This window comes from Brachyhypopomus gauderio, chromosome 2 (genome assembly GCF_052324685.1).
Source record: "Brachyhypopomus gauderio isolate BG-103 chromosome 2, BGAUD_0.2, whole genome shotgun sequence".
NCBI lineage: Eukaryota > Metazoa > Chordata > Actinopteri > Gymnotiformes > Hypopomidae > Brachyhypopomus > Brachyhypopomus gauderio.
In genome coordinates, this window is record NC_135212.1 from 41,652,226 (window position 1) to 41,705,228 (window position 53,003).

General features: G+C 43.3%; 4 protein-coding genes and 1 long non-coding RNA gene across 10 annotated transcripts; 2 read left to right on the plus strand and 3 right to left on the minus strand.

The window, feature by feature from the left end:
• The first annotated feature begins 14,969 nt into the window (after positions 1–14,969).
• Positions 14,970–20,471, plus strand: LOC143508693 (G2/M phase-specific E3 ubiquitin-protein ligase-like). Its single transcript, XM_076997354.1, has 10 exons — positions 14,970–15,081; positions 15,836–15,969; positions 16,318–16,506; positions 17,924–17,994; positions 18,183–18,284; positions 18,415–18,725; positions 18,845–19,023; positions 19,235–19,404; positions 19,913–20,127; positions 20,236–20,471. The coding sequence occupies exons 1-10, from the start codon at positions 14,970–14,972 to the stop codon at positions 20,469–20,471; spliced, it is 1,719 nt and encodes a 572-aa protein (XP_076853469.1).
• Positions 20,472–20,659: 188 nt separating this feature from the next.
• Positions 20,660–22,423, minus strand: LOC143508905 (uncharacterized). Its single transcript, XR_013129530.1, has 3 exons — positions 22,159–22,423; positions 21,265–21,483; positions 20,660–21,008 (listed from the first exon to the last, which is right to left on the minus strand). It is a non-coding gene; the product is annotated as an uncharacterized LOC143508905 (long non-coding RNA).
• Positions 22,424–24,339: 1,916 nt separating this feature from the next.
• LOC143506691 (uncharacterized) lies at positions 24,340–29,792 on the minus strand. Its single transcript, XM_076996377.1, has one exon. The coding sequence runs from the start codon at positions 29,278–29,280 to the stop codon at positions 26,464–26,466; it is 2,817 nt and encodes a 938-aa protein (XP_076852492.1). The 5' UTR covers positions 29,281–29,792; the 3' UTR covers positions 24,340–26,463.
• Positions 29,793–29,922: 130 nt separating this feature from the next.
• On the minus strand, positions 29,923–36,514 carry engase (endo-beta-N-acetylglucosaminidase). The gene is made up of 14 exons (XM_076996378.1): positions 36,297–36,514; positions 35,255–35,337; positions 34,837–35,038; positions 34,331–34,479; positions 33,914–34,068; positions 33,681–33,829; positions 32,954–33,125; positions 32,664–32,767; positions 32,450–32,561; positions 31,936–32,120; positions 31,708–31,844; positions 31,348–31,447; positions 31,087–31,198; positions 29,923–30,965 (listed from the first exon to the last, which is right to left on the minus strand). The coding sequence occupies exons 1-14, from the start codon at positions 36,410–36,412 to the stop codon at positions 30,570–30,572; spliced, it is 2,172 nt and encodes a 723-aa protein (XP_076852493.1). The 5' UTR covers positions 36,413–36,514; the 3' UTR covers positions 29,923–30,569.
• A 5,766-nt stretch (positions 36,515–42,280) lies between these two features.
• Positions 42,281–46,944, plus strand: slc16a3a (solute carrier family 16 member 3a). Of its 6 annotated transcripts, none has more exons than XM_076996384.1 (5): positions 42,281–42,303; positions 43,707–43,946; positions 44,138–44,281; positions 44,397–45,182; positions 45,459–46,944. In XM_076996384.1, exons 2-5 carry the CDS (start codon positions 43,724–43,726, stop codon positions 45,809–45,811), a joined length of 1,506 nt encoding a protein of 501 aa, XP_076852499.1. In that variant the 5' UTR covers positions 42,281–42,303; positions 43,707–43,723; the 3' UTR covers positions 45,812–46,944. The 6 variants fall into 6 exon arrangements, with proteins under 6 accessions (XP_076852499.1, XP_076852495.1, XP_076852494.1 ...); XM_076996380.1 differs by lacking the exon at positions 42,281–42,303 and adding an exon at positions 42,357–42,422; XM_076996379.1 differs by lacking the exon at positions 42,281–42,303 and adding an exon at positions 42,368–42,436.
• Positions 46,945–53,003: the final 6,059 nt, after the last annotated feature.

Genomic DNA, 53,003 nt, shown 5'->3' on the forward strand with positions numbered 1-53,003 from the left:
CCATCTCCGTTTGAACAGCTGCTCTCTCACCCTGAACTGAACTGCTGCCTAAAGGACATAAAACCATTAAAAAGCATCGATATTCACAAATTTGACCACATATTATTTGTATTGTAGCACACAGTACTCTTGTATAACTGTTAAGACAAAATATTTAGCTCACTACATTAAAATATATAAAAGACCTGACATTATCTTGACTAGGGTCAGCTGCACTTCCTGACTGCGAGGTCAACAAGGTCAACAGGTGCCTTGCGGACCTGATAACATCTGCATTTCCCTACAAGCACAAGGAAAACACGAATATTATTTGTACACTTTCTTGCATCCTACGCATTCCCACCATGCTGCCAATCGTAGAAAGAAAATAAAGGGTTTAACAAGAATGAATAAACATGTATAAAATGGCGGCATGAACAACTTCTGGAACACTCTGCTATGCCTTTGTTTTTTTATGCATTTAAAACATTAACTGCCAATAGCATACCATTTACTATGATACTTAGAAATGTATTGCCCATTTTACAGCCTGTAGCTAGTTACGATAACTAGAAGCAGCAAGATCCTGATAGTCTTTATGCCCCAAAATTAACTATTTTCTATCGTACAACCATTCTGACAAATGAACGTTACTACTTCAGGGAAACACATACTTAAAAGATAATGTTAATGAGAGGTGTCAATTCCAGGTTTATAGATTAAAAGTCCTCACCAGGATTTTGCTCAGGCTTCCTGGATTGTGTTGATTCCACTAATTTTACCTGGATTGCTAATTAGAAAATCTAGCAAGCTTGAGCAAAATCCTGGTGAGGACTTTTAATCTATGAACCTGGAATTGACACCTCTAATGTTAATCAGTACACTTCAAACTCTTGATATGAGAGCAGCTCATACCAACCAAAGCTCTTAGCTAACCACTACCAACAAGCTAGATAACTAGCTATAATTACCCTGCGTTATAACGCAACCACCGTTACGTAACGCAACACATCAAACTTTCCGTGTAGCGCATTGATTATTTCCCATAACTATAAATAATTAGCCGAATACGTGAATCTGAAGAACTTTGGATGCACTTACCTCATTGAGCTCCATTAGTTCTCTATTTCTGCCACAAACAACTGAGCAATACTTCACCGCCACAGACATAAACGAGAGTGAGGCAGCGCTGTTATTGGTTAAATGCGTTCAATTGCTCTAAATAAATGTGAAAACAAGCAAAGTCCACATATTCATAATTTCATTGTTTAATAATATTGTGACGGCGCTGGGAATATGGACCTATGAGCTCCGCCACCGACTAGTGGAGGATGCTGGGAAATGTACAGGGTGGGAGATTTATGTTTGTTAATGTTCCTTAACATGGCAATTCTTTGTGCATCTTTGTGTTAGTTCATTTATGGAAATGTGGGAATGCTTTGGGGACGTTTTGTTGGGGAAAGTAAAATTCACCATCAAGGTTAAATGTGTGCAGTGATATGGCATGACTGCCACCAAAGCACCTGAGGGAAGTAAGTAATAAAGCAGTTATTACTCTTGATGTTCAATAAAGAGTATTTCTTGCAAAGATGAGCTTCTTGAGTGAGTCTCCTTCTTCACCGGCGCCACAATATTAGTCAAATTAATAATTCTTATAATAACAACACACAACACCTATCACCCCCCCCCCCCCACCTCGTTACTGTTCACCTCGTTATTCACCACAGAGTGAGTGACATCTCCCCGTAAATATGTCAAAAAGGCAGAAGTGCTCTGGTGCCCAGGGTAGAAAAAGGAGAAAAGTGGAGGAAGAAAGAAAACAGGTAATATAATGGTAATATGTGGTGAATTAACACTATACCATTGGCGAACCATCAGTGACTTCAACGCCTTCACTGAAGGTTAATTGATTTTAAAATTGATTTTTTTTTTTTTTTTCGTACTTGTGCTGGAAAAAAACAGTGCTGAAATAAAAAATCAACCAATCAGAATATTTCACACCGTTGTTTCTAGGTAAAAGAGAGAAAGGCCCTCCCCCAGGAACTTCTGTTTATCTGTCGCATACCCTTGCCTTTTACATTGAGAGCTTTTATTATAGATTGGCAGTTTTATCAACCAATCATATTATCGAATTAGAATCATGGGGGCGTGCTCCAATGGTCTCTCATTTTTATTTGAAACAAATCCAAAATGTTGCCAATCTGTAGCTGTTGTGTTTTTCTTTGAAACCAGCTCGCTTGACTCACAACTAACACTCAGTCGTCATTGTGGCTTTTCCCCTCTGTATGATCTTAGTGAAAACCGCCACTGTCATCATCCTGCCCAATCCTAGTAGGTACTATGAATAGCTTAGCTCAGCAAGTATATAATATAAATATAAATAAATAAATAAATAAATAAATATACACTGCTCAAATAAAGGGAACACTCAAATAACACATCCTAGATCAGAATGAATGAAATATTCTCATTGAATACTTTGTTCTGTACAAAGTTGAATGTGCTGACAACAAAATCACACAAAAATCATCAATGGAAATTGTATAATGTTGTGTGGGTAAGTATATATTTATAAGAACCAGACAGTAACACCAGCGTGGATCTCCGTGCATGAACTGACTTTATTCTAGCTTTTTCCTAGCTCGGTACATCATGAACAATCTAACTCTAGTGTGCCACCTAGTGGCGTGACATTCCATTACATCCCCCCCTTTTAGCTATTTACCATATCCCTTTTAGTTCTTCACATTAACTCTACTCATAACATTAATTTAGACAATAAGGAGTATGGTTAATGATAACAATCTAAATTGTCTCTAGACTAGAAGGGCAGGGTAGACTGCCTGACCCTTCGGGCGCTGCTGTAGGAGTTTATTCTGTCCTGTTCACAGCAGGCCACTATACTAAGTGTTACCAGTTCAGTCTTTCCGGTGGACGGGAGACTCGCCCTGATCTGGTCACAGTTACATTAGAGCTGGGCTGCTCTGGCTCTGGAACAGGCTGGTTTGGTTCTGGAAGAGCAGTGAGCTGAGCTCGGTTTCTTCTCAGTGTGCCCATCTCTGTCTCCACGTAGTACGACCTTGGAGTCGTAGATGGTGACTGGACTGTCCTGGTGGTCTTTGCTGAACGGATCCACACTCTCTGTCCTGGTTCAAATGTCGGCAGCTCTCTTGCTCGGTGTCTTGCTCCATATGCTTTCTTTTGATTCTCTTTCAGTCTTGCATCTTTCTTTTTAAAGCCTTGGAGATCTGGCCACTTTGGTCTGAGAGTCTGCGGAAGGACTGGAACTGTCGATCGTAATCGTCTCCCCATCAGGAGTTCTGCTGGTGAGGCTCCATGAGCTAATGGGGTTGTTCTGTAAGCCAGGAGAGCTTTTTGATGGTCTTGGTTCTTGATCAATATCTGCTTCACTGTTCTCACCGCTCTCTCTGCTTCACCATTACTTTGCGGATACCTGTGGCTGCTCGTCACATGTTCGAAGTCAAATTCCTGAGCAAATGCTGAAAACTCTGAAGAGGCAAACTGAGGCCCGTTATCTGTCACTAGCACCTCAGGGATGCCGAATCTTGCGAAGATGACTTTGAGTCTCTCTACTGTGGTCGCTGTTGTAAGCGTTGGCAGGTTGGCTACTTCAATCTATCTGGAGAAGTAGTCAACTACTACCAGGTAGTGGCTCTTCCCCCACTGAAAGAGGTCCGCTGCCACTCTTTGCCATGGCCTTGCGGGTAAAGGGGTTGTGAGTAGTGGCTCTGTGTGATAGCTGGAGTACTGGCTACATACCTCACATCTCTCCACGACCTCTTTGATGTCTCTCGTTAGGCCTGGCCACCATATGGACTGTTGTGCTCTTGCGAAGCACTTCGTCATGCCCTGGTGTCCGTGGTGGATTCTCTCTAGCATGTCCCTTTGCATTGGCGCTGGAATAACGATTCTTTCCCCCTTTAGGAGAAGGCCAGTAGCCACATGGATGTCAGTCCAGTACGGCCAATACTGGAGCAGGTTCTCTGGAACTGCTTGTCTGTGCAGAGGCCACCCTTTGTCTGTGTATGCTCTGAGTTGTTTCATGGTTGCATCTGTGTTCTGTACGTTTTTGATTTCCTCCAGTTTTGTTTTTGTTGCAGGTAAGTGTTCCACGATGTAGTCAATGTACACCTGACACTCTCTTTCCAGGCTGTCACTTTCTGTGTTGCTTTCTGGTCCCAGTGGTGCTCGTGACAGCGCGTCTGCAGCTACCAACTGTTTCCCTGGTACATGAATGATCTTGTACTTGAATCTCATCATTCTCAGTCTGAATCTGATTATGCGTGGAGGTAAGTCATCTAGTGGTCGGCTACCTAACAGTGATATGAGTGGTTTGTGATCTGTACGCACCATGAAGTCTAATCCCAGGAGATAGGCGCTCAGGCGTTCGCACGCCCAGGTCACTGCGAGAGCCTCTTTCTCGATTTGAGCGTATCGAGTCTCTGTGGGTGTCAGGCTTCTGGATATGTACACCACTGGTCTGAATTCTCCATCTGGCTGTCGCTGCATCAGGACCCCTCCCAAGCCATATGATGATGCATCAGCTGACACCAGTGTTTCTCTTTTTGAGCTGTATTGGGCCAGGACAGCTGGAGAGCTAAGCTCTTTCTTCACATCCTCGAAAGCTGTCTTTTGCTGCGCGTCCCAGGTCCACACACTGTCATTACGCAGCAGGTCCCTCAGGGGCTTTGTGAGATTGGGAAGGTGAGGAGAAAACTTGCAGACGTAGTTCACCGTCCCCATGAAGCGTCTCACTCCTTCGATGTTCTCTGGTTCGGGCATGTTAAGAATAGCTTTGATTTTGTTTGGGTCAGCCTCGATCCCGTTGTCGCTTACTTTATGCCCTAGGAATTTCACTTCCCTCACGCTGAACTTGCATTTTTCATTTAAGGTCAGACCTGCATCCTCTAGCTTCCTGAGAACTTCACACAGTCTGTTGTCATGCTCAGCTTGATCTTTGTGTGGGGATGTGCCTTGGGGTAGGCGCGACTCCACGGTTCACACTCTGAGAGACCAGGGTTCTCCCCGAAAAGATCAGGCCGGACTCCAAAGTAAACTTCACCCAGATTTTAATCAGTGCAACAGACGTGAACATAGTCCCTCGGATCAGATAAAACAATAGTAAAACCTCATGCAATAAATGGCTCTGGCGACATGTCGGGGCACACTCGCTACCCCTCCAGGAAGGTCGTTCTTTCGATAGAGCTTCTGTTCGGCCTTTTAAACGAGTAGCCCCGCCCCCAACCTTGTTAGACTAAACCAACATCTTGGAGCGGGACCACACGTGCCGCCTGTTGGAACATCTATACAATACACATGAACATGATAATACACCATTGTTTGTTAATCACATCCTGCATGGTTATGATTTCCTGTCTTTCCCTTGTCCTCCTCCTACAGGATCAGTAGGACCCGTCTCCCCCCCTCTACTGCCGACCGTGGGCTCTACCGGCCAGCACCAGGGAAGCCCTGGAAGACGGTCCTCCCCCCCCTGAGAACATAGGACATCCGGTGAGCTATTAATCTGCATACCCATACATATACATACACACAGTCCAGGTGATGGGTCAAGTCTCTGACCCCATCACACACCCCCCCCCCCCTTCAGCTAGTCACTCGGTAGAGGGACGTGAGAGGAAGTCCGCAGGCACATTTTGAGTTCCCTTCCGGTACCGCACCTGAAACTTAAAAGGTTGTAAAGACAAATACCAACGGGTAATCCGTGCATTGGTGTCTTTCATCCTCTGCATCCACTGCAGTGCACGATGATCAGTCTCTAAGATGAAATCAGACCCCATCAGATAGTATTTCAGAGAATCAAGGGCCCACTTCACGGCTAGAGCCTCCTTCTCCACTGTTGAGTAGTTCATCTCCCTCGGAAACAGCTTCCTACTAATGAACAGAATTGGTCTCCGTGCATCAGCATCCCCTTGAAGCAGCACTGCCCCCAGGCCATGACCCGACGCATCTGTCTGGACCACGAACTGCTTCTCGAAGTCTGGGCTACACAGAACTGGCTCTGCACACAGACACTGTTTAAGATCATTAAAGGCAACATCACATTCTTCTGTCCATTTTACCTTTTGAGGCTTGTCCTTTTTGGTCAAATTAGTCAGTGGCGCCGCTCTATTGGAGAAGTCCGGAATGAATCTCCGGTACCAGCCAACCAGACCTAGAAATGATCTCACCCGCCTCTTTGTGGTTGGAACCGGTGTTCTCCTGACCGCCTCCACCTTGTCAACCTGTGGACGTATTACACCACCTCCTAGGATATAACCCAGGTATGAAACAGAGTCTTTTGCTAAACAGCACTTAGATGGATTGACCGTCAGACCTGCCTCAGCAATCTTCTGTAGGACCACTTGCATATGTTGCACATGTTCATCCCAGCTAGTACTATATATTACCACATCATCAATGTAGGCAGCCGCAAACCCTTCAGTGCCCTTCAGCACTTCGTCCATGAGGCGTTGAAATGTAGCGCCCGCCCCATGTAGACCGAATGGCATCACCACGAAGTGGTACAGACCAGACGGCACTCGAAAGGCAGTCAGTTCACGGGCTGTATCGCTGAGTGGCACTTGCCAGTATCCCTTGCACAAGTCCAGTGTTGTAAGAAATTTTGCTCTTCCTAGTCTTTCAACCAGCTCATCTGCCCTTGGCATAGGGTACGGATCGAAAGCAGACACGGCGTTGAGCTTAGAGAGATCTACGCAAAATCGCAGGCCCCCGTCTTTCTTGGGCACCAGCACCACAGGGCTACACCACTCACTCTTTGACGGTTCTATCACCCCCAGCTCTAGCATACTTTGTACTTCCCTCATCAAGTCTGGAATCAGGCGTGCTGGCACTCTGCAGTTCGTCTGTCTGAGTGGATCCGGTTTCAGCAAACGGATGTTATGTTGCATGATGCTTGTTCTGCCCGGCTCGTCTTTAAAGAGGTTTGGTGGAATTATGCTCCTAAGCTCTTCTTGTTGTTGAGTATTGAGGTGTGACAGATCAAGAGGGGTACTGGTCTCTCCTATACTAGGAAAATACTGTTCTTCACGCTCTTCCTCCTCTCCAACTGCTCTCACCCATAACTGTTCTGCTGGATTCAGCTGGCCCTCTCGCCACGCTCTTAGCATGTTAATATGGAAGGTTTGTCTTGATTTCTTCCTGTCAGGGAGAAGTAGTTCATACGTAGTCTTACCTATCTTCTGTAGTACTTCGTATGGTCCCTGCCATTTAGCCAACAGACCTGTGTCAGATGTGGGGAGAAGAACAAGTGCTTTATTGCCTGGTTGCAATTCTCTGTCTTTTGCGACCATATCATACCACTGTTTTTGGTGTTGCTGAGCTCCCTCCATGTTGTCTCTGGCCATCTCTGTCAGCTGAGCCATCTTGTCTCTCATCTTAAGCACATGTGAGAGCACATTGATCTTCCGCTCTCCATCTTGTCCTTCCCAAGCTTCTTTTAGGACATCCATTGGGCCCCTCACTTCTCTAGAATATAAAAGCTGAAATGGTGAAAATCCTGTAGAGGCTTGGGGAACCTCTCTATAGGCAAAGAGGAGATATGGCAACCACTGGTCCCAATCTGCACCCGTCTCTGAAACAAACTTCTTGAGCATGCTTTTAAGTGTTTTATTAAAGCGCTCAACGAGCCCGTCGGTCTGAGGATGGTATGGGGTGGTCGTTATACCCTTAATTCCTAATAGCGTAAAAACCTCTCTGAGCAATTTAGATGTAAAATTTGTTCCCTGGTCTGTCAAGACCTCTCTTGGGATACCCACCCTAGATATTAACTGGATCAATGCGTTAACTATTTGGCGCGTTTTAACTTTCCTGAGTGCAAAACATTCAGGATACCGTGTTGCGTAATCACAAACCACCAAAATGTACCGGTTCCCCCCCCGACTTCTCGGCAGGGGTCCGACCACATCCATGGCTATGCGAGCAAATGGTTCCTCTATGATGGGCATGTTAATCATAGGAACTCTATCCGCACTCTGCTGAGGTGCTGATAACTGACACTCTGGACATGTTCTACACCACTCTGCCACATCCAAATGTACCCTAGGCCAAAAAAACCGGCTTGCAATTCTAGACAGTGTCTTAGCCTGTCCTAAGTGGCCTGCCCATGGCTCAGAATGTGCCATTTTAAGCACTGTTTGTCTCATGCATGTGGGTACCACCAACTGCTCCACCTCACCCTTTACTCTGTACAAAATGTTATCTCTCAATTTAAACTGGAGCTCGTTCTTACCCAGAGTGTTCCCCTGATTACATTTCAGATATAGGGGTTTAAGAGACACATCCTGCATTTGAAGTTCCCTTATATTCCCTGGTAGTTCTCCTGCATTAGTTTCTGGAACTGTTAACGGTTCTGAAACGACTGTGCCCTTCACTTTATCATATCTTCGTTCCCTGCGAGACTTCTTAATTTTAGGAACTATATTAAATGGCATTTCCTGCATTAACTTAATACTATCTGCCTCATTTTGTTTTGCTTGGCTTCTGGTAACCGCAAACGCTTCTGCCGTTTTTTGACTCGATGTTAATAAGTCTATCAGAATTGGTAAGTCTCTCCCCAGAACCACAGTATACGGAATTTGATCTAGGATGCCGACATTCAATCGGTACATTTGCCCATTTATTTCAATGTCAACCGCCGCTGTCGGGTAGGTTTGTTCCTCCCCATGTATACATTTCACTCTGAGCTTAAGCTCTTGTTTTACGTGAAGGTTTGGCACACATTTCGCCGAAACTAATGTCTGACTAGCGCCTGTATCTATCAGGGCTTTAACCGTTTTGTTGTTTATTTTTACATCCACCAGACTCTCCTTCGTATCCGCTACCGGTTTAAAGCTATGCTCTCTTCTAGGGGAATAACACAACCGAGCTGAACTCTGCAATAACGGGCATACGTTTATCTTATGTCCGAGTTGGTTGCAATTGAAACATTTAAAAACTCTGTCCGCACGGTTTACAATCGCGTTTCTATCCCTCTCTGGTTTCCTATTAGTATCACGCCAATGCCTTTGCGCAGCAGCCTTACTATTTTGCCCATTTGGACCACCCCTAGCCATACCTTCAGGCCTACCTGGCTCAACGCGGTAACGTTGTTTGTTGGGATTCCCCAACTTGAACTCTCCGTCGGCCAGTCTCGCCGCCGCGAATGCTTCCGCCATTTCCACCGCCTCTTCGGCCGACGATGGGCTTCTCTCGACAATCCAGCGTCTTAACTCGGTACTCACCATGCTCAGGTATTGTTCCAAGATAATCGTTTCTCCGATCTCTCCTTTAGTTTTTTCATTTGGCATCATCCACTTTTCATATAGCGACTTAAGCCTGGTGAATAGTTCCCTCGGAGTTTCGTCATCCTGGACCGTACAATCTCTAAACCTTTGGCGGTAGGTCTCCTTGTTTATCTCGTACTTCTGTAGGATTGCCTGTTTGATTTTACTATAGTCGCCTGTGTCGTCGGCGTCCATGGCGACGTAGGCTGCTCGGGCCTTGCCGTCTAACAGTGGGACTAGGTGTATGGCCCAGCTTCCTATCGGCCATTTAGCTACCTGAGCCATCCGCTCGAACGTCGTCATAAAATGTTCTATATCGTCAGTATCTTTGAGCATTGGCATTCTAGGAGTTGGCCATATCGCGCTCGTGCAGGGTTGATGCTGGTGCGGGGATTCTGAAACGCCTTTCCGTCTTCCACCGGCGGTATAAGAACTCCGGAGAATTTGGGACTGTGTCGCTTCATACAACTCACCACCTTCCCCGGCTTCATATCCGCTTTCCGTGTGCCTTCTTTGCACTTCTTCTTGTATTAAATTGAACTGATGCTGCATTGTGCGCCACCGTTGTTCATTTTTTGCTGTTTCACTTCGCATGTGCTCATCTTTAGCCCTCTGCTCCGTGATAAAACTTTGTAGCATACTGCATACGTGCTCAATGTCTTTGCCCGAGTCGCTTGGCGTTATCTCCACTTGTCGACTCGACATATCGTCCTCCTCCGTCCTTGGGTCACTTTGGTCTGTGCTGTGCACGACGGGGGGTCTCTTTGGAGCCATCCTTTCAATAACGGGTTTGTCTTGAATTTGTTACTTGTACAAGCCGTCTCCTGTGCCTTACTTCTACAAACTTACAAGACTTCTCCGCTGCCACCATTTGTGGGGATGTGCCTTGGGGTAGGCGCGACTCCACGGTTCACACTCTGAGAGACCAGGGTTCTCCCCGAAAAGATCAGGCCGGACTCCGAAGTAAACTTCACCCAGATTTTAATCAGTGCAACAGACGTGAACATAGTCCCTCGGATCAGATAAAACAATAGTAAAACCTCATGCAATAAATGGCTCTGGCGACATGTCGGGGCACACTCGCTACCCCTCCAGGAAGGTCGTTCTTTCGATAGAGCTTCTGTTCGGCCTTTTAAACGAGTAGCCCCGCCCCCAACCTTGTTAGACTAAACCAACATCTTGGAGCGGGACCACACGTGCCGCCTGTTGGAACATCTATACAATACACATGAACATGATAATACACCATTGTTTGTTAATCACATCCTGCATGGTTATGATTTCCTGTCTTTCCCTTGTCCTCCTCCTACAGGATCAGTAGGACCCGTCTCCCCCCCTCTACTGCCGACCGTGGGCTCTACCGGCCAGCACCAGGGAAGCCCTGGAAGACGGTCCTCCCCCCCCTGAGAACATAGGACATCCGGTGAGCTATTAATCTGCATACCCATACATATACATACACACAGTCCAGGTGATGGGTCAAGTCTCTGACCCCATCACACTTTGCCAAACACCAATATATCATCGGCATGGCAGAGTGTTCCTGGTGTGCCGGCAACAATCTGGGACATTCTGAGCTGAAAATGTTCCGGTGCAGAAGATATCCCGAATGGGAGTCTCCTGAAACAATACCTCCCGAATGGCGTAATGAAGGTTTTCAAGGGCTCTGACTCCTCATGTAGGGGAATTTGCCAAAACCCTGATGTGGCATCCAGTTTTGAGAAAACGATGGCTCCATCTAGTTTTGCCAGAGTCTCATCCACAGCAGGGAGTAGGTGTCTCTCTCGACGCACACTCTCATTGAGCCTCGTCAGGTCAACGCAGATCCGGATGTTTCCACTGGGCTTGGGTACAACCACCATTCCTGCACACCACTCTGTTGGTTCTTGGATCTGTCTGATCACGCCCATGTCTTCCATTCTCTGGAGCTCCGATTTCACTTTGTCCATTAGGGGCAAGGCTACACGTCTAGGAGCTGACAAGGCATATGGCACCGCTCCCTCAGCTAATTCTATCTTATAGCTACCCTGCAGCTTCCCTAAGCCAGAGAATACTTTTGGGAACATCTGTTTGAATTTCTCATCTGGTGCTTGCACTGCAGCTATCTGCTGCAACAGAGGTAAGCTCTGTATGGCTGGAAGCCCTAGTAGTGGCATCACTAAATCCTTAACTACAAAAACTTCCTGTTCTGTTTTCTTTTTGCGCTTTTTCAGGGAGGCTCTGAATGTGCCCAGCACGGTCAATGGCAGGTTGTTGGGACCACAGATCCTCCTCTGTGCCTTCTGCAATTTACCATCTCTTGTTTTGCAGTACATGGAGTCTGGTATGGCACTGACAGCTGCCCCTGTGTCCAACTTAAAGTTGATCAGTTCTCCATTCATTTCTATGTCATCTCTCCAGACATCCTTCTGATCCGTCTCTATTGCTCCCAAGAACGCACTTTCTGCAGGGTCATTCACTTCTTCTATGGCCTCAACTCGCCCTGTCCTACAGACTGCAGCATAATGGCCCTTCTTTTTGCATTTTCGGCACTCTGCTTCTCTAGCTGGACATTGTTTCCATGGATGTTGAGGACTGTGTCCGCATCTTTTACACGTTCCTGTTCTCTGCGTCGCGTTGCTTTGTGTTTGTTTCGCCATTTTAGGTTTTGCGGGTTTTCTCCCTACTATAGCGTCCACATTGCCTTCCCTCATTTCCGTTTTTTCACATCGGATTAATGGCTGTTGTTTTTTTACTTCTTCGTTTTGTTTGACTTGTGTTACTGTATTTTCCAGTGTGAGCTTTGAATCTAATTGTAGTCTTTCTGACAATTTGGCATCTCTAATTCCAACTACGATCCGATCTCTTATCATCTCTTCACGCAGCGCGCCATATTGGCAATGCTCGGCTAGCCTGTACACATCGGTAATAAAATTTTCTATGCTTTCGCCAGGTTGTTGATATCTGCTATTAAATCTGGCTCTCTCATAAATAACATTGTGTTTGCCAATAAAATGCTCACCTAAAGCTTTGCACACTTCGTCGTATTCCTTACTTTTGGCTTCCTCCAACTGTAATGAGTTCATCACGTCGTCACTTTTCTCCCCCATTAAGTAGAGCAGCGAGTTGATCTGGTATTCCTCACTTTTCTCTGATAACCCCGATGCTATTCGGAACCGCTCGAAGCGTCTTATCCACTGAGTCCAACTGTTTGGCTCATCGAAGTTAAAACTGCCCGGAGGTGGTATCGAAAAGATTTGATCCATCTTCCTCGTTCCTCCCTTCTCTCACCGCGAGTAAACGAGTTAGCTACTTGCTTCTCCGTGAGCTAGCTTACTTCGCTACAGGTGTAGTCACTGACGAGATTAAAAAAAACTTTTTTTTTCTTCTGTTTCTCTGTCAACTCTATCTTCTGTTGGATACTTGTCACCAACTTCTGACACCATGTATAATGTTGTGTGGGTAAGTATATATTTATAAGAACCAGACAGTAACACCAGCGTGGATCTCCGTGCATGAACTGACTTTATTCTAGCTTTTTCCTAGCTCGGTACATCATGAACAATCTAACTCTAGTGTGCCACCTAGTGGCGTGACATTCCATTACAGAAATCAAATTTATTAACCAATGAAGGCCTGGGTTTGGAGCCACACACAATATTAATGTCCTTAAAACAAGTCAAAATGAGGCTCAGTATTGTGTGTGGCCTCCACGTGCCTGTATGACCTCCCTACAACGCCTGGGCATGCTCCTGATGAGGTGGCGGATGGTCTCCTGAGGGATCTCCTCTCAGACCTGGACTAAAGCATCCGCTAACTCCTGGACAGTCTGTGGTGCAACGTGACGTTGGTGGATGGAGCGAGACATGATGTCCCAGATGTGCTCAATCGGATGTGCTCAATCGGAAAAGGGCAGTCATGGCCTGGTGGTAGGGAACTGGTCTTGTGACCGGAGGGTCGTGGGTTCGATTCCCAGACCTGAGGCTATGACTGAGGTGCCCTTGAGCAAGGCACCTAACCCCAACTGCTCCCCGGGCGCCGGGCTAGGGCTGCCCACCGCTCTGGGCACGTGTGATCCACAGCCCCCTAGTAATCACTGGTGTGTGTGTGTGTATTTTAACTGCACAGATGGGTTAAAAGCGGAGGACAAATTTCGATTGCGGTGTAAAAATCACAATTGACAAATACGGCACATTTACATTTACATTCAGGTCTGGGGAATGGGCGGGCCAGTCCATAGCTTCAATGCCTTCATCTTGCAGGAACTGCTGACACACTCCAGCCACATGAGGTCTAGCATTGTCCTGCATTAGGAGGAACCCAGGGCCAACCGCACCAGCATATGGTCTCACAAGGGGTCTGAGGATCTCATCTCGGTACTTAATGGCAGTCAGGCCTCCTCTGGTGAGCACATGGAGGGCTGTGCGGCCCTCCAAAGAAATGCCACCCCACACCATTACTGACCCACTGCCAAACCGGTCATGCTGAAGAATGTTGCAGGCAGCAGATCGCTCTCCACGGCGTGTCCAGACTCTGTCACGTCTGTCACATGTGCTCAGTGTGAACCTGCTTTCATCTGTGAAGAGCACAAGGCGCCAGTGGCGAATTTGCCAATCCTGGTGTTCTCTGGCAAATGCCAAGCGTCCTGCACGGTGTTAGGCTGTGAGCACAACCCCCATCTGTGGACGTCGGGCCCTCATACCATCCTCATGGAGACGGTTTCTAACCGTTTGTGCAGACACATGCACATTTGTGGCCTGCTGGAGGTCATTTTGCAGGGCTCTGGCAGTGCTCCTCCTGTTCCTTATTGCACAAAGGTGGAGGTAGCGGTCCTACTGCTGGGTTGTTGCACTCCTATGGCCTCCTCCACGTCTCCTGGTGTACTGGCCTGTCTCCTGGTAGCGCCTCCAGCCTCTGGACACTACGCTGACAGACACAGCAAACCTTCTTGCCACAGCTCGCATTGATGTGCCATCCTGGATGAGCTGCACTACCCGAGCCACTTGTGTGGGTTGTAGAGTCCATCTCATGCTACCACGAGTGTGAAAGGACCACCAACATTCAAAAGTGACCAAAACATCAGCCAGAAAGCATAGGTACTGAGAAGTGGTCTGTGGTCCCCACCTGCAGAACCACTCCTTTATGGGGGGTCTTGCTAATTGCCTCTCATTTCTACCTGTTGTCTATTCCATTTGCACAACAGCAGGTGAAATTGATTCACAATCAGTGTTGCTTCCTAACTGAACAGGTTGGTTTCACAGAAGTGTGATTGACTTGGAGTTATATTGTGTTGTTTAAGTGTTCCCTTTATTTTTTTGAGCAGTGTATATTAAACTACGGTGGCCGTGAAGTGCAAACCACAACGATATTAACTAAGCATAATTACAAATGACAAAAACACAACGACATTAACAAAAACACAATGACATTAACTAAGCAAAATTACAAATTACAAAAACACAACGACATTAACAAAAACACAATGACATTAACTAAGCACAATTACAAATTACAAAAACACAACGACATTAACTAAGCACAATTACAAATTACTAAAACACAACGACATTAACAAAAACACAACGACATTAACAAACTGGAAAAGGTAGGTCCCAGTGGGAAAACCTGCGAAATCGCTGATTGGACGACGCCACTTTTGGCTTTTCAGCCGGAAGTTATGGCATTCGCGCTCAAGCCGGTCAAATCGCCATGTATTGCCCGAACTGCGGGAAAGAGCTGGTTGAGCTATCACCGAACTTTTGCAGCAGCTGTGGCAAGAGGATTCAAGATATAGGTGTCGGAGGTACTCCACAGCCTTCAAGTAAGTTCATAAACATGAAGAATGGGTTATTTGTCTTATGGATGTAGTAACGTGCTAACCATAGCGGTGTCCACACCGTGTCCGTTGTCATTTAAATGGGCCTGGTAAATGCTGAATTAAAGGTGTAGTCTACCTAGGTCTCCGTACAGTAATCCCTCGCCACTTCATGCTTCACCTTTTGTTGCTCCGCGAGTTAAAAAAATATATATATTAATGGTAAATATATTTCGCGGATTTTCGCTCCTTTTTCGCTTCAAATATTAACAATAAAAGAATGTTAGAAACGACAACATATTACAGTGCATACAGTGTTTACTCTCGATAACAAGAATCAGTATCACCCGCCTGAGACGCTACTCGCCTACATGGGATTGTAAACAACAATCGACTAGTTGCTGTGCAGTAAGTTTAAAGGAACAATACATGCACAGAACAGTGTAGGAATGGTTATTAAGGGAATCGGAAAGGTTTATGCAGCGTAAAAGTGTGAGCAAGTGTTTATAAAGCCTTAAAATGGTGTATAAATACTTAAAATAAAATCCCGTAGTCTACCGTTTCTACTTTGCGGCTTTTCGGTTATCGCGAGTGGTTCTGCAACATAATCCCCTGGATTCACGAGGGATTACTGTAATATAGCAGTATTTATAGGTCAAATATAAATGTCTGTTGAAATCTGTGTTGCTTTGATTAGTATGGCATGTCGTCTATAGGACTATGCATCTCTGATGTGCGTAATTTTTTCCCTTGACTTTAGCGTCGGCTATTCCACCCTGCCCGACTCCAGCCTTCAGTACTTTCCGAGAATATCAACAGAAGAAAAACGAGGAGCGGCAGAAGTATTCTCTAGGGAGAAAGCGGTTAAAGCACAATGGAAAAATAAAAGTTCGGGTAGGTTCATCATGGCTCCGACTGAAAACACGTAGCTTTTATCTAGTGGTCTAGTATGAAGAAAGTTCAGCGTAACAAAGCTATGCAGAATACTTGATAACCAGTAATAGATAATTGTCAATTCATGATCAGTCAAAATAGTAAATTGGCTATTGATGAATAAATTACCAACCCTTATTATGAACTGTTTGTATCCAAGGTTTCCATCATTCTGCTTTGACTGATATTAGTAAATAGTTGGTCCATTTGGTTGCTATTGCAGCATGTAACACAATAATTAAAAACAAAAAGAACGTTTGACAATTATTTTTAAACATTGCTCAGTCTTTCATATCTTTTTTCTTTCAGATAAATGTTGGCTTGATGGTCATTCAGAAGGGTGGTCTAAGGCCACTACGAGGAAAAACTGTTTCCCTTACAACTGACCCAGACATCTCTTCCACAACTCTGCTTAGTCAGGCTGTTAAAAAAATGAAGGACTTCAACAAAGATGTAAAAGATGGGCCTTTCCTTCTTCTGTATCCAGATGGGACAGAGGTCATTAATATCCCTGGGACACAAAGACCTTTTACACTTGGTACTTATAAGGCTGAAGTTGGCAAGCCATATCAAAGGATTACTGTTTTCATCTGCTTGAAAAGGGACTTTGAAGAAGGTAAGCTGCTTCACCTTTTTTGTTTGTGTGTGGAGTTTGGCACACATTGCCTAAACTTCAACAAATATAAATTTTGAAGTTGTGCAAGTAAGCATCACTAGCATTGTCATGAGTTTTTACAAATGTTGTGTTTATGCATTCGGATGTAACATCGGTTAACAAATATAGTATTATCACTTAGTAGAAATTAAGTTAGTTTTTTTTTCTATGTTTTGCAGTTGGAAATTTGTCAGACTTGTCTGACTCTGACCCAGAGATTGTTTTAAAAAAAAAAACCAGAGTTTGATGTTGCTGATACACTGGTAAGTTCAATTTAAAATGTAATTGGTCTGTCCTTTTTTTTTTTTTTGGTTGTTCAGCCATCACAAGCACCATTTTATCTTTTACCTCAACTCCATAGAACTATGTAAATGTTTTATGTGAAATGCATTGTGTCTTTACTTCAGCCATGGGAACCTCTGGATGAAAGCAGTCCTTTACAACAAGTGGCAGAAACAGAGTAAGTTATATTTTAAGAATATATCATAGCATGATGTGTGTATGTGTACCAAAAGTATTTTAGCCTTTACTGTATTTGCATACAGTATGTATTAAAGACATGTAGTTTGGTTATTTGTCCTGTATGTGGTTAATGGAACATGTCCTATAAAGTGCTTGTATTGCTTGTTTATTTTCTGGATGCTTGTTTGTTTTTGAAGTGTCAAATATCCAGGCATGGAAATAATTATTAGATCACCCTTGCTTTCTTCAGTGTCTTGTTCATTTTACTGTCTGGTACAAGTAGAGGTACTTTTGTTTAGGCAAATACAATAACAACAAAAATAGCTAATAAGAGTTTACTTTGAAAACTTGTATCTATTAATTTTCTACAAAATCTTTGCGAGAATGACCAAAATCACTTTACTTCAATAGCTATGGCATTATACTGCCAACAACAGTGCTTTTAGGCATTCCATGGTTTTTGTCTGTTTGTTTTAGTCACATAATGCACAGAGGAGTTACAGGGCAATAAAATAAACAGGACATTGAAGAAAACAGGGCAGTTTCATAATTAATTCCAAGACTGCACATTTTCATAATATGCAATGATATGTGCTTTTCTTTGCCCTCTAAGGAATGGTGTTGGGGATCTTGATGAAGAACAACAGGTGCTAATATTTGTAGTGTTTACAGCTATTTTGAACTGACATTCATTTCGCACCACAATCCACAGATTTTCCTCTCAATCCTTTAAACTGTTAGGATATTAAAATAGTTCTAAACTGGTCAAACACAATTTTTTCATTTTTGCGTTTTCAGGTTCTAGATTTGGATAACAGAAATGATCCAGGTACCAGTGAATGTCTCACTGTCCAGAGCTCCTGTTGCAGGTGTGTTGTATCTCCTGTAATTATTACAGGGGATGAGACAAAATGATAATTATTATAAAAATATTTACTGTGAATCTTTTATATTTGACTTGTGTCATAAATTCAATGTTTGGTGCTAGAAAAGCTGGAACTGCATGCTTATGTATTTTTGTCGTCATCTATACTGTGTGCACATTTTCTGTCTGCAGAAACTACACCAACCTGTTTGAACCCATTGTGATTGACAGCGAAGACGATGTTGAAGATCTTACTCAAGACAAAGAGAAAGACCTGTCTACAGAAGAACCTGTGTTAGTAATTTAGACATTTTGTATTCAGTTAACCAGCATCTATTCCTGCACATAATTACATTATGCAAAGTTTGATCAGTCAGTAAAGAAGTACATACACTGTGCTTAAAATAATGATTTTTTTTTCTAGAGAAGCAAATGTGCAGGCACATGAAATTATTGCGCATCTGGCACTGGCAATTGACCACAAGAAGATCAGCAGGTTCAATATATGTCGGTCAGATGTTTGGGATGGAGCTGTTCGCGGATTTCAACGCAACACGTACTCTGACAACAACGACATGTTCATCAGGTTTAATGATGATGCTGGCTGCTTTGAAGAAGGGTTGGATACAGGTGGCCCAAGGCGCGAATTCCTCACACTTCTCACAAGCCATCTGAGAAATCGACCCATTTTTGATGGACCCTCAGAAAACCGTTATCTTGTGTACAATTCAAGAGGTGAGTCTTTTTTAGGTATAGTGAAGGGGTTGTACAACTAAAAACGGAAACATCTCATTTTTATCATAGGCAGATTTAAGTAGTAATTAACCACAATAATTCTGTGCTCTGTATAACAGCTGCCAGGGAAGATGAGTATTTTTTAGCAGGAAAGATGATTGCTGTATCCATTGTACACGGTGGACCAGCACCACATTTTCTCTCAAAGAACCTGGTCAACCACATGATAGGGAATCCAAGTTTCAGCGCCACTGTAGAAGATGTGAAAGATGAGGAGATAGGGAAAGTTCTGCAACAGGTAGGAAATGACCTAGGCTCAGGGAACAGATTCACTGTAGGACAAGTGGAGATTATTTTGACATTCAAATAAAGATTATGGTTGAGTGAATTATTTCTGTTTTTGAAAGGGCATATTTCAACCTCTCTCTCACCTATATTTGTTTTCATTAAAATGTTGTCAAATTGATATTTTGGTAGTTTTCCTTACAATAAACTGCTTGTTCTATAAGGTCCTGGAAGCAGAATCAGAGGAATCTCTGCAAAATGTAATTTTGCAAAACAGTACCATGTTCCAAACTGCTGGATGCCTCAGAAGTGTGAAGGCATGTGAGAAGCAAGCTTTTGTGGAGGAGTATCTCAGATGGTACATCATTGACAGAAACCATGGTGGCATTCAACGGTAAGTAATAACCTGTCTGCCATTAATGTCTGAACATATTTAAAAACGAATCCGCGGTTCTAAGCTCATTACTGAATATGAATATATCGATACTTGCCAACCTTGTTTCACCATGTTTATCATCCACTAAGAAATGTATAATAGGGTTCAACAGAACTCTAAAAGTTCTTTAGAATCATTATTCATGATACATGATTACTTTTAAAGAGAGTAACTACTTTAAAAAAATATCCTGTTTGACAAACAGTGTGAAAACATTTTTTTTAAATGCTTAAATCATAATTATCTGTCTCTTTTGCTTTTACTAATGATCACTGTGAATGGTTTTGTGTATGAGTGGTCCTACATAAACACCTGAGCTTTACTTGATGTATGACACTATTAATTTTACATTTGTCCAAATATATTAAACTCAAACTCATTGGCATTTACACATGTTGATGGATATGGACTAGTTCATTTCTATGCTTTAAATCACTTATAACACTTGTGCATTTATCCTTAACAGATTCAAAGATGGACTGGCAAGTCTTGGTTTCCCCCCTGCATTGCAGCAGCATTCCAGTGTTCTGTCCCCAGTATTGTGCTTCTCTGCCAAGGCCCTGACTGCTTCAGACTTGGAGACCATGTTCAGACCAGATCTCAGCCCAGCAGGAAGCAATAGGCGTCAAAAGGAGAGCAAAACACTAGGCTTTTGGGCAGATTATCTCCTTGATTCTGAAGGTTTGCATGGACAGTTTGTGTGTTGTTTAAAAAAGAAAACAGAAATAAGGAAATTGATTTTTCTCAATGCAAAATTCAACAACTACAATGTTTACTTTCCTCTTTCAGAAAAAATGACAGCTGTATCTCTGGAAGATCTGTTGATGTTTGCTACAGGTCTGGCAGCACTTCCTCCAGCAGGCATAATACCACCTCCACGCCTCGAGTTTTTAAGTGATTCACCTTTTCCAGTTGCAAACACCTGTGCAAATACACTGAAGCTGCCGTTTTTGGAATCATACAGAATTTTTAAGGCAAACATGGACTTTGGGATCCAAAATGCTCCAGGATTCGGCTGTTATTAAATCTCAAAGGCCAGTTACCGATTCCCGTCCAGTCTAGTTCAGATGCTGTTGGCATACTTTCACCGTAAGCTACTTTTGCAACACATTGAAGCGAAAAGCTACTTTACTGTTTTTGTAAACATTTTGGTTCTCAGAGCTAAATAACTTACAGTATAGGCAAGTTGAAATGCTGGACATGTTTTATTCAGAATGTGAAGTGTCAAGTCTGTCTTCAGGCAGACAATACACAGTTCATTTTAAATGTTTTAATCGACCTGAATGTATCACTTTTAATTTTAGCAGAAGGAACAGGAAACAAAAGATAAAAAATTTGGATTCAGGTAGTTTGTCTAAAACCCGGCTGTATCTTTCAACAATAAATACAGTTCTGTGGCTGACTCCCAGTCTTGTGGCTGCTGTAGACCATTTTGTTGTACAGCCTGTTGTAGGTATTCCTCAATGTTTTGATCACCACACAATTCAGTTGCTTGCCTTGCTTCAGGGAACACATCCAGTTCCCTCTCCTCAACAGCAAATCCACAGTCTCGTGAACCATATCTGCAAAATCAGAATATAATTAATAATAGAATTGTGAAGCATATTTTCTACATGTACTACAAATAGTTTAATATGTCAGATTTGTTTGCTGGCTAAATTGATCTGTATAAGTGAACACCAGAAGTGACAGCTTATAAATTAACAACTGTATCTTACTTGTACAATTATTAAAATATATTTGCCAACTTGAGCTATAACAATACTGCATTAATATGTAATGGAGAAGGTGATTTCTTTCTGTGAAGATGTCAGTTACCTGTGAGGCAAGAGATAGAGTTCATCTGGGATCCCCCCAGGACATGATGCAAGTCTGCTTGGTCGGATCCTGTGTTTGTTCCAGAGGTCTTTGCATTCATCCAGGTCTTTCTGCAGAACATTGCTGAAGCAGAATCTCAGCAAGCATTGATGTTCGTGGCTTCCATTGAAGTTTCCGGAGTCTCTTAGATCTCCAAACAAGTCCATCCAAAACTGAGACCTGGGGATACATTAAATTCAAAATGGTTCTGTTCTTGTTCATTTCTGCTCATATTGATATTGTATGTTAAACAAAAAAGTTTCTATTCCACATACAGTAATCCTTCGTGTATCGCTGGGGTTACGTTCCACAACCACCCGCTATCACCTTATACTTGCGAAATAGAAACGGTAGACTACAGGATTTATTTAAGTATTTATACACCATTTTAAGGCTTTATAAACACTTGCTCACACTTTTACGCTGCATAAACCTTTCCCATTCCCTTAATAACCATTCCTACACTGTTCTGTGCATGTATTGTTCCTTTAAACTTACTGCACAGCAACTAGTCGATTGTTGTTTACAATCCCATGTAGGCAAGTAGCGTCTCAGGCGGGTGATACTGATTCTTGTTATCGAGAGTAAATACTGTATGCACTATTTACTGTAATATGTTATCGTTTCTAACATTATTTTATTGTTAGAGTTAATATTTGCAGCGAAAAAGGAGCGTAAATCCGCACAAAAGGTGAAGCGCGGAGTGGCGAGGGATTACTGTAGTCTAAAAATGTTGGTGTACGTAAGTAATTTTGGGATCAAACTCAATATGGCATGACAGTTGGCAAAAAAGAAAATGTTATAAAATCAATACTGATCTGTTCATCACCTATTATCAAACACAGATGTACCCACCTTCCTTTTCTGAGAAAAGACCACCATGCCTCGATGCGTTGATTCCCTGTTGATGATCCATAACTGTGGCTTGATGACCCAGCATAATCAGGCCCGTAGCCAGCATTGTGATGGGGGGGATCTTTTTCCCCCAAAAGTGGACTTCATTTGGCTCTCTACTCCAATGCCCCCTAAATTCATAAGCACACTTCAAACCTTTTAATTTAGACATATTTTATTCATTATAAGCACGGTTGCCAACTTATCAAAATCACTAGGACTGAGATTTGATTAGGGGCGGGGGGAAGGGGGTGGTGTGTGTGTCAAACGTTGACGGGGGGGGGGGGGGGGGGATTATGTCTTATATGTTTCCTCTATGCTGCAACCTAAAGCGATCGATCGCCAGTGGTTGGCGCCAGAGTGAACTAGTAACTCATTGAATCATAGATGTAGATCGGAGATAAATAAACTAGATTTTTTTTTCAGCGTGAGAAATCGGATGTATGGCGTGTGAGCATGTGGAAACGATCAAATGCGTGTGTCTTATGCTCATTGCGTGAGAGTTGGCAACACTGTTATAAGTTTGTTGTGAGTCTGCTGTTGCTGTCCTTATTTGTTCGTCTGTATATTCACAGAAGATTAACAATTTATTCATTGAGTAGCCTACCTATCTTGAGGGGCATGTGTGTACGGAGGGAGGGTGCGGGGGCGAGGGGGGGGGGTCGAACGAACCCTTCGATCCCCCCTGGCTACGGGCCTGATAATAGTCCGTATGCGCATGACGGAGGGTGCACTGTATTGCTGCCAAAGTCCCATTCTCAGTCCCGAGGTCTGTTCGTAGTCTCATTGGTATCACTCCAAGATTCTTGACACAGTTTATATAATTGAGAGCAATGACAGAAGGATTGTTGTTGGTTGTTCCACAAACAAGCCACATCATTCTTCTTGAAAAACCATCTATACATCCTGAGAGGGCGAAGCCGAATGGCTTCAGTTTGTCGTAGCCATCTACATGCCATATGTAATTGGGCCCCATGGAGTGATATGTGCGTCTTGTAAACCTCCTGCGAGTCCTCAGGGCGATTCCTTGAGGATTCAGCTGTCTCAACAGTCTCATAACTTCATCACGTTTGACACGTAGCTTGTGTTTTTGTCTGAGAACTTGCCACATAGTCCGATAGCCAAACAACCGTCCTGGTCCTGTTAGCTCTGTCATAATGGCACGTCTCACTTCTGGAAGTGGGGAGTAGTTGCGTCGTCTGTACAGTCCAGCTTCTTTTAAATGCATCTTCAGCATGTCTAGTATCACCTCGTATGTATGTCCTGATTCAAAATATTCGCGGATAGCGGTGGCTACGTCTGGATCACCAGTGATATTCATGTTTTCAACAAACGCGCTAAAGCCGTCTCAAAAGCCAAAAGTGGCCTCGTCCAATCAGCGATTTCGCAGGTTTTCCCACTGGGACCTACCTTTTCCGGTTTGTTAATGTCGTTGTGTTTTTGTTAATGTCGTTGTGTTTTAGTAATTTGTAATTGTGCTTAGTTAATGTCGTTGTGTTTTTGTAATTTGTAATTGTGCTTAGTTAATGTCGTTGTGTTTTTGTTAATGTCGTTGTGTTTTTGTAATTTGTAATTTTGCTTAGTTAATGTCGTTGTGTTTTTGTTAATGTCGTTGTGTTTTTGTCATTTGTAATTATGCTTAGTTAATATCGTTGTGGTTTGCACTTCACGGCCACCATATTAAACTGTTCATTGCAGATGCACTTTTGAAATAATAATGTTGTAATAATAAAAATTGCCCTGATTTGCACTGGTGGTAGTTGTTTTTTATTTTTTTTATTTATTATTAATATTTAAAAGTTGTTCTCTGCACTATGTTATGTAAAATAGTTTTAAAATATTTTTTGTGCAACACCTTTATATTTATTGCTTGTTATATGGTAATATTTAAGTCATTTGCTTTTTATTTGTTTCTTTAATAGTGACACAATCAACCCAATGATTGATGATGCAAGGGGCACCGACCAAAATCTCGCCTAGGGCACCACATTGGTCAGGGCCGGCTCTGGATCTGAATATTTTAATGTGAAAAATGAAAGTTGTAATCTTGAAATGTATTTTTTTCCAACAGCAAATTTCACCATCTCACAAGTTCAAAACATAAAAAGACATTGTTTAAATTCAAATCTATGAATTACGCCATTAAATATTTCAAGTTTATTAAATGTAATGTAAATATAATACAAATATACAAAATTCAGATTCAAATACTTTTGACAGCATTTTAGCTCCATACTTGAAGAGTTGCTTCCCATAAAAAGGTTTAGAAACCAGTACCTATCCCAGAATATAGAGTTATACGAATTATGGTTAATTCTGGCATTCTGGGATATAGGTCTGTTCACAAATTCCAAAGGCGATATTAACCCTAACCCTATGTGCTTAGATAAACAGAGGAGTCCATAAATGAGGCCCTCTTCCATGGTGAAAGCCATAATTCCTCCGACTAGGTCCTGGTGGATCTGAACAGTTTCCTCGATCCTGGGGTCATGATCTTTGGGTCCCCAATGTTGGGACTGAAAGAAAACCTTTCTTAGCATTTTTACTTCATGCTGAAGGGACCTTAAAAGACCAGAGATCATGCCGGGTCCACTCCCGGCTGCTCCCCTGTGGTTACTGCTCCACTCCAGTGGTGGGGCGCCTTGGGGTTCCGGGGCCTGGCTTGGTGCTCCGGCGTGGGGGTGGTTGGCCCGCTCCCCTGGGCGGTTGTGGTCCGGGGCGGCTCAGGGCTCCTCGGCGGGAGGGGGGCCCTGACGGGTGGTGGGTGGTTTTCCGGGGCGCGTGGCGCTGGGGCTTTGCTACCGGCCCATGGCGGGGGGCATCCTGGGGGGGAGGCTCTATTTCCTCTGGTTCCCCTGGACCTGCGCTCCTTGGCTGGGGAGCGCTGTTCGGGGTCTCCCTCTCCCGCCTGCAGGGGCGGGCATGCGAGGGTCACTGGGAAGTGTGACTCCACAGCTCCTGGGGGGGCCGTGGGCGGGTGAGATTCCTGGGTCTTTCTCTGCTTACCTCTGGCCTCTGGGGGAATGTTGTCGCAGCTTTCTACCCTTGTTGGTAAGTACATTCCGTACATTTATCCTATGTTGCACTAAATTGTCTTTGGCAGGCCTTCCAACACAGGTCTCGGACCACCAGAGCTGGAGAACCACCTGTTGAATGAACCACTAATTCAATACTGTTTGTCTTTGTACAAGTCTCTCTGCACTGTGTCTAAGCAGGTGAAAGCAGGCTTGTTGGAGCCAGCAGACCATCTGCTCCACTCCTTCGTTCTCGGCGACTGGGTTGCAGAACCAGATGATTCCTAAAGCTTTCTGAAAGAATGACTACTGTTGCATGAAGATTATATTGAATGATTAAGAGAATCAAAGGGGGAGAATGTGAAGGAAATATTGATTATATTCATGTGTGATTCATGTTAATCATGTGATGATGTTAGATCCATGCAGACACAGTCTGTGTGAAAAGTACTGCTTAGCAATTAACTGTAACCATATTGAAGATGTTTTTCTGTAAGACTGAAGTTTTTTGTGCAGCAGCAGAGTTGGTGATAATATTGCTTATCAATTTTCTAAGCACCCAAGGTTGAATCCCAGGGAAACTGATAACTGCTCCTGGGAAGCAGCATCCTTAGTTTTTTCTACACACACACTTTGACTATAAGAATCTGGACTGAGAGAGACAGTTCAGAGTTACTGCATGAAGCGTAAGCTTCACATCATACTTTTATACTTTTATATTTTGTAACTCTCTTGCTATCAAATAAATACTGCTTAATATATTATAAAACCTCGACTTCTGTGCCATCAATTCCACCACAACACACACTCACACATACACATACATCACAGTCATTTGTGCTATATGTCTTGGGTACACTTTCTGCTCTTCTTTGCAGTGGTCATTTGAGCTGGTTGTTTTTTTTTTCCTGCCCTTCTGTCTTTTCCCTTTTTATTCTTTCTCTCCCCCTCTTTTCTTGGTCCACCTAACCCCAATAGTTATCACTTTGCATATTGTTATCACTATATTATACAGAATTGTTATAATTGTCATTTGATCTGTACATAAAAACAAAGTTGTCCTCCAAAGATGGGGGGGTGGAGGTGGGCCATTATTAAAAATAAAATAAAAAAATGGTTAGTTTGGTTAGAGATGGTTAGTTTCAAACTTTGTGAGGCAATGCACTTCCTGTGATTATGACAGTAGGCCCTCGGAGCAGGGAAATTAAAAGTTTTTTTGCGTTCTTCACTCTACAAATACATATGGAAAAAACTAAGTGGCAAGTTCAGGTGCAAGCTTTGTCCAAAGTTTGTCCCAGAATGCATTGCGTTGAGCTGGGTCTTGTGGCCAGTCTATGTAGGTCTTGGTCTTCATCAGTCGGGCCAGTCGGTGATGCACACTTATTAGCTCAGTAGGAATTGTTTCCAGGAAGACCAGGACAAGGATGTCCTTGTGTTCAGCCATCAACCTGTAAGTAGCCAAGCGCATCTCCACTGAACACCAGTTACTGCGGAGGTAGTTGCGGCTAACCAGGCAGAGAGTGTATCTGCTTCTGTAGAGGCTGTCTGTAATGTTCTCCACAATGGCTTTTCCTGGCTGGAAATCCCTGCTGTGAAGGCACAGCCTGAGGAAAGGGGGTCCTCTTTGCTCCAGGTTGGGCAGAAGCTCATCAACCACCCAGCGCTCATCCCTCCCACAGTAGGACACAAAAACATCAAAACTATAATGTCCTCCTTTGTTCGCCCTGGTGGCCTCGTCCAACCAGCCTCGAGCTATGTGGAAGAAGGCCAGCAAGTATTCACCAGCCAGCTGATGGAGCAACACCACCAACATGAAGAACATTATTCCCACCAAAGAGCAAACAAAAAACAAAAACTCAACATCCAGAACACAGTGGTCCTGAACATATTTGGACAACAGTTTAGTTTCATCAGCACTTTTACATGGAAGCATCTCTACTGAGCACCATGAAAGAAACACCTGAACATGCTGTTGGTATTTTGCCCAATCAGTCATCCAGACATTTTCACACCTACAGTAAAGAAGCGGATTTTCCATAACAAGATATCTAAGGTTATGTAGGGGCTCCAGAAAGCTCTCTGTAACACTATACGTATTATCTATTTTCAGTACCAATATTTTAAGTGACTGTAGATCTCTGCTCAAGTCATTATCCAGCAACGGTATCCAGCAGAGGGCAAATCGCAGGAATTCCAGACTGGACAAATTGTGGAAAATGACATCAAGACTAGGCTGCAGAGATAAATCTATGTTTACAAGGATTAGACTCTTCAGGTGAACTAGCTGGTTCAAATCTGTCAAATCCATTTGTGCAGTTTTGTGCCATAATGTGATTTCCAAGTGCTTTAGAGACTTGAGAAACCGAGCAGGGAAAGACTGACCACACAGCACACGATCTGCCTCTAGAGTTAACTGGACAAGAGATTCAAAAAGTGGACCCTCACAATCATGAAAAGTGACAGATTGGCCAATAACATGCAGGTGTAGGCCTGCTTTATGTTTACTGTCTTTGCCTAGTATCAGAATTATTGGTCTTATTCCAGAACTCATGGACAAATAAGTCAGATTTTCAGGGAAGATACCAAATAACAAACTAAGGTTGATCTGGACGTGTGAAGATTCAATAGATGGACATTGAAAAACTCCCAGTTCTAATTTTTTTAGGGATTTTAAATGCATAAATGTTAGTTCTTCAAGTGCAATCAAACGATTCTCTGTAAGTAGAAGGGTTTCTAGATTTATCAAGCCAAAAAATGTATTTGCTGTAAGTTTTGATATTTTGTTCGCAGTCAGGTCTAACATTTTTAATAAAACATTGTTTTTAAATGAAAAATCCTCTATATTTTCAATATCACTTCCTGTCCAGATCAATTCCTTAAGCTCCCTCAAGCAACTAAAATGCTTGCAGGTGATATTTCTGATTTCGCTTATTGTAAGGAGCACTGACTGTAGTTTAGTGGCAATAACTTGCTGATTTTCACAAAGTGCCAAAATTCCAATTTTTTCATTTTTCTTCTCACTCACTGTCCAGACCACCGTCAATGTAATGAGATTTCTAAGTTCAATGAATGACAAATTAAATGTCCTCGCAAGAGGATCTTGCGAATCCTCTGCGATGATGGCAAAGTCTACAATCAATGAGCAATTCTCTAAATTGGGCAGAAAGTAATCAGTTATATTGAAGAACGATACTGTCAGTCTTGTGGTCAAAAGTTTCGATGCAGTTTTACAGATACTTTCTAACTGATGTAAACTGTGCACATGAGTTAATGACAGAAAATCAACTTTTTTCATTTTAGCTCTTAAAATATTAAATTCTTTCCAGCTGATTGCTAAACGTGAAAATTTCTGAATGTATTTTAAAGCAGTTTTATCCAACACTGTTACACTGTCAAAATAGAGATTGATGTGCTCAAATGAAAATTCTTTAACAACAAAAGATGTCCCATTAGTGAATGTGCACTTTGGATGTCCAAGAGTAGTTATCAATATCTCCACAGTTAATTCTTTTAGTGTAGATGACACGAGTGTTAATCTACACAGCAACTCAGAAAAGTCATCTGTCTTGTCTCTGATTATCAGCTGTTCCAACTTCATAATCCCTCTAAAGACATCTACCGCCATTGATGACACTTTGCAATCAAAAAATGTCAACATTCTTAGATTCTGAAGGTCACTGAGGACCTCAGAGGACAGTGAAAATGTTGAGGATCTCAAACAATCAAAATGCAAAGTTTGCAGACGTGATAGATGTTTAAAGGCTCCATGTAATATGTCAGGCATTTCACCAGATATTTTTAAATATCGAAGGTTCTTAAATCTTGTGAGAGAATTTGATTGTAGAATTGAATCCTTCACAAAGTCCAAACAGAGAGCTTCTACTTTGGATGGAACTCTGGCCAAGTCCATTATCGCATTGCTGATGTTTTTACAGAATCCTGTTAAATTGCTTTTTGGACATGCAGTTTGAAAGCCAAGTTCCACATAATCTTCATACAAAAAACATTTCTCAGACATCCAACACAATCCGTGGACCACAAGGTATGTGAACACAACAAAAAAATGCATTTTTCCTATAAACAAATTACCGTGCGTCGTCCCAGAGATGCCACAAACTTCTATTCATTAGCACGTGTTGTGTTGAATAACGTTTCCAGATACTTGACTGCAGCAGCTGTAATTCCACAAACATGTGTTTTCATAGAAAACCCTGTGGTTGTCCGTAGTTGAATGCTGAAGATACATCTCTGTGAAGATGCTGTTTTAATGGTGAGAATAAGCAGAAGTGCATTTCAAATGAGGAGAGAACTTTTTATGGACATCAACTCTTTCACATCCTCTATTTCTACTTCTCTTTTTCTTCTCATATACAGTACATCAGGGGCCGTGATCGACGAAAGAAGTGTGGGTAGATCGCATGACATTAAAAAGTAGTGGAGGAATGACAGGCTATCGTCCATCTGCATTGACAGTTGTATTTTGATTGACATACATGGTAGCCAATCTGACGTCTAGGGTTTTACACTCTCCTGCACGGCCTTATGGGAACCTACCCAAGCTCTGGGAGCCAACATGGAAAACAAGTCTATTGTTAATTTTGTACACGTCTTTGAACAAGTTATTTTGACTGCCCTTGAATTGTGTGATTAGCTACTGTACACCTGACACATTTGAACACATATGACAAATTACTTTATTGAACATGCATAGTATCATTTAAAAAATCAAGTTTTATTTGCACGTGTTGTTAAAAGTCCATATTTAATTCCATAGAATAAAAAAAATAAATAAATCAAAACAAAAATACACAAGGAAACCATCACCATGGGGAGAGTATCATGACACTCTAGACCATCTGTCTTTGTGGAGCTTCCATGTTCTCACCGTGCCCTGTGTGGTTTCCTCCCTCCCCCGTCGACTGATCCCTCTGAAGTGTCCGCATGTGAGGGTGCGGCCCACGTGTGAGGGTGCATGGTGCCACGTGTCTGGTTTTACACTCTCTCCTTCCTTGTGCCCAATGCAGTCCACCACACTCCCCTTGGGCTGTGTGTGTGCGCAATTGTGCACAATTGGCTGCTGCTTCTCACTGCAATGTGTGTGTGTCTTTTGATTAAAAGCAGAGTGTTGTAAAGCATCTCTGAGTATGTGAAAGGTGCTATACAAGTGTAACTAGTAAGTGTGTGTGTGAGAGAGAGAGAAATGTGCTCTAAGCATGTGTGTGTGTGTAAGAGATTAGGTGCTCTAAGCATATGCGTGTAAGAGATTACGTGGTCTCAGCATGTGTGTGTGTGTGTGTGTAAGACATTAGGTGATTAGGTGTGTAAGAGATTAGAGGTTCTCTGAGTGCGTTTGTACCATCATACATCCGCAGTGCTTTGGGGGTAGCTGAGTGTACATATTCCCCAGTAAGTCTGCAGCACGCTAAAACCCTCCCTGCTCACCGGCTCCACCAGCAGCTCCATCAGGCCAGAGACAAGAGGCACCTCGAGCTCAACCACCCGGTAGAGGGTGGAGTAGGCCCTACCGATCAGAGTCAGTGGGCTAGGCGGGTCCCCGGGGTCCGGCCTGTGGCGCCAGTGAACACGGAAGTGGCGTGCATGCTGTGCTGGGTACTGCCAGCGTAGAGTGGCACTGAGGCGGAGCTTCAGAGGGCTCCCCTCTCCTCTCCCCACGGCCCTCTTCCAAACATCATCATACACACATACATCCTGCACAGGGACAGGCTGCCGGAACAGACCGTTGGCATCCAAAACCTGAACACACACAACCACACACACACACACACACACATTTAAAATCCCTTTAGTATAAGCATTTGGAAACAGGTGCTAGTCAGTGAGCAAACACAGGTGAGGAAGGAGCTGTGTGTTCTACCATGATCTCTCCAATCCGGCAGCTGAACTCCAGATCGTCACCTGCGTTATCAGGAGCTACACATACACACACCTCCCTGAGGGCACAGCCGCTCAGCTCCAGAAGAAAGCATCTGCACGAACACACACACGCAGTGGTACAACAGGTGACCATTTTGTCTTTGGCAGATGTTGTCCAGAAAGATTCTTCTCATTTGTGATGTGTGTTGTGAATCAGGTGTAGGATAAATGTGTCATCAGTCACACCAGCCCAGAGTCTCACCTGCTTGTCCAGCCGTTGTTACCTGACCGGCCACAGTTCTCAGTGAACTGCTTCACCAGGTCATTATCCTCACTTAATGCAACTGGAAAAACACTACTGGCTAACACACACACACACACACACACACACACACACACACACACACACACACACACACACACACACACACACACACACACACACACACACACACACACACACACACACACAGACTTTTAAAAGAAACCAGAGGTTCATTTTAAAAATGTAATTACTTCTTGTTTAAAAATGAAAACACGAAAGCATGAAAACACTGCATACATGATGTTACTGAGGCCAACTCCTATACTGTAGACTCTATTAAGTGCTCCATGAACTTACAGGGAGCTTCGGAAGCAGACGAGCAGAGCAAAGCGTCCGTCGTGCGGAGCTCCAAGGACACGTTCAGCCCTGCCAACGGCTTGTAGACAAAAGAGATCAACGTCTTCGTGGGCAGAGGCATGTGCAGAGAAAATATCCTGCAGCAGGAGTGGTGAAGGGAAATGTGTGTCGCCTTGGGGGCATAGTCAACACTGCGAGGCGAAGCTGGATAAGGACGACTGCACTTACCTCGCGCAGGCCTTGGTGAGAGAGCGCGGGATCCAGCCCTCCAGCAGCAAGGAGCTTCCCCCAGCCCAGGCCTCTGCAGGGCAGCTACGACTCCTCAGCCAGCCACCTCCCTCCAGGCTGGTCGTGGAGTAAAGTGGCTGGATCTCCTGGGCATTTAGGTTGAACCAGCTCTTGTCCTGCTCCACCTGCATGCAGACAGCAAAGGTCCAAACGCTTCCTCTTCACTCCCACACCCTCCATCCAAACCCTTACCTAAAGCCCCTGCCTCCAAAGACATGCACACTAGGGCATTGTTTACCCTTCTGCGTGCAAAATAACTGACAGGCAGATAGCACCGCCTTGTTAAAGAGATGATGCTGATTGGTTAATAAAGCCTGAGGGCTCTAGATGCTCATTTCAGACCCCCGTGTGAGCCGCAATGTCAGCGCAATATTCATAGAACAACGAAAAATACAGAGCCCATATATGCCAGCATGGGGCAGCAGGGAGCACTATGGTTTCGGTGTCGACATACCTGCCCTTTCCAGTAGACACTCCTGCCAAAACCTTGACAGAAAGAGGAGACGAAGGGCAGAGGAGAAGCATGCTGGTGGACGTACAGGTAGTCTGACAGCAGGCTCCAAAACCTGGAGACACAGACACCATGCCACAGGTGAGAATGGTGGGCCTGGGAGTGTATGGAAAACCATTCTTTATTCACATCATCTTTATTAATCCAGTGGACTTACTTGTCCTGGTTTTTGTGGAAGTCTGCCTTGTCCAGACACTCGTACACCCAGCCAGGGGCGAAGATGGCCGTGGAAAGGTTATATTTACGCACCAGCTCCAGAGCCTGAGAGAGGATGAGTAAGAGAGAGCAGCAGTTTTTTAACGGCTCACAACAGGACTAGATACCTCTAACGTTCACAATGGTAGGAGAAAGAACCGTGAAGTTTGTGTGTCTGTATAAAGTCTAAAAAACAGGTGTCAGAATTCAAGGGTTTCAGAGGAGCCCTGGTGGCATGTGCAGCGCCTGCACCTTGTTGGTTTCAAACTTGCCCCCGACCACTTCCCCCCGCGCAAAGACGTCGACGCCGACATAGATGTCGGCAAGGCGGCGCTGGGCGGCGGTGTGCGAGACCATGGCCTGCAGACTACTCTCCGTCCAGTTGTAGTTGGTGAAGATGCCGTCACAGGCGTCGAAAAACACTCTGATGGGCAGAGGGAGAGATTAGTTATATGTTTTAAAAACAAAATGTCTTCTTCCTGTAGCACAGCAAAGTGAGCACACAGGCTGATTTGCATTGGGGGAAACAAGCTAGTGAGCGCGTAATAAACACTTGTGAAAGGAAACAGCGGTTATGCATCTCTGATTACAGACATTTCTGCACCCCATCTAGAGGAGTTACACACCTGTGATCACTTGCAAACCCATGCTGTTGAGTGCACATGGTTAGATCAAGTGGAAAGAAGTCTGCTTTCTTACACAGTACTGTATCTCAAGTATAGAAGTGGATATAAGTCAAACTAATAGTGAATAAACTCAACATGCATTACAAATGTCTGTTAAGCATTTAAAAGTCCTTATAAACATAAAACATAAAAGCCCTATCATGTTCTTGTAATTTGATGTCCTGATGAACTGTGTGAGAAAACATGCTCTGGAAAACAATTATACTTTATTTGCTTTAGTGTCCAGAGGCCCAAATCTTTCCTGAATCAACCACTCCACCCAAACTCCAGAGTCTGACCAGACTTCCTCCTACCTGTTCCTGTCATTTAGCTCATTCTGCCACTTGAGCAATCCGTCATCCAGGACACTGTCGTACCAGATCACCAGGCTGCCAGGCACGCGCTCGTGCATCTGCGCCGTGAGATAGCGCAGGAAGAGCTCTACGTTCTTCACAGCCACAGCCTGCAATCACACGGATGCGCTCTCATCACCACTGCTGTCTAGACACTAGTGCTGTGGCTTGTGCGTATAAAAGGTGTGACTCACACTCAGTTTATTTTCAATGTTAATGAGCCAGCCGTCAAAGCCATAGCAGTGAGCAATCTGCACAAGCTTATCAGCAGCAGTACGATACGTCTCCTCGGTGGCCAGAAACTGCTCACACACCTTCTCACCATCAGTCCACTCAGTGATGAAGGTGCCTGAGAGGGAAAATGAAAGAGAAAAGAGAAAAAAAAAATCTTATTTGTACACTCCATCATCACACAGAGAATTTCACAAAGCCGAAAGAATTGAAAGGTGAACCCTTAAAAGCATGTTCATGGTCAAATATCCCCTGTTCCTGGGACGAGGAGAAGCATTGAAACCTTTCTGATACCATCGAAACACTTCACAGACAAAAGCCACCAGAAAAAAAAACCCCAGTAAGAATGCAGGTCATGTGAGCTTGAGGTGCTGACTGACCCAGGGAGTGCACGCCGTGTTTATGGGCAGCGTTGGTCCACGTAGCAGGAGGGATGGTCACCATATTGTGGCTGAAGTAGTTAAAGATGTCAATGTAGTCCCAGTGATAGAAGACATAGGGGGCCTCGATCGTCGTACCTTGAATGAATCTCAGAAGAAAAACATTGCCATGAATACACCAGTGGAGGCAGCCAAATACCAAATCAGATCAGAACACAGATCAGCGTTTGTGGGTTCTAACTGGGACCCGTGCTCATTGCAAAATATGCAAACCAGAACCGACTGGAATAATAATTATTATAATCTACTGTACAGATTCTGTGAGTCGGGAGTGTGGACGGTGTTCAGCGCCATATCTAGCTTGAACCGCTAACTACTTTAATTGCAGAAGTGAGACCATGATCGATCTGAACAGTCCTGACAGATCTGTAAAGATGGCTGGAAACCTACACAACCTCTACGCAGTTCGGCCACAGCCAGTGCGGTGCTGTATGAGCAGAGGGTACCGGTCCTCGAGGTATCCACCCATCATGTCATGGCAAACGAGCGTTCTTCTGGAGCAGCTGGCCAGGGGCGTCTGTCTTCTGCCCATGGGTACAGTGGCCACGTTGAAGGGGCTTGCCTCACTGCGTTTCCAAGACAACAGCTCGTCTAGAGACTTCAGGCCAGAGCTGATGGGTTCTGTTGTGTTCAGGTCGTAGTGCTGTGCTGTCAAGATGGACAGGACTATTAGGCTTCGAGTAGACATGCCTAGCAAACCTGTGCACTACATGTACCTTCACATGCACACAGTCATAGTACTTTTATATGTTGTTAATCCTGAAGAAGGTTCTAGAAGTGGTGTTAATGCAACAGAAGCAAAACTGCAGTCTTCCAGTACACTCCATTGCATGTGCTACGCAGGGTCACAGGGGGTCATGGTACCTGGTAGTGGAGAGCCTTCATAGGGCATCACTTCCTTAACACTGTTCAGCTCGACACAATTCTCTATGCAGTGTGACTCCACACTGTCAATAAGAATAAAATAATTAGCTTTATATAAACAGCATGTCTTACAACATGCTTTACAGACAAATACAACACAAAAAACTGAACTGAAATTAAGAGAACTGGTTAGATATGACGGAAAAAAACAATACCTGAGCCAAAATCTAATACTCCATAACAACTACAACAAAACACCGCAGCGGGGAAAAAAATACATAAGTGTGTAAGTGATCTAGAGCCCTCAGGATGCTAGCTGATGCAGAGTTGACAACTTTTCAAGATCACTTGGAGTGAGATATGAACCTGGATCAGAGGTAAATAAACTAGTTTTTTTTTCGGCGTGAGAAATCGGATGTGTGGCGTGTGAACACAGTCAAATGCGTGTGTCTCACGCTCAATGCGTGAGAGTTGGCAACCCTGTGATGAATCCCACCTCTCGGGGCCAAACTATGAAAAGGCCAGTTCACCTCTCTACTCTAGTCAGGGGAGCGGGGAAGACTTGAGTATTACTCCTGAAAGATCTGAGAGCTCTTGTGGATTATACCCAATAATCCGGTCACTGAGGCACAACAGGGAAACCATTACGTTATGTGCAGATTTGTAGCCTATGGTGTCCCGACAGTGAAGTGTGTTTCTACTTAAAGACGTTTGCAGACTCGTCCCTTAAAAGTTCTGGTGACATATGAGGTGTGGATATTGACTGTAATAAAGAGGAAGTCGGGTTTGTGGCGGTCAACGAGGCCACAAGTAGACCTTAAATATGTAGTGAACTGTAGCCAAGTCTGTTGTAATTTCCTTTTCCGCATTTACCTCTTGTCTATATGTTGTCGCATGTAAAGGTCAGCTAACAGCTAGATAGTCAGGTTCTTTATCTCGCTTTTGCAGAGCAGAGCGCCATGTTTACTACACAGGATAATAATTCTCTTAGCTATCTTTACAGGAACCCAGTCGTGTCACCGACAAGGTGACGGTAACTTACTCAGTTTCGGTTTTACGGATCTTTTCGTCTGAATCACCGGAACTATCCTGTCTTTTTCTTTTCTGGTTCACGCCAGCAGTGTGATCTCTCTCGACGGCCAAAGCACCGTCCATCATAAACAAGTGTGTACTGCAGGTATGGGGGGAAATAGCGATTTAGGGAGAAGGTTTCAGCGTCTGAAGCTGAAGACACTTGTTCCGGTGTTGCGCATGAACGTTAATATCTCCTTCCCGCCTGTGTGGGCGGAGCGTCCACAGCTGAGACAGCTTTAACGCATGTCATGTTCAACACAACACAAGCACAACCGCAAGGGGGTGCTGTTAGCACTGAAATATCATATACTGTATATGTATGTAGCCATCAAAAACCGGTCTCAAATGGTCTACTCATTTACTCATTCACAAATCACTACATACTATATACCAAATTTTACTCAGATTAAAAGTTTCTGTTCACGTGTGTTAATTGTTTTTTTTCTTCCAATGCAAAACCCTGTTTCGATTAATGATTTGACGTTATATTTCCTAATATATATCATATACAGTGCCTCCAATTAATATTCAACCCCTCGCAGATTTTGCTAATTTAACAAGTTACAGCCTTCAAACAAGCGCAGCATTTATTAACAGATGCTTAAATAATACAAACAAGTTGCTCAGGTAAATTATAAATGCTCGGGGGGGGGGGGGGGGGGGGGGGGGGGGCTGGAGCCAATACCAGCAACTCCAGGCGAAGGCAGGGTACACCATGGGCAGGTCGCCAGTCCACCGCATGGCCAACACACACGCACACCTACGGGCAATTTAGAGTGATCAATCAACCTAACCTTTATGCCTAAATTACTTCTAAATACTTGAGGGAACCCAACAGAATTCTGGTGGTTTGAGGGGTTGAATAATAACTGGTCCTCTGAAAACCTCTAAAAACTAATAAACTAAGATATTAAATATTTTTTGCTGCAGTGCATTTCACACATCCAGGCTGATCTACAGTCTAAATGTCACAAGGCTAAGTTATCTCTGTGACGCGGGAACAGAGGCGGCCGAAGGGTTGCACTGAATGGTCTTTATTTTCCATTCTTAACTTAACAGAAATATGCAAACAGAAACAACTGTAGGCACGGTAAAGTCCAGACGACCGCGAAGACATGGAGGTCCAGGATAGAGCTCCAACGGGGCAACGTGCAGCACTGGACCGAACGACCTGCGGGGTTTAAAAAAGATGCACAACACAATTAAGGACAGGTGCTAATAATGCGGTGACTGGGACCGAGGGAGTGGTTTGGTGCTCGGAGGCGTGCGCTGTGAGCTATTCATTGACTGTTGAGTTAAAATTAGCCAGAGAAAAAGCTGTTGTTTGTATACATACAGAAACTGGAAATTAATAAAATGCATACAGTACCAGCAATATGGTTGCTGTAGCCACTGAAACATAACTTAAAAGTGTTTCTCCAACAACACTGAGTGCTTGCATTACAGAAATCAAAATCAAATTAATAAACATATGATAAGTACACTACAGTATGTAATAGCACATATGTAATTACATTTAAAAACAACAAATGTATGTATACATATTATGTCATATATTAATATGACTAAACCCCCCCCTCCCCCCCCCCCCCACCCCCCTTTGCTATGTCACTGTGCACGTACATTCTAAGAAACCTGAAAATCCTTTGCATTCTCTCTTAGTTTCCATATTAGTTGTTTGGTTGCATTCTTAGAAAGAACCATTAGGGTGCATTACAGAATAAGTCTAATAAGCACAGGATGTGTAAACTTAAGCATTCGATAACAACACATTCTCAAATATGCTGTGGTATAAATACATTGGAACTATAAAAAGAACTGGATCAATTTTAGGACTATCAAAGTCATAAAACCAACAGCAATATTATACAAGTCTATCCCCATAGGCTTCCTTCTTCATAGAGGAGTGTCTGCAGCAGATTGTGTGGGAATCCATGCACTCGCTGAGCATGTGTTCCAACCAATGTTCACTATCACCTTTTACATGAGAACATTTTAGAAAGAAGACCGGTTCAGTTTTTGTTTTTCATATATGCAACATAAACTCAAATTATTGCATAATCTGAACAACAGTGGCAGATTAAAGTTGACTATAAGGGGAAAGGAACAGAGGACTTAGGACAGATAACACCCTGTCAGCAAGGAGAAATCTGCAGAGAGAGGAGGTGGAGAGGGAGAGATGGAGAGAGAGATGGAGAGGGAGAGGTGATGAAAAAGAGAGTGGAGAGAGAGAGAATAAGTCTCAAACATTCACTGGAATGAATCCAAATTACTGGGCTATGTCCTTTCACTCTTAAATGTAGAAAATGTAGGCATTTTCAGTTCTGAGAATGAGCAAGGCTTATGTATGACAGCTCCTAGCATCTGTAAGCCACTCCTAGTACAAACAGGCCAAATAGACAAATATTTTATCACTATGTGTTTGCACACCCATGATTTGTACATTCACATAGGAAACAATTTAGCATAAGTGCACAGTAAATCTTGATTGTAGATGATTGTAGATGTAATACAACATAAACAAAAGCTTTTAAAAGAAAATATTATTGTAGATTTAATCTGCAGACCCTTGTAAAAATAATAGTTACGGTTAATGATGCATCTGTATCAGTGAAAGAGCAGCAACTGTTTGGGACCAAGTTGACAGTGTTCTGGTTTTGAGAGATGTGCCACAGAAGCAGAAATGAAAAGATAAGACTCAGGGTAGAAATGAGCTTTGTTCACTTCACTTCTGTGGCAAACACACTTTCAGCAATAAAACCACACAGTCGACTGAACAGGCCATGACGTAGCCTACAGCTCCGAATCGAATGCTCAGCGGAAAACAAACCATGTACCTCTCCATCTCTCCCTCTCCATCTCTCCTTCTCAATCTCCTTCTCCCAATCTCTCCTTCTCCATCTCCTTCTCTCCATCTCTCCTTCTCCATCTCTTCTGCATCTCTCCCTCTCCACCTCTCGCTCTCCATCTGTCCCTCTCAATCTGTCCTCCATTTTTCCCTCTCCATGTCTTCATCTCTCTCTCCACCTCTCTTTCCATCTCCCCATCTCCCTCTCTCTTTGCATGTGTTTGCAGATTTCCCACAGGATGCTTAAAAACACTCTGGAGTGAAGCTGGGTTCTTCCTGTGTTCTGCCAGGAGACACACTCGTTCATAATTATCTCCCCCACCACTGCCCAGGATTCTTCCTGTAGGGCAGTGCTGGGTTAATACCCCCCACCAGCATTCTTCAGTTATAAACACACAACCATTTTCATGTTGCAATATTGTTCTTAATGAGCAGCCTACAATAACTATGTCCTTTTATAACTATATAGCTATTAACAGCATGTACACAATTCTTTGTAATAAGTCATGAGGCGATTTATTTATAAGATGCAGTATTTAAAAGCAATAGGAAAGATCAAGTAACTGTAACTGTTTGTCTTTTTCCTTCACTGGCCTTTCCTCTGTCAAGATACTGCAGGTATTTTTAGCTGTGACTGGCATTTAACCGAAAATGCTGAATCATTACCATCTAATGACATTTCCTGTGAGCCTGCTCTGTCTGATAATTATATTACACTGTAGTGAACAGTTAGGGGTACAATATCTGTTTTATTCAGCACACAAACCTGAAATTGCATTTATTTCACACAATGAAAAAATACATATTTACCCATATTATTAATTACATAATATAATTGTAGTTATTACATAACTGAACAATTTAACGTGTTCCAAACCTACGTACACTGAGACCATTGTTCTGCTAACACACTGTGTCCACTTCAGGTTGGTTGAGTTTGCAGTGCGTGAGCTCCAGGACGAGTCTCCTGACCCCCTTCTCAATGCCCCGTTTGTCCCGTCCTACCTGTGGATGTGCCATGGAAAACGTAGACACGATCCCTGTCGAGCTCAGGACTGTGGGGCATACAACCCCCCGCCTCCCCGACCCCCCCCCCCCCCCCCCCCCCCCCCATGCGCGCTGTGGTCCGGCATCATAGATCGACTGTGTTTACCAGGCGGGTCCCCTGGGAGACCCGACTGCTCCCACAGCTGCCTGGGGGAGATGTTTGTAGGTCACTGTCATTTCTGTTCACAGTGGAAACCAGCAATGGTTTTAGTGTGCTAACAAACTCAGTCTGGGACCTGAGACCTTTCCTGCTACCCGTAAGGCAGTTTGGTGTTACTGTTGGAAAATTGACTCTGTAGCTCATGCAAACTGCACATAAATGTACATTTACAATTTATGCAATAGTATTTCGAATAAAATTTATAAAAAAGAGAAATTTAATTAAGAGTGACAAGATTCTTTGGAGTATTATTTCAGAGTTTTAGCAGTCATTCCAACCTCTTCAACTCCTCTATCAAGTAATCCAAAGATGGGTTGCAGTCATGGATGAAATTTTGATTTCATAGGTGGGGGGGGCACAAATGGCTTGAGAACTGGGGCGCGGGCTTTACCAAACCATCTTTTGAAAAAGTGCAGGGGACATGTCCCCCCCCCCCCCAAATTACGTCCGTGGTTGCAGTGCTTATACGAGATGAACAAGATATGTTAGGCATATAGCTAGACATATTGTAGTATTTAGAGTTATGTGATCAGTAGGATTATCTAGATTTATCACCCTCATAAACTCTTACCTACCAATAGAACCAGGACAGGGCTAGAAGAGAGAAAGTGGATCATAGCTTTTGTGAGGCACTTTAATTTTGTTGTTGATAAATTTTATATTTAATCATATATTTTTATAGCATAAATTATACTTTAGTCTTAACATTGTTGACTCAATTTATGGGTGTTTGAGCACTGCTAAAAGGGGGCTAGACACATCTGTGAATAGTACAGTACATAATAAAATGCAAACTGAAATAGAAGAATGAATAACAAACAGTTCCTTGTCCTGTGCTGTTGTCCCACAGAGGTAGTAAGGCAACTAGCCCATGCTTCACTCATCTGGAAGACAAGTCATGACAGCAACTTTATTCTGAATTTTGAATGTTTCCTAAATTGTAAAGTCTGTGTAAGAAGCGGTTACTTATATGGAGTTCTTTTCTTATGTATACATATCTACATGTAGGTTGTTAACAGTTTTAAGTATGCCCACACTGCAAAAATGGTATGTATCCTGTACCAGCATTCCATGGAATTTGTCACATTTTCTAACCAATCATGCACAACAGACAGGAAAATGCTGGACTAAACATATATAGAGAAAAAATACACACAGCAAACTCAGCAAGTACCTAAATAAACTGTAACTGCATCACCAAAAATGAGATAAATAAAACATCCTTTTATTGCACATTCTCTGTGTATTTGTCCATGTGTATTTCCGTGTTTAATGTCAATTTATAAAAGTTAGCTTGTCTAGATATCTAATGTTTGAAATGTGTACATTTTGTTGGGTTATCCAATGGAGTAGGTTTGCACGCACATTATCCTGCAAGGGAATGTTACAAGTCTAGACCACACTTCACTGTACTTTTAGAAAAACTTTCATATTTGTCATGTACAGATCAGTGAGAAGGCTCTATAAAAAATAAATAAATAAAATAAAACAGGACACAGTAATCAGTTTCATTACAGCTGTGGGTAGTCTTTTCTTAATAAGTTAAATCTGACAAGATGTAAAACTTTTAAGATATATATATATATATATATATATATATATATATATATATATATATATATATATATATATATATATATATATATATATATATTAAAAAAAGGACAGAAAAAATTAGAGACAGTACAATAAAACTAAGTTACTTCAAGACTACAGAGTTGTACCCAATACACTAAATGTCTCCATAGCAATAGGAAATCTAAGTAAGACAGTACGTGCAAGACGTCAACTTCCCCACAACCTTCTTTGGAAAGAGGACGGACTAACAGCACACGCGTGCGTCTGCTTCGTGATTCAACTGAAGCTGACGCACGCGTTTGAGTGCGTTTACTGTCCAACAGGGCGGACCTTAGGACCCAGGTGAGTCACTATGCGGATGGGTGGGGGTGGGGGGGGGTCTCTCCATAGAGTCTGTAAAGTAATACGCGCTGTGTGAAACACCGCCACTGGACCTTCACGTAGCATCACCTCCAAAACAAGTAAGCATCATTCGGTATGTATCTCTTATAGCATGATGTTAAATCAACTGAGGACAGACGATAAATTATGTTGGGATCATTAGGGAAACATAAAAGAAAATGTTATTTGTCAATGATCATTAAACAAAATCAAAATATGATTATTAACTCATGACATCTGAGTTGGCAATGGGGACGTTTTCCTGTCCGTCAAGGTAGTGCTAACCTTATTTTGACCAGTTAACATTTGACCAAGATGTGCAGAAGCTAAACGCTGCGCTCGAGTTGGGTGACATTGGTCATGGACCGCATCATTTTAGGCTCTGTTACCCACAGGTGTCCGAAGGACCTTGGGAATTATGTTATATACATCAGTAACTTTTATGTTCCCGGGACAAATAATTGTATCAGGGTTAAGAGCGCTTGGTTAAATCAGCGCGCGTGCCGGGTTAACCCTGCACGAGTGTATTTCCCGGTCATCATGACGTGACATGAAGTGGTTCGGCTCAGGAGAAATAAGACGTGCTCATCCGCAGTGAAGTTAGACCCGGTGAGTCGCGTGGCCCAGACGGCAGCAGAATTCTATCACGCTGTTACTAGGCGACGATGAGGAAGTGGGCTTTTCACCAGCGGCCACTTGCGTTCATCAGGGTGTGATTTCAGCGCGCATCATCCGCTTTGCGAATTTACCTTTGTGGGTGACCAGAAAGTTAGGCATTTGTGAGAAACGAGTCTTTTTATTTAGCTGACACGTCAAGGACATCGCTGTCTTAACTCGATAAATGATCTCGGTGTGACTACAGCAGTTACTCCACAACAGTGGTTAAGGAATGTTGCACTGCAACAGTCTCGTGCACTGGTCAAAAAACCCAGTTTCATGGTGAACTCAGCATGAACATTATAGAGTCGTGATGGTGCTGTGTGTAGAAGTCTAGGCATGACACCAGTCAGAGCCTGGACGTGTTAGTGTAGACTACCTCACAGAAAAAAAAAACAGAAGCAGGTTTGGAGGAACACGGTGACTCATTTGGATGTATGCAAAAAATGTCAAACGGGCAACGCTGTTCACTTTGCTCTTAGTTCTGTGTGCAGGTGTCACAAGGTCTGGCCTGCTGGTTTCACTTCCAGAGGTTAGACGGTTATAGGGCTTTATTCACACGGTGTGAATCAGTTTATCTGACACCACATTAGGCTAAGCTGCAGTAAACTGTGTGTCTGATATTTCTTAATTATGTACTAATTTGAGAAACATCCGTTGTAACGAGCTGCACTAATTATCCACGTGCACACCTTCCCCCCCCCAAGGTAAGCAGAGGTGCATCATGGGAGGCGTAGCGTTAGACGACGGCCCAGGCGGCGTGAAGGCCCCCGATGGCGGCTGGGGGTGGGCCGTGCTGTTCGGCTGCTTCGTGATCACTGGGTTCTCGTACGCTTTCCCCAAAGCCGTCAGTGTCTTCTTCAAAGAGCTCATGAGAGAGTTTGGCATCGGCTACAGTGATACAGCCTGGGTCTCCTCCATTCTACTGGCCATGCTATATGGCACCGGTGCGTCTGGACCTCAACAAAACCAAAACAGACCATAATTAGTAACATTAAATAAATAAATAGTCTGCTGCTGTCCACTGGCTTAAAACATGCTTAGATAAACTCACATTGTAATCCAGTCTATAGTGTAGCTAATAAGATTCCATTGACACAACAATATATTGAACTGTGTGTTTGTGTGTTTATGGCAGGGCCCTTATGCAGTGTGCTAGTGAATCGGTTTGGGTGTCGCCCCGTTATGATGGTAGGGGGCATCTTTGCGTCTACGGGGATGATCTTGGCGGCGTTTTCTACCAACATCCTGCACATCTACCTATGTACTGGCGTGATCACAGGTGAGTACGGCGTGATGAAGAGGCGGGGGGGGGGGGTGGTCACGTATGGAGTAGAGCGTGAGGATACGCTGCCATGTCACAACATGCAAACTGAGTTGAGGTCTCGTGAATCCAGGTCTGGGCTTGGCCTTGAACTTCCAACCTTCTCTCATCATGCTGAACCGGTACTTCAGTGAGAAGCGCCCCCTAGCAAACGGCCTGGCCGCTGCGGGGAGCCCTGTAGCCCTCTGCTGCCTGTCGCCACTGGGGCAGGTTCTCCAGTATCACTATGGCTGGAGGGGGGGCTTCTTCATCCTGGGGGGCATGCTGCTCAACTGCTGTGCCTGTGGGGCTCTCATGAGACCACTCGCCGCCCCAAAGAAAGCAGACACTCCTGGGAACGAGGACTTGCAGCAGGCCACGGAGCAGACCAAGACCAAGACCAAGCTGCTGGACTTCACTGTGTTCAGGGATCGGGGCTTCCTCATCTACACCGTGGCCGCCTCCATTATGGTGCTGGGCTTGTTCGTGCCGCCTGTATTCGTGGTGAGTTACGCCAAGGAGCTGGGAAACGAGGACACCACGTCCGCCCTCCTGCTGTCCATCCTGGGCTTCATCGACATTTTTGCGCGGCCCACGTGCGGCATCATCGCGGGCCTGAAGTGGGTGCGTCCGCGCTGCGTCTACCTCTTCAGTTTCGCTCTCATTTTTAACGGTACAACGGACCTCATAGGCTCCCAGGCCAAAGACTACACGTCACTCGTGGTCTTCTGCATCTTCTTCGGCATCTCCTACGGTATGGTGGGAGCGCTTCAGTTCGAGGTTCTCATGGCCATCGTGGGCACACACAAGTTCTCCAGCGCCATTGGACTGGTGCTTCTCATGGAGGCCATAGCGGTGCTAGTTGGACCTCCTTCAGCTGGTGAGAAAAGTGCTTTCTTTCATATGCCCAGCAGCACAGCTCTAAACATTTAATATAAAACATCTTAGCAAGTGCCAGGATAAGGATTTTAATGCAATTTTTATTACAGACATTTTTATTACTTTATTTTGAAGTTATTAGATGTTTTAAATCATACTTTCCTAATCCAGTCCAGACAGGGATTTTGTCTACATTTTTATTCTATTTTAGGAAGTGATCTTCAAACAAGTATCAAGTTTGTTTTTTTTTCATGTCTTTTTTGCCCTTTTCGTTTAGGCCGTCTCCTGGACTACACCAAGAACTACATGTTTGTGTTCCTGCTGGCTGGGATTGAGGTGGTGCTCTCTGCCCTTGTGTTGGCGATATGCAACTTCCTGTTTATCAAGAAGACAGCCACGCAGACAGAGGCCAGTGTGGAGGTTGGGCAGACGATTGCGGAGCTGGAGCAGCTCAGTGAGACTCCTGGAGAGGAGCCACAGGGTGTCAACAGAGATGCTGAAAAACAGGCGGAGCCAAAGGGAGGCGTGGCCGAAGGCAACCTAGAGGATTCCACACTGATAGAAGCATTTCAGCCAGATGGACAAGCCCAGAACGGTGGCATTGGTTCGAATCCTGAAACCAACCTGTGAGAATGTGTAGATTAAGCCGACAGACGGACAATACAAGAGCCAAGGATACTCCAGTATAAAAAGAGGTTGAAGAGATCCAAACGCAGTATTAGGGTACCCTCAGTATTAAAGTGTGCTGTTTTTTAATTGTCGCCTCAGTCTGTAGTCTGTCAGGACACTTCAAACACAACTGGACTTGAAAAGACCAGCTTGCCCAGGATGCCAACTGCACTGCCATATGTAGTAGACAAACAGGCCTAAAGAGACTACACAGGTACTGAAACAAAGCAACCACAAGTGCATCTCACACACACGTCCCAAGCCTTCCAAAAAAAACATATATGTAAAACAGTCTGGCCATATACTGTAAGAGTGGATAAATCAGCTGTGTCTGTGGTTTTCTGTTGGTGTTTTTGTTACATCCACAGAATCTATATTTCGAGTTAAAGCTCAGTGAGTGGCAGTGTGGTGTACCAGATTTAGGACATTCCTAAATCCAGTCTGCTGGTTGCTTTGTTCACTTGGGCCTTTTCTGAATAGCATAATGTACAGTGACCGGTCATTTAACTTCCATTTTTTAAATGGTCTTTACTGGTAGACTGACAAAAACTTGTATCTTCCAGTTAAACATGCAATAGTTTTAGGTATTTGAACTACAGTCTTGGTTGTTAATATATTTACTTATCTGTCCTGTCACAATGTGTTTTTATTTTTACTATATGATGCTGCTGTATGAAGTTCTGTCATAAGCATTTGAGAGTCTCCCATCTGTATGGTCACACCATGCATGAGCTGGGGACTATAACAGAGCTACAATTTGCTACATTTATCCAAGAACCTTTAAAATCATAATCTGTCTGGAAAGAATGCCATAGACTCCATTTTGTGTTTTAAAGGGGACCGCGTGTCAACGGTCTAGACGTCCCCTTCTGCAATACAAACAATTGCAATACTGTTGGTGTCGTCACTGTCCACCATTCATTCTAACGCACATTCTGCGTCACCTCACCCAGAGCACTGACGCAATGCATTGTGGATCTTCGCAACTGCAGCTATACTGCACTTCTCTTACATGCGGGACAGTTGCTGCATATTGGGAACAAATTAACCTGTTGATTTCAGATGCGTTTAATATTCTACGATTGTGTAATTAGGGTTCACACACGTAGTGTGGGAAACCTATTGTTATTGTTAGGTTTTTTCTTCTTTCTTATATTATTATTAGGGTTCACACACATAGTGTGGGAACCCTATGTAATTGTTAGGATTTTTTAGGGTTCACACACACATAGTGTGGGAACCCTATTGTAATTGTTAGCGTTTTTAGGGTTCACACACACATAGTGTGGGAACCCTATTGTAATTGCTGGTATTTTTCTTATTTTTCTTATTCTTTTGCCCATTTTTTGACATAAAATGCATCGTGCAGCCTAGACCGTAATGCCTAGAAAACCCAATCTTGGCAAAAAGGTTCAGTTACCTCCAAGGACCAGATTCCCATACAGGGACCCCAAATTGGCCTGATGGTGGCGCTATAGCAGACCATATTGACTTTTTGTCCATATCTCCTACACCGTAGGTCCTAGAACCAAAATTCCAGTTCCTATGCATTCCTTGACTAAATTCAATAGGACAATTAATATACAACCATTAAGCTCCGCCCACTTAGATTTCGAGTTAATTTGCATAATGTGCAAAATCACACACATCTTTGAGCGCGAACTAGTCCCTGGATTTTTCACATACGTGCACATATGTGGTATCAAAACGTTCAGAAGAGTCTGAACTTTAAAATGTATCCAACAAAAATGCTAATTTCTTCACTACCTAGTCAGTATAAGCCAATCAAATGAGGGGGCGTAAATTCAATAGTAAATTTTGCACAAATGGAACTCTAACTTAAGAAAACTTGCATGTAATGAGATGGCACTTCACAGACAGCTTCCGTGTGAGGGTCTGGGGCAGCTCGCAGTGGTTGCCATACCTCACCTGCTAGGGGGCGCTATAACATGCAAAAATTTGCCCCATGCACTCAGATTGGCCGATCCACATGAAACTTGACAGACATCATCTATGGGCCTCTGGAAACCAGGTCCTAAAGCAGACATGCCATACTTCCAAAATGGCTGACGTAATCGGCCAATCAGTGATCGGCACGCGTTTGACAGGCTTACCATTGGTCGATCTGCACGAAACCTCTTGGGTGTGGACAAGTGCACGCCCCCTATGACATAATCCAGCCGGGTGTCGATTGGCCACTGGGGGGCGCTATTGCAAAAAAAGCAAGTGTATCCCCTACATAATTCCACTTGGGAACATGCAATTGGACTCTTTTGATTCCTTGCAGTAGTGCGAACAACTTTCCCATTACATGTCCTATTAAAAAATGCACAGTTTATTTACAGTTAATAATAGTTTGAAATCATCACTTTTCATACTCCTCCTAGGATTTTCATACTATCATGTCAAGCAAAGTCTTATAATACTCTACAGAGTGTGAAATCAAAAAACAATCCAAAGATTTTGGATTTGAGGACACTTATACCTGCTAAATATTTTTTTAATGGACAGCATCGATACATATAATATTCATATTCTTAAAGCTCTTTCATATTTTACCCAATTCTGACCAAAATGCACAAGCCCATTCAGAATCCCATCCTGAACAAATTTGTCAAGTTTCATCTAAATCGGTTATCGTATGGCTCTACAGTGCAGTATTATATACAATGCATAAGAATGCATGTAAAGTCCCTCTGTCACCTTCTCCTTCTCACACGCACGCAAGCTGAAACTCACACTCTCAGTCTCTCTCACACTCTCACCCACATTCCCCCTCCCATCTCTGTGCCCTAAGTAAACATTGCTCTGGCTACCTAGATCTCTCTGTGTCTATTAACCAGGCACACACACATACAGGCACAAGCAGGCCTTCCTATAGCATTCACAATTGACACTTCCCTAGCCATACCCACCCATATCTCAGTGACTAACACATGCTTATACAAACTGATATTTGGCTTCTTTTTTGTCTCTCTCTCACACAAACACAGACACACACACCTTTATACCTATATGTATGTATAGTTTCTATGTATACTTATGTATGTATGTATTAGTATATGTTGTCATAGTTTGAATACATATACTACCACACACACACACACACACACACACACACACACACACACACTTCTACCTAAATGTATGTATAGTTTGTATGCATATCTATAGTATATGTATAGTATATGTCAGTCATACCAGTGATGTCAGTCATATCAGACATGCCAGTCCAGTCATGTCAGTTATATCAGTCATGTCAGTGATGCCAGTCATGTTCTGCCAGTCATGTAAGTCATGTCAGTCATATCAGTCATGTCAGTCCAGTCATGTCAGTCAAATCTTCAAATCATTACAGTCATGCCAGTTATGTCAGTCATATCAGTCATGTTAATTTTGTTCGTCATGCCAGTGATGTCATTCCAGTCATGCCAGTCATATCAGTTATGTCAGTAATGCCAGTCATGTCAGTCATGCCAGGCTTTGCAGACTACATTCATACTTTGAATACACAGGCAGTCATGTTAGGCGTGCTACGTGTACAAGGAGTGAATTAACTAAGCATAGTCTCTGGCTCCCTCAATCTCTCTCTGTCAGTAATATACAGGCCCAATCATGTATAGACAAGTGCAGGCCTTCCTATACTGTTCACATAGATGCAGCCATAGCCAGATGTGCTATTTTTGTGTCTCCCTTTCTGACACACACAGATGTCATCACACTCTACATCTGTAGAGCACACACTGGCCAAACCCAAACAGCCTTTTTTTCACTTTTAGGTCTAAAGGACCTTTTGGGCTTCCTTTTGCCTATTGAGGCCAAAATGCCTATTGGTGTGTGAACCCGCCAATCGCCGCTTGCGGCTATATTTAGGGTTCACACACACATAGTGTGGGAACCCTATTGTAATTGCTGGTATTTTTCTTATTTTTCTTATTCTTTTGCCCATTTTTTGACATAAAATGCATCGTGCAGCCTAGACCGTAATGCCTAGAAAACCCAATCTTGGCAAAAAGGTTCAGTTACCTCCAAGGACCAGATTCCCATACAGGGACCCCAAATTGGCCTGATGGTGGCGCTATAGCAGACCATATTGACTTTTTGTCCATATCTCCTACACCGTAGGTCCTAGAACCAAAATTCCAGTTCCTATGCATTCCTTGACTAAATTCAATAGGACAATTAATATACAACCATTAAGCTCCGCCCACTTAGATTTCGAGTTAATTTGCATAATGTGCAAAATCACACACATCTTTGAGCGCGAACTAGTCCCTGGATTTTTCACATACGTGCACATATGTGGTATCAAAACGTTCAGAAGAGTCTGAACTTTAAAATGTATCCAATAAAAATGCTAATTTCTTCACTACCTAGTCAGTATAAGCCAATCAAATGAGGGGGCGTAAATTCAATAGTAAATTTTGCACATATGGAACTCTAACTTAAGAAAACTTGCATGTAATGAGATGGCACTTCACAGACAGCTTCCGTGTGAGGGTCTGGGGCAGCTCGCAGTGGTTGCCATACCTCACCTGCTAGGGGGCGCTATAACATGCAAAAATTTGCCCCATGCACTCAGATTGGCCGATCCACATGAAACTTGACAGACATCATCTATGGGCCTCTGGAAACCAGGTCCTAAAGCAGACATGCCATACTTCCAAAATGGCTGACGTAATCGGCCAATCAGTGATCGGCACGCGTTTGACAGGCTTACCATTGGTCGATCTGCACGAAACCTCTTGGGTGTGGACAAGTGCACGCCCCCTATGACATAATCCAGCCGGGTGTCGATTGGCCACTGGGGGGCGCTATTGCAAAAAAAGCAAGTGTATCCCCTACATAATTCCACTTGGGAACATGCAATTGGACTCTTTTGATTCCTTGCAGTAGTGCGAACAACTTTCCCATTACATGTCCTATTAAAAAATGCACAGTTTATTTACAGTTAATAATAGTTTGAAATCATCATTTTTCATACTCCTCCTAGGATTTTCATACTATCATGTCAAGCAAAGTCTTATAATACTCTACAGAGTGTGAAATCAAAAAACAATCCAAAGATTTTGAATTTGAGGACACTTATACCTGCTAAATATTTTTTTAATGGACAGCATCGATACATATAATATTCATATTCTTAAAGCTCTTTCATATTTTACCCAATTCTGACCAAAATGCACAAGCCCATTCAGAATCCCATCCTGAACAAATTTGTCAAGTTTCATCTAAATCGGTTATCGTATGGCTCTACAGTGCAGTATTATATACAATGCATAAGAATGCATGTAAAGTCCCTCTGTCACCTTCTCCTTCTCACACGCACGCAAGCTGAAACACACACACTCAGTCTCTCTCACACTCTCACCCACATTCCCCCTCCCATCTCTGTGCCCTAAGTAAACATTGCTCTGGCTACCTAGATCTCTCTGTGTCTATTAACCAGGCACACACACATACAGGCACAAGCAGGCCTTCCTATAGCATTCACAATGACACTTCCCTAGCCATACCCACCCATATCTCAGTGACTAACACATGCTCATACAAACTGATATTTGGCTTCTTTTTTGTCTCTCTCTCTCACACAAACACACAGACACACACACCTTTATACCTATATGTATGTATAGTTTCTATGTATACTTATGTATGTATGTATTAGTATATGTTGTCATAGTTTCAGTACATACACTACCACACACACACACACACACACTTCTACCTAAATGTATGTATAGTTTGTATGCATATCTGTCCAGTCATAACAGTCATGTCAGTCCAGTCATGTCAGTCATTTCAGTCCAGTCATATCAGTCATGTCAGTCCAGTCATGTCAGACATAAGTCATGTCAGTCATATCAGTCATGTCATTACAGTCATGCCAGTCATGTCACTCATTCCAGTTATGTCAGTCATATCAGTCATATTACTTTTGTTCATCATGCCAGTGATGTCATTTCAGTCATATCAGTTATGTCAGTCATGCCAGTCATGTCAGTCATGTAATGCCAGGCTTTGCAGACTACATTCATACTTTGAATACACGGGCAGTCATGTTAGGCGTGCAAGGTGTGCAAGGAGTGAATTAACAAAGCATAGTCTCTGGCACCCTCAATCTCTCTCTGTCTGTAATATACAGGCCCAATCATGTATAGACACAATATAGGCCTTCCTATATTGTTCACATAGATGCAGCCCTAGCCAGATGTGCTATTTCTGTGTCTCCCTTTCTGACACACGCAGATGTCATCACACACTATCTGTAGAGCACACACTGGCCAAACCCAAACAGCTTCTTTTCACTTTTAGGTCTAAAGGACCTTTTGGGCTTCCTTTTGCCTATTGAGGCCAAAATATGCCTATTTGTGTGTGAACCCGCCAATCGCCGCTTGCGGCTATATTTAGGGTTCACACACATAGTGTGGGAACCCTATTGTAATTGCTAGGATTTTTCTTTTTTCTTCTTTAGGGTTCACACACGTAGTGTGGGAAACCTATTGTAATTGCTCGAATTTTTCTTCTTTTTAGGGTTCACACACGTAGTGTGGGAAACCTATTGTTATTGTTAGGTTTTTTCTTCTTTCTTATTATTATTATTATTTTTCTCCGCATAAAACGCATACTGCAGCCTAAACCGTAAGGCCCAGGGAGACCAAACTTGGCAGACTGGTGTAGTCTGTTTGCGGGACCGTGCTTAAGTACAGACACCCAAATTGGCCTGATGGTGGCGCTATAGCGCAGCATTTTGCGTTTGGGTTCATATCTCCCACCCCGTAGGTCGTAGAAACAAAATTCCACTTCAGGTGCATTCCTTGGCTCCAGACAAACAAAAAAGCCTCAAGAACCATTAAGCTCCGCCTACTTAGATTTTTGCTAATTTGCATAATATGCAAAACCTACTTTTTCATACTAGTCCCTGGTTTTTCATCTGATCACCACAATCTTGGTGTCAAAATATTCACAAGAATCTCATTATCAAGGAACATCAACAAAACTGTGACATTGGTATACAGTCTGGTTGTCACATGTCAATCAATAGCTCTGAGGCGTGGCCAAATTGACTTCAGCAGCTATATCTCAGCAATGCTTTGACCTATCTTTATGAAAATTTATCAGTTGTTAGGGCACATGACTCAGAGGTCACAGG

Bases quoted from the DNA above. Each gene is read 5' to 3' on its own strand.
- LOC143508693 (XM_076997354.1), top strand. From the start codon at position 14,970: ATGTATTGCCCGAACTGCGGGAAAGAGCTGGTTGAGCTATCACCGAAC. The intron at 18,726-18,844 runs GTGAGTCTTTTT...TCTGTATAACAG, and splicing joins TCTTGTGTACAATTCAAGAG to CTGCCAGGGAAGATGAGTAT. The intron at 20,128-20,235 runs GTTTGCATGGAC...TTCCTCTTTCAG, and splicing joins TTATCTCCTTGATTCTGAAG to AAAAAATGACAGCTGTATCT.
- LOC143506691 (XM_076996377.1), bottom strand. From the start codon at position 29,280: ATGCATTTTTTTGTTGTGTTCACATACCTTGTGGTCCACGGATTGTGT.
- engase (XM_076996378.1), bottom strand. From the start codon at position 36,412: ATGATGGACGGTGCTTTGGCCGTCGAGAGAGATCACACTGCTGGCGTG. The intron at 32,768-32,953 runs GTGCAGGCGCTG...ATCCTCTCTCAG, and splicing joins GCAAGTTTGAAACCAACAAG to GCTCTGGAGCTGGTGCGTAA. The intron at 31,448-31,707 runs GTAAGTTCATGG...TGTGTGTGTTAG, and splicing joins GTCTGCTTCCGAAGCTCCCT to CCAGTAGTGTTTTTCCAGTT.
- slc16a3a (XM_076996384.1), top strand. From the start codon at position 43,724: ATGGGAGGCGTAGCGTTAGACGACGGCCCAGGCGGCGTGAAGGCCCCC. The intron at 43,947-44,137 runs GTGCGTCTGGAC...TGTTTATGGCAG, and splicing joins GGCCATGCTATATGGCACCG to GGCCCTTATGCAGTGTGCTA. The intron at 44,282-44,396 runs GTGAGTACGGCG...TCGTGAATCCAG, and splicing joins ATGTACTGGCGTGATCACAG to GTCTGGGCTTGGCCTTGAAC.